This window comes from Periplaneta americana, chromosome 11 (genome assembly GCF_040183065.1).
Source record: "Periplaneta americana isolate PAMFEO1 chromosome 11, P.americana_PAMFEO1_priV1, whole genome shotgun sequence".
Classification (NCBI taxonomy): Eukaryota; Metazoa; Arthropoda; class Insecta; order Blattodea; family Blattidae; genus Periplaneta; species Periplaneta americana.
In genome coordinates this window covers 9,014,178-9,086,266 of record NC_091127.1, presented here as the reverse complement: position 1 = coordinate 9,086,266, position 72,089 = coordinate 9,014,178, and the positions used below count along the sequence as shown (strand labels likewise).

At 36.4% G+C, this 72,089-nt stretch overlaps 3 protein-coding genes and 1 long non-coding RNA gene across 5 annotated transcripts in view; 2 read left to right on the top strand and 2 right to left on the bottom strand.

Moving 5' to 3' along the window:
• The window catches only part of LOC138708775 (mitochondrial dicarboxylate carrier-like), a 17,089-nt gene extending 16,131 nt beyond the window's left edge, over nt 1–958 (top strand). The window contains exon 8 of the mRNA XM_069838937.1: nt 252–958. Coding sequence (XP_069695038.1) covers nt 252–353 — 102 coding nt within the window. The 3' untranslated portion in view covers nt 354–958. The remainder of the gene's footprint in view (nt 1–251) is intronic.
• Nucleotides 959–33,445: 32,487 nt separating this feature from the next.
• On the bottom strand, nt 33,446–38,988 carry LOC138708774 (uncharacterized). Its single transcript, XR_011334769.1, has 2 exons — nt 37,866–38,988; nt 33,446–35,607 (listed from the first exon to the last, which is right to left on the bottom strand). It is a non-coding gene; the product is annotated as an uncharacterized lncRNA (long non-coding RNA).
• A 62-nt stretch (nt 38,989–39,050) lies between these two features.
• On the top strand, nt 39,051–50,603 carry Ctu1 (Cytosolic thiouridylase subunit 1). Its single transcript, XM_069838935.1, has 6 exons — nt 39,051–39,291; nt 39,876–40,107; nt 42,617–42,735; nt 43,224–43,412; nt 45,033–45,237; nt 49,536–50,603. Exons 1-6 carry the CDS (start codon nt 39,244–39,246, stop codon nt 49,751–49,753), a joined length of 1,011 nt encoding a protein of 336 aa, XP_069695036.1. The 5' UTR covers nt 39,051–39,243; the 3' UTR covers nt 49,754–50,603.
• Nucleotides 50,604–53,531: 2,928 nt separating this feature from the next.
• Nucleotides 53,532–71,840, bottom strand: LOC138708773 (mitochondrial E3 ubiquitin protein ligase 1-like). 2 transcript variants are annotated; one of them, XM_069838936.1, is made up of 4 exons: nt 71,732–71,840; nt 69,186–69,391; nt 68,724–68,907; nt 53,532–55,453 (listed from the first exon to the last, which is right to left on the bottom strand). In XM_069838936.1, exons 1-4 carry the CDS (start codon nt 71,834–71,836, stop codon nt 55,325–55,327), a joined length of 624 nt encoding a protein of 207 aa, XP_069695037.1. In that variant the 5' UTR covers nt 71,837–71,840; the 3' UTR covers nt 53,532–55,324. The 2 variants fall into 2 exon arrangements, 1 of the variants encoding a protein (XP_069695037.1); XR_011334768.1 differs by lacking the exons at nt 68,724–68,907; nt 69,186–69,391; nt 71,732–71,840 and adding an exon at nt 65,248–65,826 and having other exon boundaries at nt 55,316–55,453.
• Between the last annotated feature and the right edge of the window lie 249 nt (nt 71,841–72,089).

Here is a 72,089-nt window from a genome sequence, read left to right as displayed (position 1 = left end):
CTTCTTTTCACATGTAGGTTAAGGTAAATGCAACCTTCGAAACGCCATAATCTCTGTATTAACTATCAATATAAAAAGCCCTGTCCAAATTCAGTTCATACCAGTGAAGTCTGTATACCTACATTTAAATAATAAACTTGCCCCTATTATGAGAAAATAAAAGAATGGAAGGTTTTTCTTTCCATTACTTAGGCATATTCAATTAAAAATAAATTATTGTAGTTCTAAAGAAGTACTTTCTTTCCCCACAGGGATATGTTCTTCGTTTCATTCGCCTGGCACCGCATACAATACTGACATTTGTATTCTATGAACAACTTCGCCTCAATTTTGGTATTGTAACGTTTTCTTGATATATTCTGCAGTCTCAATAGATTTGGTAATAATGCTGCTGCAATTTCTCAGTATTACAGAGCCAGTCAAAATGTATTTGCAAGGTTTTGCAGACTGTTTAGAAGTGCTCATGAGGACTGCTTTTCTACCTCTGATTTTTTATTTTATAACAGAGCTCTTGTGTCTCATTTTAAACAATGATTTAGAAAGTTTGCTATTGTCGTATTACAGACTGTGGTTTTGAGTAGTTGAGGTTAGGGTTATATGCTAAGTATGCGGAATTTTCAAATCCGCTTTAATTAGGTTCACAGTTAAAGGTGGGTGAGTGCTAACACTGTAGCCATTAGGCAATGTTCATTGTTGAAGTATTCAGGCAGGCAGCTAATTGCACTACAAATGGGTACCAGTAGCCTACTCATTTGTCATATGCAAATAAAACATTTTGAGAATATGGCAAAACAAGGATATAAGATTAATATTTACAATTATTCTTTCCAAAGTTTTCGATACTTTTTACACCCAGGTTACTATTTACCTCTAAAAAAACACAAACAGCAATCTCCTTAGTAACATGATACACTGAAGATAAAATAATTCCATTATTGCACATATTTTTGTGTATTTTTTATTTATTTCAGTAGGTTATTTTACGACGCTTTATCAACAGCTTAGGTTATTTAGCGTCTGAATGAGATGAAGGTGATAATGCCGGTGAAATGAGTCCGGGGTCCAGCACCGAAAGTTACCCAGCATTTGCTCATATTGGGTTGAGGGAAAACCCCGGAAAAAACCTCAACCAGGTAACTTGCCCCGACCGGGAATCGAACCCGGGCCACCTGGTTTCGCGGCCAGACGTGCTAACCGTTACTCCACAGGTGTGGATTATTTTTGTGTAACTTTAATACAGGGTGATTCATATAAAACAGGAGGCTTTTAAAATCTTCCTATTTCTGTTTGACAAAAGCTACGAAGGTGCAACTTCTTTCTAAATGTAAAGTATCTTTGGGAGAATTGCTTACCTTCACAGTAGATGTTGAAAATGACCTCCTCTTTCCTGTGTACTCACATTCATATCTGTTGCTCCATATTTCTCGAAGTTCGCTGCAACATTTTCTCGTTAATTCCATTGATTTCGGTGATTATATTGTTCTTTAAATCGTTAGTTGTTCGTGGTCGATTCTTATGAACCCTATTTTTAAGATAACCCCACAAGAAATAATCTGGTGGCGTTAGGTCAGGTGATCTGGGTGGCCACAAATTTTTAGAAATTACTGTATCGCCAGAGTAACTTGTGATTAGGTTGAGAGAACTACGTGATGTTTAGGATGCCGTGTAGTCTCATGATAAGTTTTCCTTCATATGATTTAATTCTGGTTATATCATTAACAGGCCTGGTGGTTTTGGCCCTGTGGACATCAGGTTAATGGTACATTTACTATAGCATATTAGATGTTGGTCGCTTGGCATGAGCAGACGGTCATATAAACAAAGTCTATAAATGATTGTACCATGAAAATGCTGGTATTTGTGCACTTACAGAACTTCAAAAGTTGAACATTGGTAAATGCTTTACAGTAGGACTTATTTTTTTATTTATTTATTTTTTTTTTCGATTTTATCGAAATGAAAACTAGTGAATATGAAGCATTTCGAAAGTCGTCACCACAAATATGTGATACATGAGAGAAAACTAAAATGTTAATTGAAAAGTATCAATCTTATATGAGATATGAACTTGTTATTATTTCTGTCACTTGTTTAATGAACCACACTGGGGTAACATTTCTGTATTTCCTTATCTGCCTTTGACATGTAAGGAGTGCCATCAGTCACCAACAGAAGGACGTTGTTGTGCTCAATTCCATCAGGCCACAAAAGACACAATGATACTTCTAACAGATTTACTTACTTACTGGCTTTTAAGGAACCCGGAGGTTCATTGCCACCCTCACATAAGCCCGCCATTGGTCCCTATCCTGAGCAAGATTAATCCAGTCTCTATCATCATATCCCACCTCCCTCAAATCCATTTTAATATTATCCTCCCATCTACGTCTCGGCTTTCCCAAAGGTCTTTTTCCCTCCGGCCTCCCAACTAACACTCTATATGCATTTCTGGATTCGCCCATACGTGCTACATGCCCTGCCCATCTCAAACATCTGGATTTAATGTTCCTAATTATGTCAGGTGAAGAATACAATGCGTGCAGCTCTGTGTTGTGTAACTTTCTCCATTCTCCTGTAACTTCATCCCTCTTAGCCCCAAATATTTTCCTAAGCACCTTATTCTCAAACACCCTTAACCTATGTTCCTCTCTCAAAGTGACAGTCCAAGTTTCACAACCATAAAGAACAACCGGTAATATAACTGTTTTATAAATTCTAACTTTCAGATTTTTTGACAGCAGACTGGATGATAAAAGCTTCTCAACCGAATAATAACAAGCATTTCCCATATTTATTCTGTGTTTAATTTCCTCCCGAATATCATTTATATTTGTTACTGTTGTTCCAAGATATTTGAACTTCTCCACCTCTTCAAAAGATAAATTTCCAATTTTTATATTTCCATTTCGTACAGTATTCTGGTCACGAGACATAATCATATACTTTGTCTTTTCGGGATTTACTTCCAAACCTATCTCTTTACTTGCTTCCAGTAAAATTCCCTTGTTTTCCCTAATTGTTTGTGGATTTTCTCCTAACATATTCACGTCATCCGCATAGACAAGCAGCTGATGTAATCCATTCAATTCCAAGTCCTCTCTGTTATCCTGGACTTTCCTAATGGCATACTCTAGAACAAAGTTAAAAAGTAAAGGTGATAGTGCATCTCCTTGCTTTAGCCCGCAGTGAATTGGAAACGCATCTGACAGAAACTGACCTATACGAACTCTGCTGTAAGTTTCACTGAGACACATTTTAATTAATCGAACTAGTTTCTTGGGAATACCAAATTCAATAAGAATATCATATAAAACTTTTCTCTTAACCGAGTCATATGCCTTTTTGAAATCTATGAATAACTGATGCACTGTACCCTTATACTCCCATTTTTTCTCCATTATCTGTCGAATACAAAATATCTGGTCATTAGTTGATCTATTACGCCTAAAACCACACTGATGATCCCCAATAATTTCATCTACATATGGAGTTAATCTTCTTAAAAGAATATCGGACAAAATTTTGTACGACGTTAACAAAAGTGATATTCCTCGAAAGTTACTACAGTTAGTCTTGTCCCCCTTCTTAAAGATAGGTACGATTATGGACTCCTTCCATTGTTCTGGTACAATCTCCTTTTCCCAAATAGCAAGTACAAGCTTATAAATTTCTTTAGATAATGCGCTTCCACCCTTTTGTATTAATTCTGCTGGAATTTGATCGATACCTAGAGACTTATAATTTTTCAGATTTTCTATCGCAATTTCGACTTCAGAAAGTGTGGGTTGGGGTATAAGTGGCTCAGCAGTTTGTATTTCAATTTCGTCCCGATCATTTCTATTTGGCCTATGTATATTTAGGAGTTGTCCAAAATAGTTTTTCCATCTGTTAAGGATTGAATGAGCGTCTGCAAGCAAGTCACCATTCTCATCCTTGATCACGTTTACCCTTGCCTGATATCCATTCTTGAATTCTTTTACGCCCTTATATAAATCTCCAATGTTTTTATTTTTACTATTTGTTTCTATCTCCTTCAGTTTTTCCTTCAAGTAATCTCTCTTTTTATTCCTAAGCGTACGATTTTCTTCCCGTCCTTTATTGAAATAATTATCTCTATTCGCCTCAGCTGGATCCTGTAAGAACTTCTAACAGATTTACCATTGAAAAAAGATTGACATGTTTGCACTCCTCAAAGTTTAACAAATATTACTTACCTGGTTCATTACAAGGGAGTATCGCGACAATTTACCTATAAACCTCCCAGCTGTATCTATAGTTTCGTCTAGGGAGATCCAAATTTTGTCTGCCACAGTTTTTCGCAGGCCAGTGTTGTTTAGCACATACTCATAGTGGAAGAGTAAATAATCCTAATGTATTGAAGTTCGTGCACATTTCTCTATGAATTTTACAAAGTGTTGGTGGTCTTTTCTGCTCACACACTCATTTTACACAACTCTCTGAAAAAGTCAATTTTGCCATCTGGTTTTGTTTGTAAGTTCAAGGCATGCCTGCAGCATTCTTGTTTTCCATTAATGCATTTTTTCCTTATATATCGTAGTATTACAATGGGCCTATATATTTGCGTTTTCATCCTCTTGTAACTTAACGACAAACTTTGCACTGAATTGCTTACTGTCCAGTTCCTTCACAATATTTTACGTAATATTTATTTGTTGGGGCATATTGTTTCCGCTGTATGCATGCACTGAAAACTGAAATCCTGGTACCTTCATATAACACCATCTCCTTAAGATTGCTATAATCAGTGGTTGTAATATGCTGAGTGTAAACTGGGGCTACATGACGTAGATCAGTAGTCACAAACCTAGAGGTTTATTTTCTTGTTAGGGTTCCGAAACTGCCAGCCCTGGTCATTAAATATTTTCAGTAAAGAACCTATGCTGTTTTATAAGTCACTAAGATTTTCCAATGGGAAACATTATAACCTGTTTGTATACATTTATTGAAACTAGCGAAAACCTAATGTTGTTGTTGTTTTCTAATGCCAGGCGTTTGACAGTAAAGTCATTTGACCTCTTGCACTCCAATATTTTTCAAAGATATTATCATGTCTAGCCACTAAAGCACAGATTTTGAGATGTTCCGAATCCATTTCTTGGTTTGAGTTGCACAATGGGCAGTTAGGGGACTGATATATTCCAATTCTATGCAGGTGTTTGGCCAAACAATCATGGCGTGTTGCCAATCTAAATGCAGCTACAGACGATTTTCGTGGTAAATCGGGAATTAACTGTAGATTTTGATGCAGAGAGTTCCATTTTTTCCCTTGGGATTGAGTTATCAAATTTTGTTTGTTGAAGTCTAAGTATGTAGATTTAATAAATCTTTTCACAGAGTAATACATAGATTTAGTAACAGGTCTGTAAGTAGCAGTGCTGCCCTTCTTTGCTAAAGCATCCGCATTCTCGTTTCCCAGGATTCCACAATGGGATGGTATCCATTGGAATACAATTCTTTTCTTGAGTGATATTAATTGAGAGAGCATTTTAGTTATTTCTGCTGTTTGAGATGAAGGTGTGTGTTTAGAGACTATTGATAGAATAGCTGCTTTGGAGTCTGACAATATAACTGCATTCCTAAATTTATTGATGTGGCATAGAAGATTCCTGAGACATTCACTTATTGCAATGATTTCACCATCAAAACTTGTTGTTCCATATCCAAGAGATCTATAAAGTGAGAAGAGACAGCACGTAACACCTGCACCGGCACCTTGTTCTCTGGAGATCAAGGATCCGTCGGTATATAAATGAAGCCAGTTTTGTGGAGGGTACCTAATATTAATTGTCTCTAAAGACAATTGTTTCAGTATTTCAGTGTTTACTTCTGATTTCAGTATTTCTTCTGTTAAATTTAGATTATATTCTATATTTAGTAGAGTTAAACCTAATGTAATTCATACTAAATGTCCACTTTTAATATGGTATGTCTAATAATGAATATGAGGCACTAGTTTTTGATATTATCTCTTTAATTAAGGATTAGAAATAGACCGTTAATCATCATTAATTGAAAAATGTTACATTTTACAATTGAAAATTGTTGAAATTCTGATTTATGTTTATTTCCATACTATAATACCGAGATAGTTGATTACAGCAGCCAGGTTCTTACTTTCACTCTTCTGTCTGATGTTGCAAGCTACTACTGTTGATTAATTTCATCTACCTTTAACTGCGAAACCAAGGGGAGTCATCAAGATCCAGAATGAAAAAAAAATTGACATTTTAATTTTGTTACACTTTATGAAAGTGTGGTTCATTCTGCTTAATCTGGTGTTAGGTTTATTAAAATATTCGAATATTTACTATTTTAAATATATTTTTAAAAATATTAGTGTACGTATTTATGTTTCAGAGAAAAGAAATTACCACTTTAAAAAAATATATATATTATCTCAGGAACTAATTGTCTTAGAAGACTTGGTTTTGCTTGTTTTGTAGTAAAATTAATGCTTCATGAAGGCTGTGTTTCAAGATCTTGCCCATTCTGATTTACTTAAAAAAATGTTTGAGAGGAAGAACTCTGGATACTAATGAATCGTTCAATAACGTTGTTTGGTACTGAGTCCCAAAAAATGTGATTGTTGGTATATCAACGTTGGAACTTGGTGTACTAGATGCTGTACTCACATTTAATGATGGGTGCACTGCAAGAATACAGGTGTTGAAGGATCTAGGTATTCAAATAGGATATAATACCTCGAAAAACATGGCGAACTTGGACACATTGCGAATGAGATAGCAGTAGCGTACACAACCAAAGAGGCAAGGTCCAAGAGAAAGAGGGCAGCATTAGATGAGCAGGATAAAGAAGAAGATGAGGACTACCAACCAGGAGAGTTTTAAAACATTTGTTCTGTAATAGGCGAGTTTTTATGGAAATTTTTACTTTAAACATGATTAGTTAAAACTACATCTTTCAACATAAATGATCCATTTTCTCAGAAACTACTAGGTCTATCTGCATGAAATTTTTACCATACATTTCAGATAACACTGTGATGATGTGGAATTTCTTTGATTGAGTTTGCTGTAATAGTTTATTAAAAAAAATGAATTGTATAATTTTTTTTTTAATCTTAGAGGTTTATAAAAAAAACCATATCTTTTTTTCTATTAGATATTTTATTGTCAAAACGAATCAGTGCACTGAGAAGGAATGCATAAACATCTTGTAAAAATATCACATTTCTATACCTAGTATGTTCTGAGATAATGAGTCATTAATATTGCTGTTTTAACATTAGTGAGATGGGGTTGACGACTCCCTATAACTGCGAAATCTACTGTAACATTTTTAATAAGATACCTGCAATGTCGCCTTAAGCTCAGAGATTGTGCATTAAATTAGGAAAGGTGCTGATTAGTCTTGCCATATACACAATTACATGTAAGTAATGTGTGAAATAATGCGGTAAAACATGGTAGACTAAAATTATTGTATGAGAAGTTGTGATAAAGTTTGCTCATGCTTTAATTTTAAACATCATTAGGGCCTGGAAGTTGATGAAATATCATTTTTTTTTTTTCTGAGATGTCACAGACAGTGCAGGATACAATACAAACTCGTTTCACTTCAACACGAACTAATACCAGCCTAACTTTTATTTTGCTTTTTTCGATCTTTTATTGTCTATTGGTCATTCTACTTTTTGTTGCATTATTGCCCTTTTCTGCTGCTTATGAATGGACTTTTCTTTACGGTGTAGTCATAGTCTATATCTGAGAACCTACAGCAGATTGCTTACACAATTCGATTGTGTCTTACAAGAATTTTCCTTATGGTTGCATTAGCCTTGGCTCCTGATCACGTATGTTATGTGCGTCCTCCATTCAACACAACAGAACAAATACTGCAGCCGCAGTGCCCGCAGTCAGCATATTGTATCACACAAGTGAAGACGTAAAAGTGCCAAAAGTAACAAAGCAGACAAAGTTTTTTTGCGACAGTAATTACAGTCGCGATGCTGTTATTCCCGGCGTGACTCCTCCTCTTTGCTTACATCTTAGGAAGTCAAGGCTCTATAAAGTCTAGGTAGGTAGTATTGTTCGCCATTTTTGTTCTTTCGTTGCCGAGCTACCATACGAGGGATCTATTTGCCACACCCTTAAACATTATCATGTCGTAGCTCCTATGATAATAAATCAAACACACTGTAATTCAGCAAATAATTGAGCGGCAAATAACGTCCTCGTATGCTTTCTGCAAACGCCAATGAAAGAGCCAAAATGGCGGACGATTATATATTAAGTATTTATCCAGCCTTAGGAAATGCTTTACATCTTCATCAGCGAATCACAAGATGCACACGTTTAAATGTAGCCGACCTGCAGTGTGATTGGCTGCCGGAAATTAGAGTGACGGGACTATAGTGACTGAGTTTGGTAACAATGTATTTTCCACAGATGGAAATATACTATGTATTTTTTTTTTATTGTTAAATTCATGGTCATTTTTTGAAACTTTAATGTCATATTTTCAGAAATTTGAGATCATTTTATAGGTAATTTTAGGTCATCAACTTCCGAGCCCTAATCATTACTAAGTCTGTAACTCTAGTCTTAAATATTGTTACTGGTAGTTTTATGTTTAGTATGCCAAAGAAGAAAGACAGTATTTACCATAATGTTGTTATTATATACAAATTATATAAAAGCAGAACAGGCTTTCAACCTATCTTTGTACATATTGGAGAGAAAGAGAAAATATTTTCGTATGATAGTATATATAGAAGAAATTCACAAGTGGTAAAATGTTCTTGTTGTTTTGTAATGCCAGGGATTTGACAATAAAGTCATCTGACCTCTTGCACTCCAATATTTTTCAAAGATAGTTAAATGGCAAGTTGTAGCCTATTTAAGTGAACACCATATTGTAATGTTTTGGTGGCTACTTCATCCACACAACCCCCAGAATGTCTGGAGGACCACACCTGCTGTTGGTTGACGGGTCCACTGGACCTAATTCGGAGATCATGTTGATCACCAGCTTTTACAAGTGGTAAAATGTACAAATATGTATCTGCCTATGTAAATAAATAATTTTAAGCACGTTGAATGTTCAGGATTTCCTTTTCAGTATGCGTTAATATGTTACTTGTGTGATATTATATCAAGATTGAAGAGAGATGGTATTTCCTTACATAAGATGATGTAAATAAATTTATTTTGTAATTTATACTTTATGCTTATAAACCAATGATGAATTCTGTGGCTGACTGGTTGAACATTTTTTTTCCTCTATATTTGCAGGTACAGTTATGAGTGCTAAGATAAATAATTCTTCCCAACATATATGAAAATAATTCATGCCAGTTAAAAAAATAAAATATAAAAATATATTTTTTTAAACCCTTGCTTGCGATCAGAGAGGTTTTTGTTCCTTGCCATGATTGTTTTTTTGTTTTTTTGTTTTTTTTTTTTTGTAGAAATGTTACTTTAGCCTCTTATTTAATGACACTATCAACTAGTAGGTTATTTAGTATCAATGAAATTAGTGTTACAAGTTTGAAAAAGTAAAAGAATTTACATATCTCGGATCAATATTGACAGCAAATAATGACCTAAGGAATGAGGTACAAAGAAGAATAAATCTGGCTAACAGGGCATATTATTCACTTTTACCAATTGTTAAAAATAAAATAATATCTAGAGAAATCAAAATCAAGATTTACAAAACCCTAATAAGACCCGTTATAAGATATGGCGCAGAAACATGGGTTCTGAATAAAAATACATGCAAACAACTAGCAGTATTTGAGAGGAAAATCTTAAGAAGGATTTTCGGAGCAATTGAAACAGTGGATGGATGGAGAGCCAGATATAATAATGAGATATACGAACTGTACAAGGAATCGGATTTGGAGGCGCACATAAGATGTCAAAGATTGAGATGGTTAGGACATGTCAAAAGGATGGAAACAACAAGGAAAGTGAAGGTTGTCTTCAATAACAACCCAGATGGAACCAGATTAAGAGGAAGACCGAGAACAAGATGGTGGAACTGTGTACGAGTGGATGTGAATAGATTAGGAATAAGGAATTGGAGGGAGTTGGCGATGGATAGAGAAGGATGGAAGAGAGCCATAGAGGAGGTTAAGGCCCACCTGGGCTGTAATACCAAATAAGAAGAAGAAGAAATTAGTGATATCGAAATGGTATTTGGCAAGATGAGGCCGAGGATTTGCCATGGGATTATCTGACATTCACCTTATAGTTGGGGAAAACCACGGACAAACTCAACCAGGTAATCATCAGTCATAGCAGAAATCAAACGCTTTCCAGTTCAGCCTTGGATCGGCAAGCAAATTTTCTATCACCCGAGCTATTCTGTAGAAAGATATGAAATATGTTTTGAAGCTGCTGCTGCTGCTAATAGCGGTGGTGGTGGTGGTGGTGGTGGCTTTTATAATGATTCTTTTGATTCGGCCAAAAGGATCTGATCATTCATAAAAAGGAACTTCTTAATATAAGTGTAATTGCTTATGTCATTTTTGTTACATTTATAAATAATTTCATGGATGTATAAACCCAGAAACAAAATTTGGGGCACTTGTTGAATGGCCCAAATTTTGTTTTTGGGTCTGTATGTACGTGTTGAATAATATTGTACAATAGTGTAGCTTTCTCTTACTAATGGTTTCGAAGTTCAATTTAATTTTTATTTCATTGTGTTCCATTTCATTTATTGTATTCTATAGATTTTACATCAGCATTGTAACTTCAAGATGTGGAGCATATAAATAAAGGGTGCTGCAAAACATCCTCCCTAATTTAAAATTTAAATAAAAAACATATGGATCAAAATAAGGAAACTGTATTAATATGAATGGTATCTAAACAGTGGGAAATTTAGGTTTACATGCGTGAATCATAAAAATTTCCCATATTGGAATGGACAGAACTCTCGTGAACTTCATGAAAAACCTCTACATAACGACTGTGTTACTGTATGGTGCGCGGTTGCAAGAGTCGGGATACTTGGTCCTTACTTTTTTGAAGAGTATGGGGTGCTATTGTGACAGTCAACTCTCAGCGGTACACTTTTATGATCAACAATTTTTTGGCACCAAGACTCAATGCGCTGCAGATTGACCAGGTATGGTTTCAGCAGGACGGAGCCATCTCACACACAGCTCAGATTTCTCTCCAAGTCCTGAGACAGATGTTTCCTGGACGCTTAATTTCTTCACATGACAATGCCCCCCCCTGGCCAGCACGATCACCAGACCTTGCACCCTGCGATTTTTTCTATGGGGACAACTTAAGGCTGAGGTGTTCAAACATCGGCTGAGGTCTTTGCCAGACCTAAGAAATGCAATACAGGAAGAAATTGGTCTTATTCCTCAATAAATGCTAGTTAGAGTAATGCAGAATTTCCGAAGTTGCATTCAACAATGCATTGATAGTGAAGGACACCACTTGAGAGACACGTTATTCAAAAAATGAAAAATTCCCCACTGTTAAGATATCATTCATATTAATAAAGTTTCCTATTCAATTCTTGTTGTTTTGCGCATGTCATTTGATGCTGCTATGGCAACGCATGTAAACCTAAATTTCCCACTGTTTAGATACCATTCATATTAATACAGTTTCCTTATTTTGATCCATCTGTTTTTTATTTAAACTTTAAATTAGGGAGGATGTTTTGCCGCACCCTTTATTATACATATAAGTAGATTAGTTAAATTTACAAGTAGTCTATGAACAATTCATCAATTGAGTAGAAGATACAAGTATAGAGAAATTTTTGTTAATTCTTCCTAAACTTTTTCTCTTGGCCCTTAGAAGCTTTAAGATAATTAGGCAGTGCACTGAAGATCGTAATACATAAAAAGTAAACTCCTTTTTTTAATAACAGCTAAGACTAACTGATGGCAGATGGAGATGTCATTTGTGACTTACTTACTTACTTACTTACTGGCTTTTAAGGAACCCACAGGCTCCTTGCCCCCTCACATAACTCCGCCATCGGTCCCTATCCTGTGCAAGATTAATCCAGTCTCTGTCATCATATCCCACCTCCCTCAAATCCATTTTAATATTATCCTCCCATCTATGTCTCGGCCTCCCCAAAGGTTTATTCCTTTTCTATGGTCGTGCCAGAGAATTAGTCCCATTCTGAGTCCTATTGTATGGATTCGTAACAAGCTGTTTTTTACGGTGATGGGTTGTTAGCCCTTCGCCCAACCCCCAAGCTGGAGGACCACCCCTTATCGGCTGTCCACGACATCAGAGAAGGAATGTAGTCACAAGGTAAGGTCAAATTCTAAATTTTGGAAAATATTTTTACATGATGCCCTCTTATGCACACCTGTCATTTTTAGGGCTTTCTTTTGTGAAACAAAACTATGTATGTATGTATTTATTCACACTGCAATGGGTATATACCCGGTGGCAGTGGTAACTAATTACACTCAGTAATGACAATAATAAACTTATTAATTAAAAATACAATTAATAATAATACTAATAATTAATACTAAAATAATTAATAATAATAATAACAACAACAGGGAATATCCTAAATTAAATGAAACGATCACTTAAAATAACATTTGAAATAAATCTAATTTGTATCTTAAACCTAAGTTCGAACTAAAACCCACGAGTATGATATGTTCATATCTGCACAAGTACCTTTCAACACTACACTCATTTCGCTGTCAACTCACTCACTGCACTGGAACTACGACACATTTCACTGATTCTATCCTGATTTCACTAACACTTCAAAAACATTTCACTGTTCAAATACTTTGCACTGCCACTATAAACTATAAAGCTTCACTGACAGGAACATGTTTCACTTACACAGCACACTTCATTGATACAACACACTTCACTGACACAACATAATTCTTCACTGATACAACACTTCAATAACAACATATCATTTACACCCTTTAACTACTGTGTATAATTACAGTCTATTAGTAAAGTCCTTAACCCTATTTTTAAATACATTTTTGGTTGTTGGTAAAGTCTGCAGGTAAAGCATTCCAGTCCCTGATAGTACGATTGAGAAAAGAAAACTTTCCAGTGTCCGTCCTCTGCCTTCTTTCCCTCAATTTATATGAGTGGTCGTTCCTTGAAGAGTAATTTGGCGGCTGCAACCTATTTTTTATTTCTCTCCAGGCAGGCTCACCTCTGTATGTTTTGAACAGTGCGCATAATCGAATTCGTGTTCTCCTGTCCGTGAGTGTGTCCCATTTTAATGGTGAATTTTGCCGACAATTTCCAAATTAGGTTCAGATGAGTTGCACCAGAATACAGTTTGCAAATTTCTTTAAATATTACGTGAAATGTGTTTCTGTTGGATATAAGGTTCTGACAAGTTGATTTGGTGCATTGTTTTTAACTAAATTTATAATCACTGATTAACTTTATATCTTCTTCACTGTGTTAATATGAGGAAATTACCTGGCTGATTAGTTTCGAAGTGATGTTCTTCATTGTCAGAAGCCTATAAGATATAAAGTTAATCAGTGATTATGCTCTATAAGTGTTAAAAGTGTATTTACAACAATGAAGAACAAATTTGTAATTTTTGCAGTAATATTTTTATGTATAAGAAAAATAATTAGAGAACATGCTTAAACCAAAACTCATAATTTAAGGCAGTAAGTAAATATCAGAATGTCTAATTATCATCAGATTTGGGGCAAAGAAAAGAATTCGTATGTGGGAGCTTCCAAGTTGTTTGGTACATTGAAATTCACTTTATTCTTGTTTTTATAAATAGCTCCCACAGTCTGATGTCGAACCAGTGCCAGAAGAGGATCATAATGACTGCAATAAACTGAGGTTGTAATAGGATGTGAATGTGGGATTTGAGGTGTCGGACTGTCTTTTGTGTCACTGTATACATTCAGGTCCTCTATGTGAAAAGTGCGCCACACTGGAGAAGGCTGATGAAGAACAAGACGCATTGCCCGGATGCCATTCATAGCTACCTGACACTCTGTTGCTGGAATGGAGATTAAATCTTGGCTTCCCAATTCGTAATGTGGATCAGGCATCAACTCTCGATGTGGCAGTACTACGCTCCATTCACAGATTTCTATTTTTTCGGAGTTGTTGCTGACAGTTGTGACAGATGTCTCAAAACCCGGCTGGGCAGAAGACAAAGGTCTAGCACCTCCAGGTAATGGACCGATAGCTTTCCTAACAGACACAGTTTTATTGATACTGTCTGTGGGTTCATCATTTGTGTCATGTTGAAAGTAGGCCAACACAGTTATCCAGGCAGTGTAGTAATTCCGGAACACCAATTCCCCAACTTGCGAAGGACTCTGGAATTAGGATTGCGAGATTGAATTTAAGCCAACCCTGAAAATGTATACAGGGTGTTTCTGAGGTGGTGTTACAAACTTTCAGGGATGATGGCGAAGGGCATATGTATCAATTTGAGATAAGGAACCATGGTCCGGAAATGACTGAGTCGAAAGTTATAAGCAAAAATAGTTGTGTGGAAATGGAATTGTAATTTTGCACCACGTGCCCTCCTTCCCTTAACCTTTGGAACAGTCGTGGAGGGATGGTATGGGCTGGATGTCTACTACGTGGGTACTTGCCACGATACAACCTGTGACCTTGTCTACTGTTCCCATTGGCTCATCCGTATTCGAAAATCAGGTCTGCTTATTCCGCTCTTGTGTACTTCTCCATTTCACTAGGGCTGATCGACTGGACACTGCAACTTGTACACATACACTGCTGTCTACAGTCATGCATATCAGGACCAACCATGTCTGTTACACATTATGCTATCTGCATTGCTTTAGTGTAGTTTCCTGTCCCCACCCCTCACACAGCGCACTGAATGGAATACTGTAAGTAGACAACGTAAACGTCAGATGAATACAGTATGTGTAAGATGTACAAATAAATACACATAAATAAGGTGTACAGAGGAATAAAATCATTTCATTTCCACACAACTATTTTTGCTTGTAACTTTCGATTCGGTCATTTCCGGACCAGGGTTCCTTATCTCAAATTGATACATGTGCCCTTCGCCATCATCCCTGAAAGTTTGTAACACCATATCGGAAACACCCTGTATATCTCAGATCTAGTCGTCATTATTGTTATATCATCTTTATTAATGAACTGTAACAAAAAAAAAAAAGTTGAAGGGTAGGTGTAATTATTGATTATGCACAAGTGCAAGTTTGGTATTCATGTGACTAGTTAACTCCATGCAATGGCTGATTGGCTCAGGTTCGAGCTTTGGCCTCCCTGATTTTCTGCCTCCAGTCATTTCTAATTTGCACGGCAAGCCTCCTGTTGTGACACCTAAGCAGGTTTGCAGCATCTTCCTTAATACCATCCTCCACGTCCACACCTGTGGAGTAACAGTCAGCGCATCTGGCCGCGAAATCAGGTGGCCCGGGTTCGATTCCCGGTTGGGGCAAGTTATCTGGTTGAGGTTTTTTCCGGGGTTTTCCCTCAACCCAATATGAGCAAATGCTGGGTAACTTTCAGTGCTGGCCCTGGACTCATTTCACCGGCATTATCACCCTCATCTCATTCAGACGCTAAATAACCAAAGATGTTGATAAAGCATCGTAAAATAACCTACCAAAAAAAAATGCCATCCTCTCATCTTTTCTTCGGCCTTCCAATTCACCTACTCCCCATAAAACTTGCTGTAAGCACTTTTTTTTGGTACTCGGTCTATTGAGAGTATATGATCAGCCCATTCTAGTTTCTTTAATTTAACCACTTCCCTTATTATCCCGAGTTAACTCGGGTTGCTAACATGTGTCAAAGTTTATTAACCCGAGTTAACTCGTTTGAGTCCCATTGTCTATTTCATAGTGATTTTTTTAAGTATGTAAGAAAATTAGTGATGTACAGTGATTCTGCAATATTAAATGACCTCTTTACGAAAATAAAAAAAATATGACACTTTTTTTCACAAAACTGATAAAATAAATAGTAAGGGAAGAGGTTAATAAAAGTAACAAGGTCAGATTCATTATACTTGTCGTACAATTCCTTATTATACCGTATCTTCCACTGGCCATTAGCCTTTATCAGTCCGTATATTTTCCTAAGTACTTTCTTTTCAAAGTTACTTAAGGCTGTTTCTGATCTTTTAGTGAGGCTCCACGTCCCACTACCATAGGTTAAAACGGTTCTTATTAAAACCTTATACAATCTTATTTTAGTTGCTGAGTGTATATTATTGCTCTTCATTATTTTGTGTAATGAGTAGTAGGCTTTATTGGCTAATTTCAATCTCCTTTGTACTTCTATATGTTCATCATTGGTGTCTGTGATACATGATCCTAGATACTTAAAACTTTTCACAATGGTAAAACCTAAATCTTTAATATTGTTAAGTTGCTGTTCTGTCATTGGTTTAACACCTGTCTGTATCATAACTTGTGTTTTATGATTATTAATTTCAAGGCCTATATCTTCTGTTGCTACTTTAAGTTCTGTGTACACTTCTTGGATAGCTTTGTTGCTTCTGCTTAATAGATAATAGATAATCCTATTACCTGTGTGGTTTGATATTCAGGAGTCCCCTTAGTGTTTACTGATAACTTGTAATGGCGTACTCTGGAACCAAATTAAACAGGCATGGAGCCAGCCCATCTCCGGCTAGTTAAACAGTTTTGTGATGAATTCTCCTAAAGGTCCCAGACCAAGGCAGATGCGAACACGAACTGTTTGCGAATTTTCAGAAACAAACCAACGTGAAACTCCATGACAGAACAGTTTTATGGGGACAGCATCGCGACGAACATGGATCCTTCTCAATTTGAAAAAGAATGTCATCTTGTAACAGCAGCCTTAGATGTTGAAGATAGAGAGAGGTAAGTACACTTCACAAAGTATTATATTACATTTAGGTCCTACTTGAAAATAATTGCATTTATACATTGGTATTGTAAAACTAAGATATATTGTCAACTTAACGTACAGTAGTGGCAAAAAAAAAAAACTGGACCGACCCTTGTAGCTGATTTCAGAGCCTTGTTCACTCCAGAGCACGATAGACTGGTAACTAAGACTTCGTGGTTCGAATCCTGCCTGGGAAGGAAACTTTTTTTTGTTCCTTATTCAAATTTATTCCCAATACTTTTCGATTGCAGCTATAGCTTACTACTTAATTAACTTATTATTCCCAGAAAATGAATTTTACCAGCAATTGAAAAGTATTGGAATAAATCTGAATAAGAAACAAAAAAAAAGTTTCCTTCCCAGGTAGGATTTGAACCACGAAAGTCTTAGTTACCAGTCTATCGTGCTCTGGAGTGAACAAGGCTCTGAAATCAGCTACAAGGGTCGGTCCGGTTTTTTTTGCCACTACTGTACAGCATGATACCACAGAACATTATAAATGGAATATTTTTCTCTCTTTGACCAGACCATAACTTTTTTTTTTTCCCTAATAGGACGAAACGCCGTAGAATATGATTGCATGCAAGAGAGGTGAAAGGAGAGAGTAAGAATTTGTACCATCAACTGAGGAAAGATGAGGTGAACTGAGTGATCAACCCTACATGTGCTATCTGTTTGCTTGACCATGGGAGCCAGCATGAACTGCTAGCATACTGGTCTGTATCACTGCATTACCATCCAAGTGTTGGATAGATAGTGTTTGCGCTTGCTTTTGCATTCGCCTTGGTCTGCTCAGGCCTTAAAGGTATAAGATAAAAGTCAGTTAAATAACAAGGTTAATGCAGTTAATAAACACCTGTACTCCTTTTCGCGCAACTTAGTTCATGGAGAGCTGGGCTTTTATCTGCCCAGAATGACATGAGCCATTTATCTTAAGCAACATTGCCTAGTTATAATTTTAAGACTCGGTCGCTGTTACTGATGGTAATTTAAGCTTTAATTGGCAAAACTTCATTTCTCACACTAGTTTATTAAACCGTGTCAGACTGTAAAGAAAACAACTATCGCAATATATTTATTATACTAGTGGCTTGTGCAGCAAATACTGCTGCAAATTAAGTTCGTTAGACGTTCAAATAAAAATTTTTCAGATTTATTTTCAATGAAGAATACTTGTCTTTTTGACAGTTATTTGTTTCCATAATAATGAAACATACTCCCTCTGAATGGATTTTTTTAGGCCAAATACTTTTTCTTCAACCTATCCAACTTCAGTTTTTGAGTTTCAACGCGAAAACGCAAGTATCAATGTCAGGACGATGGCAGTAGCTATTTCAGGTCATTGTGGATTGTAGGCAAAAGTTAAAAAAATGTCAGGTTTGCTAAGCTTTCGAACAATAGCATTTTCGTATAGCTGCTGCATGTAGAACTTGAAATGTAGAGCGTAAAATCATTTTATCCTACTAAGAGATCCTGCTGAAATTATCTGGAGACTACAAAATTTTCTAGGCCTCTTATTTTATCAGTAAGTAATACCTTTTGGTCTTTCCTTAGGAACTGTAATTTTTGCGCTCTCTCAAGCCAATACTGAAGACAATGACACATATCAATATCTACACTACACCGCCATTAAGTATATGAAAATGACCCAACCCCATTGGGTTAATAAGTATAAACATATTTGATTTTTAATAACAATATTATTATCTTACTTAAGTTTTGTAGTTATATATAGCAGCCACTCAGTAATAGAAATGAAGATCTAAATTAAGATATTCTCTACATTTACTTACATAACCACAAAACGTTTCACTTTCATGTCATCAATATAACATCAATATTATGTACAATTAATGAAAAAATAGATGCATCATGATATTAACTATAATAATATTCAATTTCTAATGGTAATAATGTCGTCAAACCACCTCAAGTTTCGTAGATTTGAATATCCAATACACAGCTGTACTCAGAAAATTATACACTGCAGAATCAGTTTTTAATAACAAATTGAATTGAGCTCTAAATATGTCGGCAATCCTGCAGGTCATGGCCTTCGTGTAATAGCCTATTGTTTATTGTAGTGTGTGTTTTGTTCTGAAATTCAATCAAGTCGGCCGTGATTCAATAAAATAATTCTCAAAACTGACAACAGATGGATTTTGGAAAATAGGAAAATTATGTAGGAAAATTGACATTTCACTGAAAACTACTACTTTTCCGAAAAATTTTGGATGCCAGGCATGAAAATGAGGGGTAACTCATTAAAATCCGTTCAGCCGTTTTCCCATAATTTCTATTACCAGTTCAAATTATATATATAGATTGTGCAATATTATAGTATTGTGAAATTTTAATTTTCCTACCAATTTTTTTTCTATTCTATTAAAATTATAGCATATAGCCTATTAACGTGTTGTATCCTATAGGATACTTTATCAATTTAAGGGTTAAATACTACATATGCCCAGAGAAAATATTGTAGCCATGAAGATTAGATATATGAACTAAGCATATGAAAAGCATTCTAACATCGTAAAGGACTTGTTAATGCAACAGTAAAGTGTTTGCAGACAAAGGGAAATGTAACTCGTCACTTGATTTATTCACTTGAGTTTGTTTGTCTTCACTTGACAACAATACCCCTAAAAATGTATGGTATGTAAAGTTTCTTTTTTTAATTGGTTATTTTACTATGCTTTTTCAACTACGCATTGGTTACATAGCGTCTGATTGAGATGAAGGTGATAATGCCACCGAAATGAGCCCAGGGTCCAGTACCGAAATTTACCTTGCATTTGCTCTCAATGGTTTGAGGAAAAACCCCAGAAAAAAACCTCAACCAGGTATCTTGTCCCAATCATGACCTAAACCCGAGCCTGTTCATTTCGCAGTCAGACATGCTTCACAGCAGTGGACCATAAAGTTTTAAAAACGTCAAAATACACGTTTAATAAATATATACCATAATGAAAAAACATTCAAACGTCACCCTACAGGATGAACAATTTCCTTCGGCCAGGGACAGCTTTAAAAAACAGGACAATCCAGGTGGTAGAGTTCCGAAAACCTACCTGGAATATGAGGTCCAAGACAGAGCATCCTGGATATGCCAGGTCATCTTCATCCAGTGCTATGCCTACTGACCCCAGGATTGTGAAGTTCAGTTGTCTCCGGTCCCTGTGTTGTGGGACAGGCACAAGTCTGAGGACAGGAGCCGATGTTGATGTAGTTAATCCTTCTGTTGCCGGAGGTTCATATGGCAGTTCCTTGGAAGTGCAATTTGGCAAATCCATGCTGGTTTGATATGCAGGTATAAATGGAGGGGCACCTGATGTGGATTCGTCTTCTGGCATTACATTTTTTCTGGCTTCTTCGTTCATTATTTTTCAGAATTTTTCCTATAGTTGATAATTTACACTGTGATATGCAAGAAGTTGTCATGGAAACGAAGGATACATCACATTTTGTTAATACTTAAACAATTATTATTATTATTGCTTATTGGGAGAGATTAATGTGTAAAAAAATGTATATAGTGCTTAGAAGCATTAAGGAAATACCTTTCTGAGTGCCTGTCACTTTTTAAATAAAATTAAATCAAATATAGACCAATATTAAAGTAAATTATTCATAAAAAAAATGTTTGTAGTATTTACAGCATTTTCTTAATGAGCTGAATTTCCAGTAACAATGGAAATGTTGTTGTTGTTTTCTAATGCCAGGCATTTGACAATAAAGTCATTTGACCTCTTGCACTCAATATTTTTCAGAGATATTATCATGGCCAGCCACTGAAGCACAGATTTTGAGGTGTTCCGAATCCATTTCTTGGTTTGAGTTGCACAAGGGGACTGATATATTCCAATTCTATGCAGGTGTTTGGCCAAACAATCATGGCCTGTTGCCAATCTAAATGCAGTTACAGACGATTTTCGTGGTAAATCGGGAATTAACTGTGGGTTATGATGCAGAGAGTTCCATTTTTTTCCTTGAGATTGTGTTATCAAATTTTGTTTGTTGAAGTCTAAGTATGTAGATTTAATAAATCTTTTCACAGAGTAATAGGTAGATTTAGTAACAGGTCTGTAAGTAGCAGTGCTGCCCTTCTTTGCTAAAGCATCCGCATTCTCGTTTCCCAGGATTCCACAATGGGATGGTATCCATTGGAATACAATTCTTTTCTTGAGTGATATTAATTGAGAGAGCATTTTAGTTATTTCTGCTGTTTGAGATGAAGGTGTGTGTTTAGAGACTATTGATAGAATAGCTGCTTTGGAGTCTGACAATATCACTGCATTCTTAAATTTATTGATGTGGCATTGAAGATTCCTGAGACTTTCACTTATTGCAATGATTTTTCCATCAAAACTTGTTGTTCCATATCCAAGAGAACAATGGAAATGTCAAAATGTGATTAGACCATTTAACCTTCGCTAACTTTTGGCCTAGTAATATACGCATCCTTCATCAGCAGAAATGACAGGCACGTGCTTTGTACAATCCCCTGTATGTCTTTGTGGGAGTCTTTTATCTCATCGTTTAAAAACAATCTTGATCAACTTGCAGTTTCAGGTTACAAGAAGACACATGAACACGTTTGCCTAGCAGTTGCTATAGTGCTTCAAGTTATTGAAGTCAGGACTCAGAACAGGCCAATCCACTATCCTGATTTGGCACTCCAGCAGGAAGTTCTGATGATACTTGCAACATGAGCTCTCGAATAAAAGCAGGTATGACAGCACATTGTCACTGTGCCTCCAAAATCCGCTGTGTGTTTTTAAAAAGATTTTGCAGGTCAAAGAAAAAAGCATTGTCACTATTAATTCCCTTGATTTTCAAAGCTACTTTCGGTATAATTTCAATCAATACAAGAAAAATAATTAAATCCTACCGAAAGTAGCTTTGAAAATAAGGGAATTAAATGTGGCAATGCTTTTTTCTTTCTTCTGCAAAATCTTTTTAAAAACACATACCTAGCGGATTTTGGAGGTGCAGCAACAATATGCAACATGTACGACATCCTCCAATATGATATTAGTATAATTTGAGTAATTAGATGCCCAGGAACAAAGATAAGATCAGTGCAATGTCTGAATGTTGAAGGTAATGTCTCCACTTCCAAACCTGTTGGCGTTTTACGTATTACTCTGCAGTATACTGCTCATCTAGGCATTAATATAAACACAGGCATATTTATCATAGTATGTATGTATGTATTTATTTATTAACACTACAATTGGGTATACACCCGGTGGCAGTGATATATAATATGCACTAATTACAATTACTGCAATAAACCTAGGACTATAAATAAAAACTATTCTATAATAATGCCTACGGTAAGCAAAAGTAAATCTAACTTATAAGTACTTCTATTTCATCCAACTATTACCAATTTAAATAAATACATATCACCTTAATTAATTACATACCAACTTAATTACATATCATCTTAATTAGTTACATATCACCTTAATTTATTTATGTATCAACTAAATTACATATCATCTTAATTATATATCAACTCAATTAGTTACATGACACAACTTAAATAATTACACTGCACCTCCAATTACATTTTCAGTCTAATCTTCCCAACCTTTCCTTAAATGTATTGATTTTAAGAGGACCACCCTGAAAGATTGCCGCAGGTAAGCTGTTCCAGTCTTCTACTATTGTGCAGTTAACAAAGGAAAATTTTGCCACGTCTGTTCTTTGTTTTCTACATTTAAACTTCCTAATATGATCAGCCCTACCTAGGTATGATGGTGTTGCTAATCTAGCATTGATATCAGTCCATGCTTTGTGCCTTAAACAATGCGGTGCGTCTGGTTTTTCGTTGCCTTCATTTGAGAAGTTCCCACCCTAAATCTTTTACTATCTCCTCACCATGTCCCTTCCCCATTTTGACATATTTTGCTGCCTTGCGTTGGACCTTTTCTATCGAATCGATTTGGTTTTGTCTGTACGGATCCCAACCTACCGCTCCATATTCCGTAATTGGGCGAACAAGGGTTTTGTACGCTAATTCTTTTGACTTTTGGTCAGATTTCTTCAGAATACGCATAGAGAAATGTAGTGCTTTCCAGGCTTTCCTTGTGGTATTAGTGACTTGTTCCTCCCAATCCAGTTTGTTACTTAAATATATACCTAGGTATTTACAAGTGTTCACTTGTGGCACCGATGTACCATTCAGCTGATATCCGAGACAAATTTCTTTATGCTTTCTACAGAAGGATATTGACTTACTAGTGTGACAGATGAAATTTGAACTCGTCTGTAAAGAGTAGTAGTAGTAGGGTTTAAGAAGGGCGCGTCAGCTACTATGGCTATTTGCGCCCTTATCTAAAATTCTTAATATAACAAGTACATAAATAATATAATAATCAGTGTGCTAAAAGAACTAAAAAGCGTTGTCACGATAAAACGAGGTACACAAATGCAGTAGACATAAGGTGATTTCTACAGAATCATAAAAGTGAGCAGTTCTACCACACTAGGTGGTATTCAACACGAACAAATAAAACAATAAAACTAAGGCCACCAGAGATAACTTGTGAATCACATTTTCAAACTATAAAATTTTATAAAATATTCGGATGTATAGAGTCCGAAATATCAACAATGTAAAATCAAATATAAAACAACAAATGTAACCTCCGGATGTAAAGGGTCTGGAGGATAAGTAAAACGGATCAATAAAAAACTAAATCACCTTATCCAATCCTGTATTTGATAAAAATCTCAGAACTGCATTTGTACAATTAAAATCATTTCCAAGAGCGTCATGTAATGTCGGCCGAATTCCATATTGCCTCTGTGCATGGTCATATTTCCTGCAACGCAATAAAAAGTGTTCCACCGTAAACTGCTGAGTTCTTAGGACAAGCGGATCATCACAATTAAAAGACTGCAAGGACTGGATGGCATTTAAAGAGTCGGAACAGATAAGAAATCTGCCCCGAGGTTGCCGTCTGTAAAGAGTACAGGTCTTCAATGAACATGGTCATGGGCGGACCTAAGAGTTGCTTTATGCTGGTGAATCATATTGTGCTTTGAAAGGGATTCACAGCGAGCTAGGAAACTAATCTAGTAGGAAAAAGTGATGTTATTGAAGAGCATGAAGTCTTGTTTTTTCTTCTAATGTAAGGACGTTGATATATAGTAATAATAATAGAAGGAATATCGCACAATGTGCATGTTTCTTTCGTTCAGTTTTTGCAGAAGTTTGTTAATGAGCTCTTTCTTTGTTTGCACCAAAATAGATGGTATCGGTCACAGTTTAATCCACATAGTTTGCACTTGCACCTGTCTTCCGGGTCGTGGTACTTCTCTGTCTGGCATATGCGATGCTGGAATCCATGTACCGCGCATCTAGTCACCGCGTGTCGTAAGCTGTATCTGGCTTGTGTCAATCCCTGTAGATCATCGCGTCTGTAGAGAAGAAGACCGGCCATCTCTCTTGTTTCTTCTTGTTTAGTTCTCTGTAGCCTTCGGTAGAGGGTAGCAGAAGCTCATCGCGTAGTTCTTCTATGAAGAATTGTTCCTGTGTTAATGCATATATGAGGCGCGATGGTGTATACTTTGACAGGCTTAAGGCTCGTTTGAGAAAACTGGCTTTCACTTTTTCTATGTCTTCCAAGTTCTTCTTCTTCAGGCTTTCCCAGATAATCTCTAGTCCATAGGTTATGGTTGGTGCCACTTTTAGGCGAAACAGGGTGATGGCTGTATTCAGTGAAAGTTTGCTTAGTTTCTTTATGCTGTTTGTTGTCATCTTTGCTGCTGCAATTCGCTCTTTGATGTGTAGATCATATACGTCTCCTCGTGTTTGCAGTGTAATGCCTAGATACTTAAAATGCTGGACGTTTTGCAATGGTTTGTTCTTATATAGCAGATATACTGTAGTTAAAATCAGTGGTGTATGCACGGTTTCTTTCTGGAGAGAGGAATTTCAATCAAATTCTTGTGCTTAATCATCAAATTATATTTTTTTCGTTCTAATTTTTCCTAATTTCACTCTTTGGCTTAACTCTGCGACTGGACAAGTTAAATGGACTTAGTCATTTGTAACATTCTCAATAGAAACTTTCTTTTTGCCATCTTTTCCCCTAGAGGTGAGGATAAAATTTGAAATTTCTTGTTTCCTGTTCATCATAAACAATAGAAAAACAGTCTAAATGCATCATCAGTCACGAATTTGCCGTTACAGTTCCAGCATGCCATGACCATGCCTACATCATTAAATGCTTTGGCACATTTCTCCATGTGGTTGGATGTTACCATATTGTAGAATTTAGCCTGTTTTCAAAATGTCTTTGTTTTTTTTGTGGAAGAAACTTGAGAGTGACGCGTTAGTTTCGTCATTTTCCAAGTATAGTGTTACATTTCAAATCTCTTTTAGGTTAAGTTTAGATTTAAGACCTCTCCTGGCACCACATTATCATAATCATCCTATCACATCATCGGGGTAATGTAACTCCGCCTTCCAGGTGCCCCAACCTCAGAAGTGGGTTACAACTAAGCCACGGCCAGGAGAGAAGACCAGAAATGTCGAAAAGACAACCTGGTGGCATTGGATAAAAAAAAAATACAGCAGATGGTCTTTTGCTGAGAGTCTGCCTCCTCTTCTAAAGGTCATTTTTACGGTTTTGTCCTCGTTCAGCGTTAGATCGTTTTTTGTGGCCCAGGTGGCAAGTTTGTCGAAGGCTGTTTAGAACCCTGATTATCTGTCACCCTATTAGCCGATCAGCATATTATCTGACTGCCTTTCTCTCATACTGTTCTTTCTTTCTTTGCTGCAGAAAAAAGTATGTAGTGCTATACCTTATATTAGTACCTATTCTTTTCTAGTCTTATTATAAGCCTTTATCCTTACATATTACAAGTGTACTGCCAGCAATAGGAATAATTCCCGGTAGGCCTACTTGAAGGCGTTTTTCCCAAATTGTAAAGTAATCACTACCTGCTTTCAAAGAAATGATCCCAGAAACTTCCGCAAAATTTAGAGCAAACCCGTGCAGCATTCGGTCCTTGTTTTACTGTTCGAGTGATCGTACTTCATAATTTCTATCCAAAATTTCTTCCACGGGTGTCTAAAGTACTAAGTATCAAAATAAAAATACAAATAAATAATTGATCAGCTTGGGAAAAGAGAAATCGCAGTTCCTCTCGCATCAGAATACAACATTGGCATTACAGATGTGCGCGGTTTAATTAAAAATAATGAAGTGTATAAAATCTTTAAATCTACAACAAGAAACCTCTACTATTCCTATCTTTCCAGTCGACCTGGTTGGCGAGTTGGTATAGTGCTAGCCTTCTATGCCCAAGGTTGCGGGTTCGATCCCGGGCCAGGTCGATGGCATTTAAGTGTGCTTAAATGCGACAGGCTTATGTCAGTAGATTTACTGGCATGTAAAAGAACTCCTGCGGGACAAAATTCCGGCACATCCGGCGACGCTATATAACCTCTGCAGTTGCGAGCGTCGTTAAATAAAACATAACTTTTTTTTTTTCCTATCTTTCCACAAAGAATCAACGCAAGGAATTTACTTGGTCCTTATAAACCATTGTTGACAACCAGACTTAAATTATTACCAGTAAACTTCTGATTCACTATCTAGCGTATTAAACACAAGACCACGGAGGAAATTATGAAACTGTGTTATGCACTTGATTTACGAAACTATTTTATGATATGGATTATCTGATTTTTTCGATTAACCGTCCAGTCCACCCCCTTGATTACCACGGATAATAGAGGTTCTACTGTACATCCATCTATGAGTCTATACTTCGATACCTTAGGAATTATTATATACAAGGACAGAATTAAGTCTTTGTTCACCAAACAGGATACAAATCCAAAATTCTCATATTTGAATGTTTTAATCTTTTTGGAATTCCTTTAAAGACACTGAAATTTATTGCTGTAGACATAATCAAATATTCTGTTCAGATTTAAGAAATCCCTGTACACTTAAATTACTATATGTTGTAACTGATTATTAATTATTTGAATAAACTTACCTTTAAAAAGATAGCTTCCTTTAAAAAATGATAATACAATTTTGATCTATTTAGTATGTCTTTTGGCAACCCTTACCAAGGGCAGCTACCCTTATGGGATTTATATATGAGTGAACATAGCTGCATGCCAGACACTTCAATATGTTGACAGGCGAGCTTTCTCCAGTCTGTGCAGGCTAAATATTGCTTGCAAAGTTTCAGGGTGCATCACTTCCACGATACTCCAGGCTATTATCTACCAGCTATCCTATTAACATTAAAGAATTTAAGAAGTATGCTCTAGATACTACAGGGTTGTTTCCAATCTCTGATAAGGAATTTGAATGACATCATGTGCGTCAGGAGTCACACGACAGCTGAACTGTGGAGCGGGGTGGCAGGCCAGTAATGAGTGATTTCATAATCGGAATGCACGGTGACTCACAGCAGAAATTCCCAAGAAAATCGAGCCTTTTTGGGAGGGGTACATTACGACCCTTTCCAATGCCAAGTACAGTTAAGTGAAAATAAAAGAAGCCTGCAATAAACGAGGTTTCGTTATTTCCAAGAAAGGCATCTTCTGTGTACTTAATAAAATTGGTAAAGTTCGAATGGAATTAATTTGTATCATCTCATGGGGTGCGGCGACTTGTGACAGGGGTGGATTTGCTTGCTTTTTCCACTCTGGAATTAATCCCATCCGAGCTTTGCCAGTCTTATTAGGTATACACAAGATGCCTTTCTTGGAAATAACGAAACCACGTTTTTTGCAGGCTCCTATGATTTTCACATAACTTTACTTGGCATCGGAAAGGGTTGTTATGTACCCCTCCCAAAAAGGCTCGATTTTCTTGGGCATTGCTACTGTGATACACCGTGCACTCTGATTATGAAATCACTCATTACTGGTCTGTCACCTCTCACCACAATTCAGCTGTCGTGTGATTCCTGATGCACATGATGTCATTCAAATTCGTTATCAGAGATCGGAAACAACCCTGTACTAACTTGTATCTGTGTCTCTGTCCATTGTATTATATGCTCATCTCTGTCCACAAGATTTGAATTCATGGGGGCCAAGTCATTGAAACTGCCATTCTACCAATTGGCAAGTTATCTGAAAAGGCATAAACATACAAGGAGGTTCAGGGAAAGTCTCGCGCGAAAAGAGAACATGCAGAGTACGCCCTTAATTTATTTCTTATATACTATTATATCTCACATTGCAGCCACATCAAATTTAAATGAAGATTTCCTGCCAAAAGAAGCGTGAAATCTATTAAAGGAACCAAGTGATGCAGTATTGAGAGGTCAGCATGAGCAGAAAGTGTTTCAAGAAGAGGATGAGGTGGAGTTAGCGGAAGAAGATCATGATGATGGTGCAGAAGAAGAGGATGTGAAGAAGTTGTCAGGTACGATCTTTTTCAATAAAATGGCAGTTATGTAATTAAAACGTGATTTAAGAACTTAACACACACATTTATATTACGGTGAGATCAACTAATCTTTCTGCAGGTCAAGTGTAGTTCATAAGGTTCATTTTCACTTGTCCAGCTGAGTCTAGTGTTATCCTTACATCCAGGCAGTGCGTTGTAGATGGAATAGTTGAATGCACTGTATTTGGAGTAAATAATTACAGTGAAACCTGTTCAAGACGGAAGTGACATGGTCCTAATTTTTTTTCCGTTGTGGACAGGTTTCTGTATTATTCAGGTGTGACATTAAAATGGAATATTTTGTCATTCATATACATGAAAAACAAAATGGCAAGTCCCAAACTGCAAGAAGTACAAAATATTCCATTTAACACTCATCACATTAAGTCAGCTTTCTGTCGCTTATTACGTTGGCGAATCATCTTGATTAAAATCTCATTTTCTGTTTAAATATTATCGTAACTCACTCATTAGTCATTAAACATTACTAAAGTTTACTAATCTCATTATATTTAATATCTAACACTATACTCTAATACTGTACTGCATATCCCTGCACATTATTAATTAATTAAACTAGGAGCCATCTATTAGAAGCCTTGAATTCTGGTTTATTTCATTTTTTTCCCAGTTCAATAGCTTGCTTTGCAGAATAAATCCAGAAATTGGCTTGTTCTTTGAAAGGTCGTGAAGAACCCACTCTCACAACAGTTCATTTATTTTCACATAAACAATAGCTTTCTGGTTCCTTTTGTGTCACCAATATTGGCCGCACACCACTCACTCATTATGATCTTTATTTTTTGAAGTGTCACACCTGAGTTTTCCACAACTGTACTTCAATATTATTTCATATAGACTTTATTTCTAATTTTCCTTTATCTCGATAACTTTTACTTCATCACTTAATGTTAATGCCACATTTTATGCAGCTTTTTTTTTTTTTTTACCTGGAAATCACTACACTTGCGCTCTGTTTAGCTACGACAGTATACGGGTGTGAAGCATTGAAAATCTTTGAAGGGACTCGTTTGCCTAGTCAACAGGGTAATAAAATTTATGACCGACAGGCCAACACACCCTCGTACCCTCTAGAATTTTGGAAAGAAAACTTTTTATCTTAGTCACCTACATATTTCGTATATTCATTGAAATTACACGCTGTTTCAAAATATAATTACAAAATATAGTGTGTCCAAAATATTGTTTCTGTTTTGAACAGTAGCAGACAATTTCCGTTTCCGTGTTGGACAGTTTCCGTTTTATTCAGGAAAAATTACACATAATACATACAAATTTTGCCAGGACCAATAAATTGTTCCGAAATAGACAGGATTCCGGATTATTCAGGTTCCGATTTGAACAGGTTTCACTGTATTTGTTGTTGTTTAGTCAACTGTCCAAAGACAGATCTGAACCTCACAAGGCATCACTCATGAGGCAACTAGGCCAGGAAATGATGGGGTAGGGTGGCCAGTTCCTTTCCCCCCTCTATTACATACATTGCTGACTAGGTACATATTACACTAATCAGACTTCAGATGTACACAAACAATTGTTGTTCCTCTGACACATATCGTCAAGTGAGATGTATTGCCTGATAATAGATGTACATTAAAATCCTTTGTATCCGGCACCCAAATAACCTGCAATACCAAAAAAAACGTCACTTTTGGCTAGGCTAAAAAAAAAAGTCATTCATGCGAAAGGGAAGAGTCAGACAAAGATATGAGTGGTTTTTGTGAATCGCACATGTCGCATATTGTTTACTCTTTACATTGTTCACGTGTGAAAACATAGACAGAAAACCCTGTTATGTCCCTGGAGTAGATCGGGTAGCATCCGTAAGCTGTCACTTGGGTCTTACAAACAATGCGCAGAGACGATATCTTTAAATTTATCACTTGAACTCGCCCATTTCAAAGGGGTGTTGGACGAGTCTAAATAGGAAAGTGTGAAATTCTCTGTTTCTACAGTGCGTAAAAGTTTCATTTGAGTGACAGATAGTATATATAAACAAGAAGACATTAGAGATATGTTAAAGAGATTCAAATTATCGAGCGCTACTTCATCTTCACAGTTGGAATGTTGACTACACTGCTCTTCACATGACATGATCACTATTTAAAATTGTCATAAGGTTACGAAAACGTTTAGTATTTTTTACGCTATTATGTATTACTGTTTTACAATAATTATGAACTGATGAATGTACATTACCGTATTCAGTACTAAAAATAAACATTGTACGTATTTCAGAACTTTATTTTTAAATATCTATATGAAAATTACTAAATTTCAACATGGAAAAAAAAATGTTTGTGGTGTACAGTGTGTCTTTACATAACCTATAAACGTATTTTCCAATTTTATCTGGCAAAATCAGTTACCTTTGTCTCACAGTTGCCGGATACGAAGAATTCTACTATACATATCAGCCTTATAGTGATGAAGGATCAGTGGACCGGAGAAAAATTCTCGGCACCAGGATTCAAACCCAGGTTTTCAGCTCTACGTGCTGATGCTCTATCCACTAAGCCAAGGCTTGCCAAACTACGGCACATGGGCCGGATCAGGCCCACGAGCTACTGTTGTTCAGCCCATTTACTAACTTGAAAAAAAATTAAAAGTCAATAAAAGAATAAAAAGAAGATTAATTTATTGATGAACTTCGAGCGATGAAATCAAATCAGAGGCCCAGATTGTTAAACAAATTGCTCGTATATTGCAGTAACAATTATGTTGCTACAATACAGGCTACTGGTTGCAAGCATTCAGCCGCCAGGCCAAGCGCCAAGTGTGGCAACAGAGCAACCAGAGATTGCACCGCTGTAAGCTGACAACAGCGACCTCTTTCGGTACATGCTCACACATATTAGAGCAGTGGAAATGTGAGAATAGTATTAGCACTCTGAGTTAATCCACAAGCATTTACTAATAGTTCTTACAGCGTAACTTTAATTATGGCAGGGAAAGAAAAAAAAAGAAAAAAGAAAATGGACAGTGAATGTTCTGTGTTTAAACAACAATGGAGTTGGAGCTATTTTATGATTCAAACTGGAAATAAAGTAATTATGCCTGATTTGTAACGAATCAGTTGCTGTCTTTAAAGAATGTAATATTTGCAGGCATTTTGAAATCAAACATTTTTCAAAATTTTCACAATTTACGAGATGATAAATTTGAAGAAATGAAACGTGGACTATCATCTTCACAGAATATTTTCAAGAAACAGAGATCAGACAATGAAACAGCAACAGTGGCTAGTTTCGCATGAACTGGCGAGAAGGGCAAAATCTTTTGGTGAATTTATTAAATCATCCATGATAATGGCGGCAAAGGAGATTTGTCCTGAGAAAGTAGATTTATTTAAGAACATTAGCCTTTCAGTAGCCTACATACAGTTGCTCGCAGAGTGGAAGATATTGCCAAAAACATAACTTGCCAGTTGAATGAAAAAAGAAAACAGTTTGAAAGTGTAGGTTTTAGGTCAATAAAACACAAAATTTGAATACTATACCTTGACCAAAACTACTTCCGACTTGACAGTTTACAGAGAAGGGGTAGCAGTGTTGTCATGTTGCCATCTTTCGTGTAGCGAGCGCGCTGCTGATAGAGTGCAGTAGTGAACGGCTGACATGAACACACATTTCTAACCAATTTGTTGAACACTAGGCATTAAAATTTGTGTACGTTAATTTTATTAGTCTATTATCTATTAGTAGTAGCAGTAGCAGCAGCAGCATAAAGCGTCGAAAGGACTGTAAGCTGTAAAAACAGGTTCAAATTTAATACGAAGCCTCTACTTTTATGAGCGTCGGTATTCTTTTATGTAATATTGTTAGAAAGACGTTGAAAAAATTGTAAACTATAAATATATTTATGATTAAAAATCTGCACGGCCTTTTTCTTTTCCAATATCGATAACAGCGCTCTTATTAATTTTAACACAAGCAGCATTTCTCATTTCGACTTGTGCCAAAGGTAAAAGAGGCCCGCCATTATCTTTTTCCCTCTCAAAGTACTCTTACATAATACACCATCTCTCACGCTTGACTCTTTAACGGGGCACCTTCTACAACATTCTTTGTTCTCCGCCTGCCTTTCCTTCCTTCCTACAGTGCACAAGTCACCTGTTTAGAAATTCTTGCAGAAACTAGAAAACACACACTAGCCACACACTCCACCAATGACAACGAAGATAATACGTGTAATAAAATTCAAACACAATAATTATCGATACACTAAAACAATAATACAAGTAAATAATATTTTTAATTCACACAAAACACACGCTAACCAGCCAACTCAAAGTCATTCCAGGCCGTGGTATTTACATGCAACTTGTAAACATAGACACGGCAACACCGTCCCGTTACCATGGTTATGCGTCTCTCGTGATTGGTTGATTTGAATGGTTGCCATGGTAACATGCTAAAGGCGCCATATGTCAGGCCGGAAGTTGTTTTGGACAGACCATAATGTTATTTATGAGCTCTGTTTATTAGACTTAATTTAAACTTACGTGACTTGGCCCGCGATTCTTCCTCGGATGGTTAATGTGGCGCTTGCTATGAAAAGTTTGGCAAGCCCTGCACTAAGCCACACCGGATTCCAATTCTGATTGAATCCCCTCAATTTAAGCTCCACCTCTTAGTTTCCCTTCAGTGGCCAACCCTCATGCACTGTGTCACAAATGTGCGACAATGGCACAATGTCCAACACATCCCACTTCCTCCTGATTGCTGTCTGCTAGGGAAAGAGGACTACCTCCACCCCAACCATCTGTTCCTGCCAATTTTACTTGTTTGCGCAGACAAGTGCCAGAGTTTGAGCTGCACACTACTAAGTCTTTGTTTCTATTATTGTTAGTGTGGACTTTAGTTATTTTCAGTGAAATTTAGTGGAAAATTATTTAGCTGAGAGTTAAGTGTGTCGTGCCCCAGGGACGGATTTATAGGGGATGAAAGGGAGGACCTAGGGTTCTTGGGTTAGCTCCCTATCAATTCTATAATCGATGCTACGGACCCCAAGGAACAGGATATAGAGTCAGATATTTGGAGGAGGAGGGTAGGGTGGTCAAAGGTTCACTGGTTCAAACAAATAAAACAGTCACTATTAATATAAATATATTATAAATTAAAATCAATTAATTAAGCAGTAATTAAAAATGTAAAATAAACTAAGTTGCTAAGTTCCTTTATGAACTTCAAGGTTAAAGAAAATATTGAATAAATGAAATAACAGAAATCATCTACCCCTTTCTCATAATGCCAATGCCTTCCCTTTTGGAAAAGATAACTTGTATTATCTGGCTGTTAAGTTTAACAAACAATTATCCACTTACAGATTGGTAGTAGTGAAGACTTCATGGCAACGACGAAGAACGATGGTTGTGACGAAGACGCTTCCACGGGTAACCAAACCAAAGAGATACCTCGCTAAGTTAAAGTCCACTAATGTTCCTACACCCGATGAGTGAAAACTTCTAAATCCTAGTTATAATGCAAACTTGTAATTTCTAAGTACAAAAATATGTACAAAAAAGTCTAAGTGTAAAATCAACACTTAGATGTTTATGATGCGATGCGTTGGAGAACTTGAGAGTGTATAGCGCCCTCGCCTACTCTACTCCTGACTTCCTATCTCTTGAACAAAATCTTCTTGCTTGTGCCCCACTGCAATGGTCTCTAAGCCCTTCAGCCCGTCATTTTATATGATTTTCAAATACTAAAACCCGCCGAACAACGCTCTGGCGTCCCCTCTCTGATTGGGTAGAAAAATACAAAGGAAGCGTCTACGTTTATGAGAAAGGGTTTACAATTGGTTAAAATAAAAGTATTCAAGCCGACACGTGTGACCATATTTAGAAAATACATGACCGGATGGGTCAAGGTTCACGTACCACATTTACCAGGATGATATGGCCTCCTTTAAGGCTTGGCTCATCTGGTGGTCGTGAGAAGGCATCTTCAACAATACCACAAGGGCCGGACGATACACAGGATGGAGCTTCCTTGTTACTCCTTATCTATCTTAGTCATAAACTTATGAATCTCTTTTGAATATAATCTTACAGAGGAATTTCGATGCACGTGTGTGCCGTGAGAAAGATTAAAGGTTCTGGGTACACGTGTGGACCATGGGAAGGCTGGAGCATCACAAGTGAAAATTTTGACAGAATTTCGAGAAAATGTGTAGACTTTTTACCTATGATCATCAACTCAAAATTGGTATAAAAGATATGAATTTGTGTTATAATTTCATAAAAGTGTAATCTTTAAATTGAGTATGATTGCAGCTATGTTATTTCTAGGATTACTTCATAAAGGTATTTTTTCAAGTTATCAGTTTATATATATATATTTTTTTTTTTTTTTTGACACTCAGTATACAAATAAATCCACAGAATTTATATACATATATGTTAATATATTATTTTCCTCTTTGAATAAAAATTCAAATACTACATCATCATTATACATCCTTTCTTTATGTTTGAAAATAAAGCATAAATCAAAAGGATAATGAAAAAAAAAATATTGCCAATGACAAGAAATATAAAATCAAAAAGCATCAGATTTTTATATAAATCCAGACATTAAACATTTTTACAACAAATTCCAATTAACACCACTTTCTGCTTCCTGACTATAGAAAAAAAAAATGATTTCAAAATAGAAGCAGATAAGCTGTAAATGTTAATTGGTTAACATTAATAATATGTTATTCATCTCAGTATCTTTGTGCCTGTCGACCTGGTTGGCAAGTTGGTATAGCGCTGGTCTTCTATGCCCAAGGTTGCGGGTTCGATCCCGGGCCAGGTCGATGGCATTTAAGTGTGCTTAAATGCGACAGGCTCATGTCAGTAGATTTACTGGCATGTAAAAGAACTCCTGCGACGCTGATATAACCTTTGCAGTTGCGAGCGTCGTTAAATAAAACATAACATTTCTTTGTGCCTATTGGCATTATCACATTTTCTAATTTCAATTTTATCGTCACGTTCTATGACGAAGTGCATCAACACAGTTAAAAATACCATAACGTAATTTCAACACATTCAAAACCAGTGGTTACTGTGTTCAAAAGCATCATTCAGTACCCATTTTGTACAAAAACACTTAACATTTTCCGAAGCATTGCTTTTCACCTCGTAAGAACAAATGTAGAAATATGAAGTCTTCTCTATATTCAATGATTTGACGTCAGTGTCATCTAAAATAAAACAGTTGATTCTCTTGATCTGCACACTTCTTCTATTCCCATCATACCTGCAAAGAATAATCCATACATTATATGGCCGGAATTTTTATCTACACATTTTTTTTTTATTACTACGTATTACTCTGTGAAGAGATTTATTAAATCTACATACTTAGACTTCAACAAACAAAATTTGTTAACTCAATCCCAAGGGAAAAAATGGAACTCTCTGCATCAAAATACAGTTAAATTCCGATTTACCACGAAAATCGTCTGTAGCTGCATTTAGATTGGCAACAGGCCATGATTGTTTGGCCAAACACCTGCATAGAATTGGAATATATCAGTCCCCTAACTGTCCATTGTGCAACTCAAACCAAGAAATGGATTCGGAACACCTCAAAATCTGTGCTTCAGTGGCTGGCCATGATAATATCTTTGAAAAATATTGGAGTGCAAGAGGTCAAATGACTTTACTGTCAAACGCCTGGCATTAGAAAACAACATTTTTTTTTTTTCGATCTATTCAGATTATCTGCAAAGAATAGGCTACTAATCAGGCTAATACATTCTAAGCATCCTGACCTTTAAAATGTTGGTTGGCTTTCTAATGCCTCTATATATGGTCATTCTCGCAATGACAAATTCTGTTTGTGAGGTCAAGACCTTTCTATGATAGAATGATGCTGATTAGCAGAATTTAACTTCAATATGGGCGAGAAACAATGCGTAGCCAATAGAGATGGAGCTCTTTCACTTGTTGTAAATTTCTTTTACTCAATTTACTACTGTAATCATTGAATCTCCGATCTTGCTATGCACCACACACACAACTGATATCTAATTTGTGTTACGTTATTTAAAGATGATTATGAAACTGAAAGATAGTATAACGGTATTTTCCTAGTACCCAGTACTCGTTACATAGACCACTCTTACACTAAACCTGGAGTAATTTAAGCTTATTAACCAGATATGATTCTACTTACTGTTTTTTTATATGCTCACCTGTATGTAATTTCTATTTTATACATATTTCATTGTTATTTTCCATCCGAAGATCATTAAGAACTATGAATATTACTGAATATCTCCTATCTTTCTTCAAATAATGTTTATATGCCATGTTAAATTTCATCTGTTTTCATAAGTTAACAATGATGCACATTGGGAGCAACATATAAGAAATTATTTTCCTACACAATCCACGCTATATTCACGTTATTTTGAAATGATTAATCGAAGATGGTTTGCTTATTGTTTATTACACGTATGTAATTTCTATTCCATACATTTTTTTTCTATCCCACGATCATTAAGAATGGTGAATATTATTCATGCTTCTTTCCTGTATTTCTTAAAATAATGTTATGTTAGTTTTTATTTGTCGTTATTTACGTAAAAATGATGCGCCAAAAAATTAAAAATAATTTCGTACTCCACATCCTATATATTCACATTTCTTTTTCAGTGATTTATTAAAGAATGTACTGGTACCTTCAACTCAAATGTGATGGGCCAGTTAATTATTATAAATTAATTGCATGAAGGTTTGGGAGCCAAGTCCCCAACAGGGGTTTTAGGAGACGGAGCCTCCTAAAGCAAGAAAGAACACGTTATAAAATGTAACTCGTACCTTCAACCCAAAGGTGATGGACTGGTTAATTACTATAAATTAATTGCACGAAGGTTTGGGGGCCAAGTCCCCAACGGGGTTTTTAGGGAGCAGAGCCCCCTAAAACAAGAAAGAACACATTATAAAATATAACTCGTACCTTCAACCCAAATGTGATGGGCCGATTGATTAGGCTACTATAAATTAATTGCATGAGGGTTTGGGGACTAAGTCCCCAACAGGGATAAAGCAAGAAAGAACACCATAAAATATAACTCGTACCTTTAATCCAAAGGTGATAATATAATAATATAATATAATTATGTTGTATGTAGCAAGATAGATTATTCAATTGATAGGATATTTTATGAGGTTGTCACAACTGAGATATCTATTGTCAATTGCTTTTATTTGTCAGAAGGCCTTGACTGACGGGTATATAAGGACCGGCGCTGTTAGCGGTGGAGGTCGGGGTTTGGGATGGCCCACTAGCAACAAGTTATACTAAATATGTTTAGGATTGGTAACCTATGTAACGAGTACCGGGTACTAGGAAATTACCAAATTCTTTTCAGAAAGGAGCCACTGTGCAAACATAAAAACGACCTATGTAACGGGTACTGGGTACTAGGAAACTACCAGTATAACTTAAAAAATATACATATCTGGAAACATAAATTAATCGAAGATGCACCCTATAATCAAACATACCTCCTCTACACCCCTTTCGACTCTGTATCCTGCACACTTCTCTGTAATGGTATAGTATTTCCAAAATAATTCCAATTTTTTAACCCATTAGTTTCAAAAATATTTTTCGAATTTAATGTCCTGATCAGTCTCTCCAATTCAACACTAATCATTACTTTTTTCAATCCTGTCTTTAGATTCACTTGCGTCTTTCTTTTGGTTTTGTGTCTCAACATTTTCTTCCACAACCATTTTCATTGATTCATTTTTAATTTCATTTATTTTTACATTTTCACTTTCTTCATTTACTTTTTTTGTTATTTCATCCCTCTCATCAATTTCATTATCCTTATGTAATTTTTCTGTCATTTCTTTCTCCAAACTACCGGTACTGTCATCATTTTTCACTTTCTTTAACATTTCATTTTCTGAGTCACTTGCACTATTTTTCTGTACTTCTGTCATTTCGACATCTGAATTATCTTCATCTTCCTTGACCTTTTCTTTGTGTTCTAACGACACATGCTTGTTCAGATTCCGTTTCTGAGTAAATCCTTTTCCACATTCTTTGCAAACATACTGTTTAACTCCAGAATGGGTTACCTCATGATCCTTCAAATTGCGTCTTTGGGTAAAATTTTTACCACAGGTCCTACAGACATGTCGCTTCTCTCCAGAATGCGTAGCAAGATGGTCTTTCAGATTCCGTCTCTGTGTAAAGCCCTTATTACATACAGTGCAAACATAACCTTTAACTCCTGAGTGTGTTCTTTCATGATCTTTTAAATTACGATGTTGTGTGAAGTTCTTGTTACAGACTTTACAAACATGTCGCTTTTCGCCTGTATGTGTTGCCTCATGGTCTTTAAGGTTACCTATACGTGTAAATTCTTTCCCACATACTGTACAAGGAAACTTCCTACCATCTTTTGAATTCATTTTCTTGCAAGGGCGAACACTACAGGCACAACTAAATCGTGTTGGAGATTGTAATATAACCTGGCGCAACCGCAGTGGAGCAAATATGACACTTAAAACACTTTAAATGTAATTCAAACGAAAGTAATTGAGTTAGAAATGTATAAAGTAGATATGTATCGTAACTTAAATATTATGATCAAATAGCAGCGTTTCCATTATTCAATTGTTTAGACTTGGCAATGCTGCCAACAGTTTGTTAAAACAAAACACATTACCAACTTTGACACATTTACTCACGTGGGTTAATAAAATTAACATTTGTATAAACGGCGATGAAAGTAGAGTGATCATCTGGAATTTTCAGTGATTTATGACGACTAATTAATTTTCAAGTTTGTTAAGCCGTGAAGTGACGATAAATGTTTAAACATCTCTATTAGAGAACTAAGATCTAAGCTTTTTAATAGAAATATCAGAAATGGTAATATCGTGTTCAGCACATTGTGGGAAGAATGCAGTTTTGAAGGTAAATAGATGTGTTCAATTGAGAGGACGTGAGTTCGATTACCTCTTATAGTAACGTATGGTTTCATATTGATATATCTACGATGTTTAATTTCAGTGGTAAATTATAATTTTTCAAGGTTAGGTTAGGCCCTAGATATACCGTCCTCTTTCACGCTAAACTTGTCACTGCCCTCGCCATCCTGTCACTTAGCTATGCCCATTCTGTCAATGTTACTTATGTCCCACCCACTATAGAGACATAGGCCAATTTTACACATATTTAGTATAACTTGTTGCTTCTTTGACAGGTTAGGTTTTTGTTATAGCCTACCTTGCATATACGATTATAGCGCAACATTGGCAGTGATAAAAGTGAAATATTCGTTCAGTGGGCGTTGGATACTCTACATTCACTTAGTTGGACCTGGTTTTTTTTCTAAGGACTCTTTCTTCTCATTAGGTGACCAAAGTATTGTAGCTTCTGCTTTGAAACTGTAGGAATAATGATGTACCCTTCAGTCATTTTTAAAAATACAAATACGTTTTATATTTTCTTCATAGTAGGTATGCTGATTTAATTGTAATTTATGTTTGTCTTTTCAGAGGCCTAAAACTGGGGATGCATTATGTAAAGAGTGTTTCTTTTGGGCTTTTGAGACAGAAATTCATAATACAATTATTGGTGCCTCTCTTTTTAAACGTGGGACTCGTGTTGCTGTAGCTGCGTCCGGGGGAAAGGATTCAACTGTTTTAGCTTATGTATTGAAGCTGCTTAACAAACGTCATGACTATGGATTGAATTTAGTGTTGTTATCTGTTGATGAAGGAATAACAGGTAAGTATTTTGTATGTAATCTCATTTTAATTCGTTAATGAAATCAGGTTAGTGGTAGATTTAATTATTTGTTTAACAAACTCTGCTTAGAAGATATCTTGTTTGGGAATTAATATTCTCAAGACCTTTCACAGTCATATAGAATCGCTGTGTACGATAATGGTGCCTGACATCTACAAGGTTAAAAGGATTTTTAGTGATTGGTTTGATCCGACAAAAGACTTATGGGATTCTTTTATTATAGGATATCGCTTAATTTTCGTCAAGTTTGACAAACGATTCTGACGTCACAACATGGCCAACGTAAACCAACGCGACGAGTAAATAAAACTCACTGAGATATCACCTCAACTAACCCACTAACCTTCTCACATACGTCGACCACATGACATCACCCCATTCTCCAATCTAGCCAACATATATTCTCATAAACACACTACCGATATCCTATAGACATATAGACCTTCTCACATACGTCGACCTCATGTCACTGAGATATCACCTCAACTAACCCACTAACCTTCTCACATACGTCGACGTCATGTCACTGAGATATCACCTCAACTAACCCACTAACCTTCTCACATACGTCGACGTCATGTCACTGAGATACCACCTCAACTAACCCACTAACCTTCTCACATACGTCGACGTCATGTCAATGAGATACCACCTCAACTAACCCACTAACCTTCTCACATACGTCGACGTCATGTCACTGATATATCACCTCAACTAACCCACTAACCTTCTCACATACGTCGACGTCATGTCACTGATATATCACCTCAACTAACCCACTAACCTTCTCACATACGTCAACGTCATGTCAATGAGATATCACCTCAACTAACCCACTAACCTTCTCACATACGTCAACGTCATGTCAATGAGATATCACCTCAACTAACCCACTAACCTTCTCACATACGTCGACGTCATGTCACTGAGATACCACCTCAACTAACCCACTAACCTTCTCACATACGTCGACGTCATGTCAATGAGATATCACCTCAACTAACCCACTAACCTTCTCACATACGTCGACGTCATGTCACTGAGATATCACCTCAACTAACCCACTAACCTTCTCACATACGTCGACGTCATGTCACTGAGATATCACCTCAACTAACCCACTAACCTTCTCACATACGTCGACGTCATGTCACTGAGATATCACCTCAACTAACCCACTAACCTTCTCACATACGTCGACGTCATGTCACTGAGATATCACCTCAACTAACCCACTAACCTTCTCACATACGTCGACGTCATGTCACTGAGATATCACCTCAACTAACTCACTAACCTTCTCACATGCGTCGACGTCATGTCACTGAGATATCACCTCAACTAACCCACTAACCTTCTCACATACGTCGACATCATGTCACTGAGATATCACCTCAACTAACCCACTAACCTTCTCACATACGTCGACCACATGACATCACCCCATTCTCCAATCTAGCCAACATATATTCTCTAAACACACTACCGATATCCTATAGTCATATAGACCCAGACTTATTTGTGAACTGCTTTAAAAATGTATTTCTGTCAAGTCTGAAAGAAAATTCGTCAGTGTTATTGACATTAGATCCACTAGCACTGCTACTGCTACCACTTCCACTTCGTCCTCTTCCTCACTCTGTGTATAATCATGAATTTCAATTCGTATGCCCTCTTTAAAAGCTTTTTTAGTAGTATTTGTAGTATTTTATGTGGAGAGCTTACCAACTTTCCACACAATCACTAATTAGAAGGACCAAGAAATTAAATTTGGAGTTATCTTCCCCTGGAAATGTCTTGTTCACACACATTGAGCTCTGTTTCCCAGTTTATTTTTCTCACCACTGTTGATGTTGCAGCATTAACTTACAAATTAGTTTTTTTTTTATTTGTTTAAAACTACTCATTGTTACTCATCCAACTGAGAGGAACTAGCAAAAGACAGAACAAAGTGAAAGCGTTTTGTGAAATCGACATACTCCATGATGTCCTTTGATTGATTGATTGATTGATTGATCGTTAGATTTGATCAGTTAATAATCTTATTTATGAGACATAAACCATACCATTATTTCTAGGTGTGTAAAGTTTTTCTTTTTTTTTTTTTTCCACTCCCATTGCCGTAAATATGCTGCTTTTATCTTGTTTTTAGGGAAATGAATTTTACTGTGCAAACAAAAATATATTTTGTATGCTGAGATTGTCTTCCACAGAGTATATATTTTCATTCTAACGATTTATGTTTTGTAAGATATATCTCTGTTAATTTATTAGTGATTTCTTGTTGTAGTATAAAAATAGTTTTAATTTTAAATATTTTGTACATAAATTGTAATTTTTGAATTAATAACCATTAGTTTGATGAAAATAGTGGAGTGAAAACCATTTTAACAAATATTATACTTTTTACTATGCTGGAACAATTCAGGCCTGAAGTTTTCAGTTATGCTTGAGTTGGTAACGTTTGTTCTTTAATTTTGTTTTCAAGGTTATCGAGATGATAGTTTGGAAACTGTGAAACAAAATCGTGATGATTACGAAATGCCTTTAAAGATACTCTCTTATGAAGAACTTTATGGATGGACTATGGATGCGATTGTGAAGCAGGTTTGTTCAGCTCTTGTAATTGTATCAGATTTCTTTTTTCCTGTTATTTCTGTCTCATAACTGGGAATAATACTTGATTATATTAAAGTAATGCTATATAGTTGGAATTTTGTGAATCTCTAAATCATACAGAATATTGTAATTCAATCAATATAACATGTTTTCTAATAAGCTACTTCAGTGACGAGCTCTTTTGTCTGGGTGTTGCTTCTGTAATGCGCTGTTTGTGTGCAAATTCAGTTTGCTCTACTGAGGTATCGAATTCTTTCACTCAACTGTTATGTCAGTTGTAAGCTCTAGGCTTCGCGAATTTACCTCATTATGAAAGCAATAGTTTTTTTTCATTAACTCAGTTTTAAATTCGTGCATATTTTGTATTTAGTTTACATTTATCTACTAAACTGCTGTAAATGGCATATTGATTAAACTCACTTGCTGAATATTATGTAGATATAAAAGTATGTTTTTTTTTTATTTCTTTTCTTTAGATTGGGCGAAAAAATAACTGCACTTTCTGTGGTGTATTCCGACGTCAGGCATTAGACCGTGGCGCTTCACTGCTTGGAGTCGATTGTATGGCAACAGGCCATAATGCTGATGACATAGCTGAAACAGTTCTCATGAATATCCTGCGAGGAGATATTGCACGACTGCAGCGATGTACGGATATTATTACAGTAAGATACATGAAATCTCATCTTCTATGAAGCTCTGAGTGCTTACCATGTTCACAGTTAAAATAGAAAGAGATCAAATGAAGTCTGAACAGGAGTGGCAGGGTTTTCACTGTATGCTGCTGACGCATTTGCTGTGGGGAGTGGGCAGTATAAAGTCACGGTGATACAACCATAACCATATAAAGGTACGGTCACACGTCACTACTTTTGCTGCTCAACTTTTGTACTGCAGCTGCAAAAGTTGCGTGTCGTGTTCACACGTAAGCCAAAAGTAGCGCGCTGCACGCTACTTTTCGTGCTGCGCAACCCGAGTGCAGCAAAAGTTGCAACTGGAGGTTGCGAGTCTGTTCACACACAAGGCGCTACTTTTGCAGCCGCAGTCATGCTGCAGGTTTCCATCTCTGTGCTGACTTCTCAATATACATTTTGTGGTTATGTTCGCATTATTAAGAAACCATGCGATAGCTTACTTATCTATTATTTGCTTTTCTGTCCTAACTAGTATTCAGAAATTGGCATTATTTTTACTATAAAGCTTTTAAAAACGCCTATATACTTAAATGATAACCAACAGCATATTCACGTAATCAATGTTGGCAACCCTCCTGTTTGAAACTACGCTACGGAAATAAAAAAAAATGAATTATATTGTCAGCAAATATGCTCAGACTGTGTTGTGCATTTAATAATTGTTACAAATAACTTATTTTCATCACATCTAACATTAAAATATATTCAAACAATAAAAGTATCATTGGCACATATGGGTGGCAACACTGGTCGCAACCACATCAAAAGTTTCAACAAAACCGATATCAAAAATGCTGCGGCTGCAACCCTGAGAACCCTGTTCACACGTCGCTACTTTTAAGTTGTGCTCAGCATGAAAAAGTAGCGAGCAGCAGGTTTGGCAGCCGCTACTTTTCGGGTTGCACCATTGTTCACACGTCGCAGTACAAGAGTTGCGCAACGCTGCAAAAGTAGCAGTGTGTGACCGTACCTTAAGTTTCCATTATGATGATGCAAGCATGCTTGTGTCAAGGTTAGGAAATTAGTTTCCAAGCGACTGCCGAGTAATACATATTACAATGTATTATACAGTGCTTTCTTATGCATTTAAAGTGATAGTGTGAATAAGTGTAAACTGTATAGGCCATTGGCTAATCAAATGTTTACTACTGAACAACGTGTATATATTTATGATTCATATATGTTAATCCAGTCTGACAACCAAGTACAAAGACAGTTTGAAACACGATTCCCGAGTGTACATGATGGAATTTTTACACTCGAGAATCGTGTTTCAGGCAACGATAATTGATATGTTATGTTCGAATCTGAGAGCACAGAAATATTCAGTCACACAACATGTGGGATGATGCTTTCTCTGCATACTTACAGTCACTACAAGTGGGATTGGCAACAAGTCTTGATAGGTGAAGATCTTTCTTTGAAGGTTAAGAGACTTACATTTACCCTTTATTTCACGATGCATGACAGGCAGAGTCGAAAAAGCTGTTTCGTATCAGAAGACAACAGAAACCACCATTTTATTTGTGCGTTATTATAATAAAATTGTAAATTTAGTCCATTGTAACACTATAATGGTTTTAATTTCAGGCATGTGAAGGATCAATTCCTCGTTGTAAACCACTGAAGTACACATATGAGAAAGAAATTGTGATGTATGCATACTTCAAACGCCTGCATTACTTCTCTACTGAATGTGTATTTGCTCCAAATGCTTATCGTGGTCATGCAAGAGCATTTCTGAAAGATCTAGAGAAAATTAGGCCCACTGCTATTATCGATATAATTCACTCAGGTAAGGATATCAATTATCTTTGAATTTGGTAACTGATTTTAAAGATGAATTCGTGATTTTGTATTAGCATTCTTGCTTATTTTTAGTAACTTCAGTATTTAAGAATTTTTTTCGACCAGTTAAACTGGCTACATTGCAATAAAAAATGTAGTAGGTTACATTTTTGTTGTGTATTGGAAGTCTTTTTGTAATTGTTAGATTTTGTGTTCTAGTGTTTAAAGATGGTTTCACTTGTATCTTGTGTAAAGAATCGGATTTCATTAATTAACCACCATCAACGTCAGATTAGATACAGTTTAGAACTGTTTAATCTTTATCAAACACAATGTATACAACTTTTAGCCATATTTTTATTTGTTCTGGAGGCCTGGCTCAGGAAGTATTGATGAAATGATTACGATAATGTTAAGGGGAATTAGGAGAACCTCGAGAAAAAGCCCTCGCATCTGCTTTGTCCACAAATTCCTTCATAATCCAGACAGCGATAGAACTTGGTTGCCACGGTGGAAGGCAGAGAAGCTAACCACTCAGCCATGGGCGAAGCTGTGGAACTGTTTAATATAATCTCACAACTCACTGTTTTTATTCTCTCCAGCTTTGGGTCTTCCTCAATTTCTTCTCTGTGTATGAAATTTAGTTAAGGATTCTATTTCAAAACTTTGAGAATTATTTCTGTTGAATTCATGATGCACACTTATTCACTTTCTTTTGAGTTTGAAAATGTCAGGACCATTCTTAAGGTACCTCTATAGTGAGGATCACAAACAACAGTTCCTAACAGCAAATATTGCTGTCTTGTCAGTGATACCAACTGTTACCAGATATCACACGATGCTATGTACTAAATAACTTATTTACTTACTGTACTTTATGTTGGAAGTTTATTCTAAATAATTCAATAATTTCTAACATATTTTTGTAGGCGAACTATACGAGAAAGAGATCAACATGTTACATATTTTGTGTGGCAATACGAAATTCATTGGTTTGACTAAACAATTGACTCACGAGCCCTAACCTAAAAATGTATTTTGTTTGACCACATGAAATTATTAGTACTAACTCCGAAAACTTATCTGACTATAGTCTTAAATTATAACCACAACGCAGCACATAAAATAAATATTATGTATTAATATTAATACTGATATTAATTAATTATTAGTATGTTCATATTTCACTAGCTTCCAATAACTGGCTCAGAAATGTAGTACAATTTTAATTTCATGGAACTCCAGTACCGACAAATATTGTCGATATTTGTCTCAGCTGCCAACATACCAGTTACAAAATCACTACCATTCATAGTATTTGTCAGTATCGAAATTCGAAACGAAGTTGGCAAAAGAAAATTCAACCTGGAAACTAGAAAATCACCATAATCCACTAGCATATATAATAATCGGGGGGAAAATGATTCGGTTTCACCCTTACGGTATGAAGTAAGCTGACCCAGACTATACATGGTTTAATTTCCCATGCGTGAAATCTGGGGAGAATTTTGAAAGAATCAAGTTGAAAAGGAATGTTCAATTAAGATGCATGCGGATTTTGTGTCTACATGGTGCACCATGTTGAACGTCATCTTCACTACATATACATATACACACACACACACACACAGATATATATATATATATATATATATATATATATAAATTAATTAATATTAAATATCAGTCCAACACTTAGACCTACTTAATTCTCAAAGTTGTGGTTGAATACTTCATAGGCACTCATATTTACGATAATCTGCTATAAAGCTAATCATACTTACCACAGTCTTCAACTTAAGAGGTCTGCCATCACCAATCAAAGCAAGTTTCTGTTTATTCACGGCCACCTAAAACAATCAGTTGCTTGCTACATGCTATTGTTCGACGAAAAATACACAAAATACCCACCGGTGATAGGCAGCTTTCAATTGCCACATACACTATCATTTTTAGTGGAAAAAGGCATGCACAATTGAGTGCGTTTCATTCACTAATGCATGCATTGCTTGAAAGAAAAGTTGAATCGTGTAGATGCTCCTTTAAGGGTGTTGAAGAATAATGACCGAAAAAAGGCTGCTGACTAGTTTAAGGTGCCTATGGTATGTGTTGTGGGAGAGACAGAGGGTGAGATGGAGGTGGAAAAGAGTGTGTGTGCGTATGTGTGATGTAGAGAACTCCAGAATGAAACATTTTGAAATATTTCATGTAGCTGTTTTGTTGAAAAGAAGGAAAGAAGTCACATCTGTACAAAGTGAGTGCTTGGCATAATCCTTGTCAAAAATTCGTATACATATTCTTTCTTGTTATGTAGTATCATCTGATATATTGAAGCATCACAACTTGGCATTCATACAGTCCTCTCCGTAGATTAAAAACTCAAAAAAGTTTCATATCCATGGTTCAAGAATTAAAACAGAAAATCAACGTCCCGAATTTAATTACAAATTAAATCAAACCCTTTAACACTATTAAATATAGAGTATAATCTAAATTTAACAGAAGAAATACTGAAATCAGAAGTAAGCACTGAAATAATGAAACAATTGTCTTTAGAGACAATTAATATTAGGTACCCTCCACAAAACTGGCTTCATTTATACACCGATGGATCCTTGATCTCCAGAGAACAAGGTGCCGGTGCAGGTGTTACATGCTGTCTCTTCTCACTTTATAGATCTCTTGGATATGGAACAACAAGTTTTGATGGAGAAATCGTTGCAATAAGTGAAAGTCTCAGGAATCTTCTCTGCCACATCAATAAATTTAAAATGCAGTTATATTGTCAGACTTCAAAGCAGCTATTCTTTCAATAGTCTCTAGACCAGTGATCGCCAAAAGCTGTGTCGCGACACATGCCCCTGCCTCCACTCAAGCGTAACCATGGCATCATACCCCCACCCTCTGTTTACAGCCATCACTTCGATATAAGTAAAGATATTTATCAGCAGTGGACGTACGCATGTAATGTTACATGTGTGTAGGATAATATGTTTCGATGTCTTTTCGAAAACAGATAATAAGCAAAAACTTAATTTTAAGGAGTATTTATTTTGTGCAGATGGCAAAAATATGAGATACTTAATTTGCTGTAAAATTTTAAATGGCGTATAAAAGAACAATGTACGTTGTCATTATTCTTCTTGTTATGAAGACTACCACGCCCTTACCTATAACTTGAATATTTCATTAATAAACGAATAATAAAATGTATCGGCTTCTATGTCTTAATCGGAGTAAAATACTTCGACGTTTTTTTAAGTATGTAGTGTAATTTACAACTTCGTGACCATTCTGGTACGTTTTTCTAATTTCATATATCTGCTGATGTAAAGTACACGTTCTTTTTATGGTAAATAAGAAAATAAATTTATTTTAGTTTCTTAATAACACAAAAATAATGAATAGGAAGATAAAAAATTAACGTGGAAGAAAGTGTGTATAGTTAATAAGTAGAAGAATATTATATATATTGCTTTTGTTTTTTGGCCACAGTCCGCCTCTGCACTGTTATTCTCTGCATTACCTGAGGAGATACCCACTCCACCCCTCTCCCTGTGATAGTGGTGTGCGGGTTGCATTTCTATTACATCACAATTTCGTGGCGTTTGGCAACCACTGGGCAGCTATTCTGTCAATAGTCTCTAGACACACACCTTCATCTCAAATAGCAGAAATAAATAAAATGCTCTCTCAATTAATATCACTCAATAAAAGAATTGTATTCCAATGGATACCATCCCATTGTGGAATCCTGGGAAACGAGAATGCGGATGCTTTAGCAAAGAAGGGCAGCACTGCTACTTACAGACCTGTTACTAAATCTACATATTACTCTGTGAAAAGATTTATTAAATCTACATACTTAGACTTCAACAAACAAAATTTGATAACACAATCCCAAGGGAAAAAATGGAACTCTCTGCATCATAATCCACAGTTGATTCCCGATTTACCACGCAAATCGTCTGTAGCTGCATTTAGATTGGAAACAGGCCATGACTGTTTGGCCAAGCATTTGCATAGAATTGGAATATATCAGTCTCCTAACTGTCCATTGTGCAACTCAAATCAAGAAATGGATTCAGAACATCTCAAAATCTGTGCTTCAGTTGCTAGCCATGATAATATCTTTGAAAAGTATTGGAGTGCAAGAGGTCAAATGACTTTATTGTCAAATGCCTGGCATTAGAAAACAACAACTTTAATGGAAATTTTGTCTCTGTTTAAAAATTTTAGTCGTCGTAATTGCTTGAGTGTACTTTCCTGCAATCCAAAATGTATCAAGTGTTTGTTATATTGTAGGTGAAGGGTTGTCTGTGCGTGAAGGAGTCAATCTGCCAGAAAGGGGAACATGTTCGCAGTGTGGCTTTATCTCAAGTCAGAAGATATGCAAAGCCTGTGTTTTGCTGGAAGGCCTGAATAGAGGACTCCCACGATTGGGTATTGGGAAAACGAGCAAAGCAAATCTGGTGTTACAGACACCAAGTAAAAAAAATCTGAAGACTATTGTAGACTTTTAACTCTTGTGTCAAGTTTATTTCGTGGTTGGGTGTGTAAAGTGTGTTAAGTCATGAAATTGTACTTTTGAGAAAATGGAATTTAAAAGTTTAATCTTGGAATGTAGGCTTTCACTGCTGGCGTTGATAGGATACGTATTTACCCGGGCTAGAGGGCCGTGGTCTGTCGGTGTTACAAGCAAACGTTTCGTCCACTACTCCGGTGGACATCTTCAGTGGCGTGGTACACGTGTGCAGAGAGATCTGCTGTGTGTATCAGGAACTGGCATTGAGTCTGGTAGCACGTCGATATTTAAGGTGTGGGACTGTTGTTGCTTGTCGTCATTGCTGTCTGCACCAGTGGCTTCGGTGTTCTGATTGTTTGTCATAGTATCTAATTGTCGGAGAAAGGGTTTGATGTGTGTGCTTCTGAGGGCCAGATACCAAGCTTTTTTGACCTTGAGTCCTTCCTCCTTAAGGTTAAAGTTGTTTTTGTGTTTATGAATATCAATAGCCTCCCGATGTAACCTGGCATAGAAGTGTGGCGTACTGCTTAGGATGTCGGGTCCTGGAACCTGTTGTGATCCCCATCATTTAAATTCGAATCCAAAATCGTATTATGAATGATGAAAAAATTGAAGTTAATTTTTCGGTCACTGATATTACTCTGAATTAGCATAACATAGCTTAGTGGAAAACACATTTTTTAGGTATTTGGAGACCCAAAAAGAATAATATTGAATTCTTGACTTAACACACGTCACACACCCAACTGTCATTTGTTTCCTCATACATGGATCTGCTGTGATCAGAATCTGGCTGACTGGCTTACAAGATCGCTCATAGTTCAGGATTTAAATGGTGTCTCAGTCACTTAAGATAATCATTTTGTGATAAACAATGTCCTTAACCTTAAGAGCCAAGTGTCCATTATAGCAGACAGTCAGTATTATAATCGTGGCGTAATATAATATGTTATAAACCGTCTATTATTTATAAATTAGGTTAATACTTTTTAATTTTATGTAACATAAGGATATTACACATAATTAAAATAATTAAACAAACTATTATAATGTTTTTTTCCCCCCTTAAAAAGGAGCAAAATCATTTCAACTGCAGTCAACTGAAACCCTATCAGCGCATATTGCACTGATTGTTTTACATGGGCCCTCCCCATCCTTTATCACAGTCTCAACTGACTGCAATGGCGGGACACGAACCTGCTATCTTAGAGCGTATTCCGAATCTCAGCGCTGAGCAATCTGATGGCATCATGGTGTACTGAATTTCACTGATGGAGTCACTGATGCTCCACCGGTGCCATCAGCTTGCAGAGGTGGTGGCAGTCTCCATCAGCCACTATCAGTGAATCTGATTGGTTCTTGTATAGGGCGGTAATTAGCAGACGAATGACATCGTGCACTGTTGTGTCATGGCGGTGTGTTCTGCTGTATTGTTTGTAATGAGCACAACGTAAAAGCAATATGTTAATGGCTTATGAGCGAACATGTCAACGGACCAGTTATTACTACCGGTTCAAGAAATAAATTGTTTATGCTCTCTTTTTCTTTGAACAAGATGGCAGTACGGAAATTTCGCAAAATTTTGCTAGTGTAGCGCAGACAACAACTTCTACAGTCGCCATGACAGCCATCGATCCTTCCAGCAATTTTGTTCCTATTTCGCTGCAGCGTAACGTGATTGTTGTCCACTGGTCCGTTGAGATTCGGAATACGCTGTTAGGCACAATATGCTGGCTGACATATCTTGATCACATTAAACTGCTTGGCTAAAGAACCCAACACGAATTTACCCGATTATGCAGGTATACAAACTCAGCATTAAGAGTTTAAAATTTGCATGCAATAGTGGTATAAGTCTTCCAGTGTTGAAAGGTTAAAGAGTATGCTGGAAGTGTTAGTCTCCATTTTTTGCACATCTGTGTTGTCCATCATTAGTAAACATTTTTTACTTTCTTATTATACATAGAATAAAAAAAAAGTATTGTATTCCTACAAATATCTTCTTTGAAAACATCTAGTTCATTTGAAATCTCAGCATCCCAGCACAATTTAGCTAAGTCAGAGCTGCTGTAAATATCAATTTCGAGAATTTTGGCATGTGCAATGAATATATTATTATGGCGTACCGAAGTACATATGATATTTCCGTGCAGATATTCTGCGTCATCATATGATGAAAGATGAGTGGAACAGAGAAAGATTCTCTCCGGCACCGGGATTTGAACCCGGGTGTTCAGCTCTACGTGCTGATGCTCTATCCACTAAGCCACACCAGATTCCCATCCCAATGTCGGATCGAATCCTCTCAGTTTAAATTCCACCTCTTGAGTTTCCTCTAGTGGCCTACCCTCATGCACTGCGTCATAGATGCATGACAGTGGCACAATGTCCATACATGTGCAGAGGTGCACTCATTATGAGTGACTAAGTGGCCGGGATCCGACGGAATATCTGCATGGAAATATCATATGTACTTCGGTACATCATAATAATATATGATATGCGGAAAATAATCACTTAGTGATTTAAAGACAGCGCTTATTCTGTAGGAAAAAAATGTTATGTTTTATTTAACGATGCTCGCAACTGCAGAGGTTATATCAGTGTCGCCGGGTGTGCTGGAATTTTGTTCCGCAGGAGTTCTTTTACATGCCAGTAAATCTACTGACATGAGCCTGACACGAACCCGCAACCTTGGGCATAGAAGGCCAGCGCTATTCCAACTCGCCAACCAGGTCGACATTCCGTAGGATCCCGGCCACTTAGTCACTCATAATGAGTGCACCTCTGCACATGTATGGACGTCGTGCCACTCATACATCTATGACGCAGTGCATGAGGGTAGGTCACTGGGGGAGCCCAAGAGGTGGAACTTAAACTGAGAGGATTCGATCCGACGTCGGGATGGGAATCCGTTGTGGCTTAGTGGATAGAGCATCAGCACGTAGAGCTGAAAACTCGGGTTCAAATCCCGGTGCCGGAGAGAATTTTTCTCCGTTCCACTCATCTTTCATCATTTGTGTAATGAAGATGATTTTGGTTGGAAATTTTCAAGTTGTGCCCATTCTTCATCTTAATGTTGCTTAACAACATGATATATCTAGTAGATTATAAACTTCATGGTTCCCCAAGTTTTTTCTGGGAATTTTGAAGACTATAACGTGATTCAGAATGTTATGTCTAACAAGTGTCATCCTGTAATCTACATAATTCACGAGAACGTTGGTAACTTTACACTTCATACATTTGTATAACAACTTCGGACATGATAGAGAGTTCGGTATGAAAATGAAATTTTAATTGCACAGAATGATTAAGGTGCCAAAAGTGTTTGAAAATTGAAGCCAATACTTAAAGTATCATCTTCAATTGTATTCGTGCATATGAAAAGGGACCACTTGGCGACTTCTAGTTTAAGATATAATCTTAAAAAAAATAACAAAGGGAGAAATCAAACTAGTGAATTTTTTATGCATTTGATATGATCACATCCGAAGCAATAAACTATAAATATTAAAATTCTGTGTCAACTGAGTAACACTCAAATCATTGTCTATATCTGAAACTATAAGCCGCCATGTGGTCTCTTCCCATATGCATGCACACAGTTTGGTTACGTTGTATTATCAATATATTTCTTGAAATTGATACACGAATTTTATCCCTACTGCTGGTGATGTCATATTAAAGACAAGGAGCACTACTGAGAATATCCACCTTGTACAGGACGTGCATAATATAGGAATATTTACTTACGGCTTTTAATGAACCCAGAGGTTCATTGCCGCCCTCACATAAGCCCGCCGTAGGTCCCTATCCTGAGCAAATAATATAGGAATACTATAAGTTACTTAATTATAAATTATCTTTCGTCCCTTCTTTGTCACATCTTTCGATCAAATGTTGTATACTTCAGCATAAACACTTTCTCACTTTTATATTCTCAGAGGAAGAAATGGACAATTCACTCATTTACTGTTAAAATATAGTCAATTTTTATTATAACAATTTTTATAAAATCTTTACAGAACAATGAGTCAGTTTTATTCTTAAGTAACAAAATATGTTAAAGAAATACATTGACATTGTGTTGTCATGTTAAATGTTAGTGCTATTTTCAGATTTAAAGAACTTTACAGGTTGCACAATTCCCATGTATTAATGAATATAATATTTTTATGTTTTATACTGTTGAATGAGATATTTATAATAATGACAATGATTTTTACCATTCAGTTACAAATGAAAAGCACAGGAGAAAAACTTGACAACTCTAAATGATCCATTTTCTATTTTAGATGCCATGTAATAGCTCAGGTAGTGTAGATTTGTGTAGTTTAACTGGACAGAATAACAACCTCATTAGTTTAAAGAAATGTGGAAAATGATAACCTAAATACAATAGAATATAAAGGGTTTTGAAACTTTTAACTTACTTTCCTGTAAAAAAAAAAAAACAGTAAAACATGACTTATCAGGTTTTTCCCCTGTACTTTTCAAACATTATTCAAGTTTGATGGTTTCATATTTTTCATTATATAAGAGAGAATCTGAATACCGTATTTACTCGCGTAATTTCCTCCCTTTTTCCTAAAATTCGTGAGGTGAGTATTATGTGGTGAATAAAAAAAATATTGGAAATTAATGGATCATAAGGAACATCAAACATTTCATGTACTATCTAATTAATGTAATGTTTAATACTAAATAATTCACAAATACATATACAATTTGAGTAACTGTTGACAGTTTTCGACTTTCCTTTGAACCACTGTTTCAGTTCTAATGCCAGTAGCCTGACCTTGACTAACTGTATAAATTTGTATCAAAATTAACTTGTTAATTGCAGAATGAAAATAAACCTAATTACACTCCACTAAATTCATCGTACAACAAATCCAAAGTAGTAGATGGGTTTTCCATATGCATTTTTACGATACTTGAATTCTTCACGGAAGACACTCTCAAATGGAAAAACCATGTCCCATTTTTTTTTAACATGAGAGGGGAAAATTACGCGAGAGAATAAGTTATGAAAAATATGTTCCGAAACTTTCGGGAAGAGGGAAATCACGCGAATATTCGGTACTAAAATTAGCTACCTGAGAGCACTTAAACATTATGTTTGAAGTATGTGAATACTTGTATTTCTTAATCGTTTATTGGTTAGACACTTTACACTGTATGCTGTAATAGTTAAAAGTAGCATTACTTGTATTACAGGTACAGTATCTAAAGAAAACAAAACAAATTACTCGTAGAAATATATTCAAAAACTATTTGTACCTTCATCTCGTGATCTATATCATTTTGTACTAAGTATATTTTGAAAGACTTGAACAATGCAACCAAAATACATACTCTGTTCTTTTACGAAATATATGCAGCAGCTTTAGTTTCTATTTTAGCCCTGCATACAGGACAATAGTCCGTGATTCCTTCACTGCAATCTTCGCAAAGACAGACATGACCGCATCGTAACAGGATGATTTCTCGTGGGTTTTGTCGGCAGACAACACACAGTTGTGATTCTTGCAGTTTTTTGTCCCGGACTCGCGTCCGTCTTTCTCTACGAGTGGCTTCTAGCTCCCTTCTGGAAAGTTCTTCTCACAGCCTTCTCGCCCGCCTTTTCCACCATTTCCGTATCATTATGCCCAAAATGACTAGGCCCATGCCTCCAAATAATATTGCCAGCAACCTATACAGGGAAGTTTAAAAATATCACTGGAGGACTATTAAACCAGCCACCAATACATCCACTCCAACTAATGTCAGCATTAATAACCTGCAGAACAGAGAATGTAGTCCAAAAAATTTTCATGCAGGGAGGGACAACTACAATCACTCCATAGTGCGAAGCAGTGGTGGCCCCTGCATATTTCTTAAGGGGAGGAAAGAAGTTAACAGCGCAAAATGACACCTTCTTGAGAGAAACATGCTACAAATTAGCCTACATGCATACATGTAAGACCAGGTAGTGTTAGGGTGTATAGCAATAATCTGTTTTTGTAAACTGAGTTTCCTAAATTGTCCAAAATATAATATGTTTTCACTTACATTCGTTGTTGAATAATTGCACAAATTAACAATTACAAGGAAATTCACAACCTCGCAGCATTTTTCGCGCACACTACAGCATCACATGTGTTGGAAGAGACTAGCTACTAACACGTAACCGGAACCGTTTTACGGAAATGGGAACGGGAAATAATCTGTTAGGAAAGCGAGAACACTGCACCCACCCATGTGGTCTGTGTTGCCACATGTACATTTTACAAGTTCAGTATCGCATGCTTTTGAAGAATGTCAGTTCTTGCAAAGTCATACTACCATTATTGTTCAAAGCTGCCGGTGGCCGATTAATTTTTTATGTTAAAAATAATGTAGTTTGGAGTACCTACTTTCAATTTAAAATATATTTGTACAAAACTGACAACTTGGCTGTTGTCCTGTCTAGTAGACAATGAATGGAAGTGAATTTCAGTGGCCGAAAAGATCTGCGATACTAATGTAGAACTACTTCCTCTTTGTTTTATATAAATCCAACTTCAACTTTCAGATATCCTCGAAAGTTTCAAACCATGAATAGTAGCTTATTATAAAGTGCAATGAATAATATATTTTGATTTATAATTTTAAGAAAGTTATGTGGTGTCTTTCATAGCTTTGTGTTAAAACTGTTTTTATTGTCTCCTCCTAGATGTGTTATAGTCTGGTTGAATGCAGCATCGTTAAAAGGCAGCGGTAGCGAGCTTGCTGCAAGACCAGTCAGTTTCTATTTTCCGCCCATGCGCTGATTCAGAGGAGGATCTCCTCCCTATCCGTTCATTTACTTGCTTTAAAACTCTGCTTCTTTCTCTGTCCGCTAGCGCACTGTTGTCTGTGTGTGTTAACTGCAGTAAAGGAGGAATGGATTGACTTTCCTCCACACAAACAATCTCGGATCTTTCTCACAGTTTTCTAGCAGCACATGAGCGCGCGTCGTTTAAAACTCAATTAACCGAGGTTTTCTTATAGCTGTGAACTTAAAAATTATCGAATCTTCCTCGAATTTCAAGGCATATATTTCATTTGGTATTTACTTTCAAAAGAAGAAAAATATGAGGAGGACGTTCCTCCCTTCCCTCCTCCGAGGAACCGCCACTGGTGCGAAGATATATTTGAAAATATATCTTGATATATTAGTATAATTAGCAAATGTTTACAGTATTGTGATCTCAATAAATTTTGTTACATTCAGATATTAGAGACGTGTAATATTCCATGAAAGCAAAATTCTGCACAATTAACGAGTGTTTTAACATTCATATAAATTAATAACAATTTAATCTAAAAGACTACCAGAATTTACAGTTAAAATTCTATAATGTGACAGCATTATAATGGAAAGCCCAACGACGAGCATTAGGCTGTTGCTACTAGTACTACTATTTTGTCATACGTTTATGTATTAGAGCCCCTTCAGACTAGGTCACTTTTAGAAGCGCTGCCACTTGTGAATAATGGATATAAACCATAAGTAGGAAATGGAATATTTTGCGACCACAAATTTCGCGAATTTTTTTAAAAATATTTCTTAGCGTCTAATTACAGTACATATACATCCTTCAATCCTTTTATACCTGATTTGAACTCGCGAAACAGCGAAATCCATATAAAGTCGCGAATTTCTTATGTTTTTCCGAAAATGACGCGATTTTTTAAGCAATTAGCAAATAATGTGTGCGAATTTTAAATTAATTTTTTTTTTGTACTACAATCGATGATTGATAGCCATAGCATAGCTAAGGTCGATATTTATTATGGTTGCTAGTAGGTTTGTTCATACAGTAAGTTTGTAATGGTTTGAGAACTGTTTGCAAACTGTCCCAACCTAATGCGCATGATCAGTTTGAAAACCAATTTCAAACCATCTGTGATTTGAGCTCTACCACTGCCGTCGTGATCTAATACAGGCCGTAAGGCAGACCACGTGACTCGCTTAACAGCTGATCGCGAGAGGCGGTCTTTCAATCATATGAATTAGTTGCAGTGCATGAAGAATAACATATATTTCTCTGAAATGCAGTGTAATTGCGTCAGTAAAATTTTAAACAGTGATTGTGAGACACTTGAGACACAATTTACTTGCAATTTAAGGTATAATATTATTTTTGGTGTGAAAATTACGTTGTTGCAGGCAAAGTTCATATGTGTAATACCTGTCTTTATTTCGATTAAATATTGCGCCCTTATGTGGTTAAGTGAAATTTTGGTCTTATAAACAGTAGGCTAAATATGTGTAATAATATATACGTGAAAGTGAAACATTGACTGGCATGTAAAGTAAGTTGTGATTAGGCCTAAGTGCAGCGTTACCGATGTTACTCTTGTCTAATCCATTATTGTTAGTTTACCGTATTTGTCTTATTAAATTTAAATTATTGCGCCCTTTTTATTTTGTGAATAACCTACATTATACGAGTAAATAATACGACGTTTGATAATATACACAATTTGAACTAAAAACGAGATAGCCTACATATAGTATATTACGAAAAATTATACCCTATAGTTTTCATTACTGTTACAGTATCTAGAATTGTAATTGGTTGAAATAAAGCATTCATGCTTCATTACGAAATTCTTGCACATTCATTTATGCACGTTTCAACAATTTTCAGTTGCATCGCACGCATATTTTAATGTGCTGAAGTTATAGGTTATGTTTATTCAATCAGTACTTGCCTTATTTCCATATTCGCAATTATGCATTATAATTAAACATAACGCTACGTATAACTTATAAATGCAATTTGTCTACACAATTGTATTTATTCGTTTCAGACGGTACTCCAGTCTGAAGTCTGATTAGTTTAATATGTTACTAGGGCTAAACTAGCGCTGAGGTAGTTCCCTTCGTATTCATACATCTTGCATATATAAATTAGTTCGGTTCGTTCAGGATTTTAATATGCCTTGCTTATAGGATCAAATGCATCTCCACAAAAAATAAATTCAACTGTTTTCATTTCAGAAATTACCGGAACTATACCTCAGCGCTACTAAGTAATATAACGTATGTACATTTCATAGGGGGGACTGGTGAATTTTCTACCTATAAGTAAGGACGGTAACCGTGTTCTGAAGTTTATCCTAAAACTATATTCTTCTTTAGTAAATCTCAAAACAGTTTTCGTTCTCAACTTAAGCCTAAAATGTTGACGCAGATAGGTTATGTTAACATGGTAAATTCTCTTCACATAAAAATAACACAGTTTTATTTATTATTCCTGCCACATTATGCAACACATAAATGGAACTTATGCACATATTACATTGAATAAAAATTTAATTGTATTATTTATTTGTTCCCTACTATACTGGGTTGTAATGAATTGTATTTATCTAACCTACCAGATTAACACACAACTGTACATACACTAATTTCATAGGAGGGACTGTGGTAAACTTTGTACCTACAAGTAAGGCAGGTAGATGTGCTAAATTAAAATCAGAATATAAATAATTCTTCTTTATTAAATCTAAAAATAGCTTCCATTCCAAACTTAAAAAGTTGATGCAACCAGGTTATGTTAACATGTAAAACTCCGTTCACATTAAAATAACACAGTTTTGTAATTATTTCAGCAACATATTATGCAATAAGAAGTGTGAAGGGGTCTTATACACACATTACACTAAATAAAATTGAGCGCCGACACGCTATAAAGTAATATATTTCACTCAGCTCCGTATAGGCAAATAGAAAAGCCCGACTCATCGAGTGACGTCACACAACCTGCATTACGGCCTGGTCTAGATCTCGATGGCAGTGGCTCTACAAAAGCATTTCAAAACTGGTTGGAACCACTGCCATCAAGATACTTATTTGAACTTACGACAGCAGAATTAATTAATTAAAATATTGTGATACTTCAGATTGATGAGAGAGATTCTCTGCTACGTGGCAGGTTATACAGAAATAATAAATTCGCTGTTTTTGTACCTAGGGATAATATGTTGAAAATAAGTTTCATTTTAGGACCTGTCTCTTTCCTCAGATAATTCCACCAAGTCTAACTCATCCCCATTGGGATATATATTCCATATTGTTATCACTATAAGTGTTTTGAATCAGACATCTGAAAGAACAATTACAGGCCTAAATTAACCTAACTTCTATTTTAAAACACTTCCGGAAAATAATTTTGTTACAATTAATCTGGAAACAACTTCAGAATAATACCGCATAAGTACATAACCTATATGTCGTTATTGCATCATTGGTGCAAGATATATTTTTATGCACTTATTTATTTATCTACCCTTGTACCATCAATAAAAAAAAGTTTTTACATTATTTTCAATTTGCACAGTCTTGCTACATAAGTACTTACGCAGTATTCTGAAGTATAGCTTTAGTCGGCACCCTAGGTCATAACGTCTACAGGAAGCTGACCCACACAGACAGATATCTGCATAAGACCTCGAATCATCATCCCGGCCAGAAATGGGCCATGATGAAAACTCTGATCAACAGGGCCAGGCGGGAGCTGAGCCATGTATCGACAGCACTCATGGCCAATGGCTACTCAAGGCCGGAGATAAAGAGAGCCATACGCCCCAGAGTGACACCGTCGATGCGGTCACAAGAACAAACGACTAAAAAGGGCACAGTCTTCCTACCGTATTTAAAGAATGTGACAGACCGTATCAGCAGGGTACTGAAACGGCATGAAGTGGAAACGACCTTCCTGCCGACCAAGCAAATCCGGAGCATGCTGAGGTCATCCAAGGACAAATGAGATAAGCTGCTGTCCCCCGGAGTTTACAGGATTCCGTGTTCGTGTGGGAAGGTCTACATCGGTACTACACAGCGGAGCGTCAGGACGAGACACAGAACACAAGAGGAATTGCCGCCTAGGACAGATCGACAAATCGGCAGCGGCAGCACATGCCTATCAAGAGGGCGAGCACAACATACGATTCAAGGACACGGACATCTTGAGCACGACGACGCACTTCTTCCCCCGTCTACATAGAGAAGCGATCGAAATATATAAACATAACAACAACTTTAATCGCAACGAAGAAGGCATAAAGCTAAACAAGTGTTGGTACCCAGTCCTAAACAGAACATATAAGAAGCCACTACAACATAAGGACGGAACCCAGAACAGGAGCAGCGGACAAAGCGGCGCGGACCGCAGCGACAACAGCCCTTGGCCCGCTAGTTGCACTATAAATACGCCCGCACAACCAAGTCCTCCAATGAAGAAAAAGAAGAAGAACAACAACACACCCCCCAAACCAAGCCTCTCGAACCTCCCAGTTGTGCGGCTTGTTGTGACAATATTTATGAATATATAATATCGCAGCCCGAAGAGGGCAATTAAGACCCTAAAGCGGGCAGCCCCTGTAGGGGCTAATACAAAATTCGTTCGTTCGTTCGCCACAGGATGGTATTCCGTGGTTTTCCTAAGGCGTAAGACAAATGTCGGGATGAGCCCTATAAGAAATGGGCCACGGACATATATGCCCATCCCCATATATATTCCCCTTTTCTTGTAAACGACGTATGCCCTAGTTCAGAACCTCTAAATTGTCTATTAAATGTACGAAGTCACTCAATTAGTCGCAATTTGAAAGGACAGGGACCTCTCAAATTGCAGATTTAGAATTCACGGCGCCTCTTCCGACGGCCTTCACATGCCTTGTCATCGAACAACAGATGACAGCGTCTTGCCATCCTAACAGCAAACAACAGCCAACTCCTTCTCGCCCCGTCCCGTGATCACTTGATCAAATCTCCATCCCCCTCGCGTATGTGGTACCTAAGAGGTTACATCCAATTTCAGCATCCCCTTCAAAATTTTCTAGAGCTCCTTCAGTGGAGCAGCGTAACCCAGAGTGAGACTAGTGGCCAACAGGCTTGGAGCTCACATATTTAGTTTTGTACAGCTCCCAACCCCTTGCAAGGACGCGTTTTGCGTACCTTTTAAATTTGTCCTCCCAATTCTCTTTCGATTTTCGATATTTCGAGCCACAGGATCAGTTGCCTCAGGTACGCCGAGAAGAGTTTTGCGACCTCGGATACCACTCCACTGAAGATGTCTGCCGCAGTTGCAGACGAAACGTCTGGTATAAAACCAACCAATAGACCACGGCCTCTCAGCCCGGAAAATGAATCTAGATCTATAAATAAAAATTGCTTGACATGACGTATCCAGAGAATTAAATGTCACAGCTATTGAATAAAAAATAATAGTATGCTTATAACTTATGCAGTAAAACTTTAGAATAGTACGCACGCTTATATATAGTATTATCTTCCTGAAAAAATGGCAATTATACGAAAACAACGGTACTGAAATACAATTATTTATTTAGGGCATATTCGTATAGCTTATGTTTTAAATAAGACGCAGAAAACATTGGCAAAACTATCTTGATGTCCATGTGTCATCTATGATTTGAGATTGGTTTGCACTTGATTCGCAAATCAGTTCTGACTGTCAGGAATCGATTTGAGATCAGTTTGACGTGCTGTATGAACGCGTGACTATTAGTCAGAAACAGTTTGAGTTTGAAGTTTGCGCTGTGCGAACAGTAAAAACCATGTGCGCATGACCGGAACTGTTCAAACCAGTTTGGAATTGCACATTCGATAGTACTGAATCTGTTTTAGTTCAAATACTTGGTCTGAACACACTCCTGACGTCATATCCGACGTATGTAGTGATGTGCGTGATAAGCCAGTGACCCTGCACGTGGGTTCTACAAAGGAGTGAGTATGTTTGATTCTGCGGAAGTTGCACACATAAATGTCAACAAATATCTGGTGGAAACAATAAGAAAACTAGAATTCTGTTCGGATCTGTGTGCCAATGCAGTGATAACAGGCTACAGTGAATTGCAGAGAGTGGTGAGAAACAAGCTGACCTGTGGTGAAGAAGTGGATATTATTTCTGTGCTGCAGGGAATGACCATAAACTATCCTGATTTTGGACAATCTGTGCTTCGAGTTACATGGATGCCAGGGGCAAATGCAGACTGTGGACGCTTCTTTTCATCATACAATAATGTTTTGTCTGATAAATGCCATTGTTTTCCAACAGAAAATGTCAATCTTTTTCTGAAATGTATTTTGAAAGCTAGGGTATTTATTGCGCTATTAAAGCTGTGTATTTTAAAAATACCGAAACATTCAATTGAAAACCCCGATTTTCCCATTTGACAATCCCACATTTTGCACTTTGAACTCAACAAAAAATTCCAATCTCTAACCATAATCTATACGAACTGTATAAAGACAATGATGTAGTTTCTTTTATAAAGGTCAGAAGGCTGAAGTGATAATGCCATGTGTACATGATGGAAAACAGAGGATACCGAAGAAGAAGAGATATAATGATGTTGAAGTATACTGGCACTATATTTTATAATCCTACATGTTTAACACATTCAGTAGTATCCAAGATTTTACAGTTCCTGAGGTATCAAATGATGTAAACTGGCATATAGTAAAATTTTGATTTCTCTTCTTCACATTCACTTTCTGTGGCTCCTGGAAGTGTTTTAGAATACAAGAAACAGTCATATTGGGAAAAATGAATATTAAGAAGAACCATCAGAAAGTTAGAGGCTTTTTCATTGAGTCTCTATAGGTCTTTGAAATTCAATATGTTGTTGTTGTTGTCTAGTGCCTTGCATCTGGCAATGAAGCCATTAGCAGTCGTGTTTTCCAATACTTTTGAACTGTAGTTTCTTCTGATCTTAATGCTTCACAGGTCTTCAAGTGATCTTCATTCATTTCTGCTGGATCATTACACAGCACACATATTGGTGAAGCTGAGATACCTATTCTGTAGAGATGACTTGCTAGACAGTCATGATTTGTCAATAGTCTGAATGAAGGCTGCAACTGCTGTTTTCCTTGGTTTTAACTCCAGAATGTTTATCTTTAGGACTCATACTCATGTATGTTGTGGCTTTCATGTAACTGTTTTCTTAACGGGCACCAGTTTTTACAATGTTGCATTTACATTTTAGTCCCAGAACAATTTGGATTTAGGAAAAATAAAGGCACAGAAAATGCAACATTTAATTTAACTGACAAAATTCTGGAGGCAGTAAATAAAAAATTACAAGTTGGAGGTATTTTCTGTGATTTATCCAAAGCATTTGACTGTATAAATCATAAAATGCTGCTAGATAAATTAGATTATTATGGAATTAAAGGTGTTGCACACCAATGGTTTCACTCATATCTCATAGATAGGAAACAGAAAGTTGAAATCAATACAACTATGAAATCTACATCGACATGGGGAACTATTAATAATGGAATTCCTCAAGGATCAATATTAGGTCCCCTACTTTTTCTAGTGTTTACAAATGATCTTGCCCCCCTTATAAAAGATGTAGGTCATCCCATATTATTTGCAGATGACACAAGTATAGTAATTACAGCCAATAACTCCAACACATTCCAATCTTCAACAGAGGAAATTCTCTTCAAAATATGTGACTGGTTCTCAGTCAATAAATTAGTATTAAATTGTAACAAAACTAACATAATTCAATTTAAATCCTGTCCAAATTCAACGTCGCAAATTTCTAGCGCAATAATTAAAATAGATCCCTATTAGAAACAACAACAACCTAATTTCTTGGCTTAAAAATCGATAATGTGTTAAATTGGAAAAATCATATTAAAGAAATTACCCCCAAACTAAATTCAGCTTATTTTGCTATTAGATCTATGCAAAAGATAGTAAATATCAATACCTTAAAAACAATATACTTTGTATACTTCCACTCGGTAATGAGTTTTGGAATAATATTCTGGGGAAATTCCACAGATAGTAACAATATATTTCTATCACAAAAAAGAGTAATTAGAATAATAGTAGGTGCGAAATCTAGGGAGTCGTGTAGGACTATTTTAAAAAAACTACAAATAATGCCCATGGCTTGTCAGTATATCTTTTCATTAATAGTCTTCCTCGTATGTAATCGTGAAAACTTTGTAACTAATTCAACAGTTCATAGCATAAATACACGTCAAAAAAATGACTTTCATACTCCATCGGCAAGTCTATCGTGCTATCAAAAAGAAGTGCGTTATATGGCAGTAAAAATTTTTAATAGCCTCCCTATCGATATAAAAAATGAAACTCAAAACATAAAATTATTTAGGGCCAAATTAAAGAAGTACCTAATTTCTCACGCCTTCTATTCTGTAGGTGAATTCATGACATTCAATAACGCTTCATGAAATTGATATTAAAACTGTGTGTTGTACTAGTAGACTATATTGTAAATCTCTTCTGTATATATTTCATCTAGACTGTGACTATAAATTAAGACTTTATAATAGTATTAAGTTTTTTGACTTGTTCCATATTCTAGCTGTAAGCATGTATGAATACCATGGAATGTTAATAAATACAATACAATACAATACATCACCCGACTTAAACCCCCATTGTGCAAGGGGGACCGCACCTGTCGCTGGTCAACGGGTCCTTCGGACCTAGCCGGGAGGACTAAATAGATGTTATTTAGATCCACCGACCTTTCCCTCATGTGCCGCTGAGGGACGCTGTTGTGCTGTGGTAGGCCAGCACATATGTAAATGGCATTTCCTCCATTTTAAATGAAACAGTTACACTGTGCAACTATATACTGAAGTTTTTTTACAGTATAAACAACTTTCCTTGGAACACGTTTCTAGGAACTAAAAATAAGACAGTCACATCAAACTAATCAATTTGTAACACGAAAATTAAAATGCTGTATCCTTAAAAGTTCACTACATCGTATCGCACACCTCGTACGAATCACACTCAACGGATATTTTAAGTGCAGTGCGTTCACTGTAACGGCTCCATCTCATCGCCTCATCGGATTCCCCTATCAGCTGTTTAAACGTGATGTCGTACGATATTGACATTGGTGAAAACAGAGGAGTTGAGGTTAGGTCTATTAATTACGACTGTTAGCGAATAAGAATTTGTAATTGCTTCATGCGTCTTAATTGAAGAGGAAGAAACGAAAAAAATATTGGTTACATTGTGTGTGTGTGTGTGTGTGTGTGTGTGTGTGTGTGTGTGTGTGTGTGTGTGTGTGTGTGTGTGTGTGTGTGTGTGTGTGTGTGTGTGTGTGTGTGTGTGTGTGTGTGTGTGTGTGTGTGTGTGTGTGTGTGTGTGTGTGTGTGTGTGTGTGTGTGTGTGTGTGTGTGTGTGTGTGTGTGTGTGTGTGTGTGTGTGTGTGTGTGTGTGTGTGTGTGTGTGTGTGTGTGTGTGTGTGTGTGTGTGTGTGTGTGTGTGTGTGTGTGTGTGTGTGTGTGTGTGTGTGTGTGTGTGTGTGTGTGTGTGTGTGTGTGTGTGTGTGTGTGTGTGTGTGTGTGTGTGTGTGTGTGTGTGTGTGTGTGTGTGTGTGTGTGTGTGTGTGTGTGTGTGTGTGTGTGTGTGTGTGTGTGTGTGTGTGTGTGTGTGTGTGTGTGTGTGTGTGTGTGTGTGTGTGTGTGTGTGTGTGTGTGTGTGTGTGTGTGTGTGTGTGTGTGTGTGTGTGTGTGTGTGTGTGTGTGTGTGTGTGTGTGTGTGTGTGTGTGTGTGTGTGTGTGTGTGTGTGTGTGTGTGTGTGTGTGTGTGTGTGTGTGTGTGTGTGTGTGTGTGTGTGTGTGTGTGTGTGTGTGTGTGTGTGTGTGTGTGTGTGTGTGTGTGTGTGTGTGTGTGTGTGTGTGTGTGTGTGTGTGTGTGTGTGTGTGTGTGTGTGTGTGTGTGTGTGTGTGTGTGTGTGTGTGTGTGTGTGTGTGTGTGTGTGTGTGTGTGTGTGTGTGTGTGTGTGTGTGTGTGTGTGTGTGTGTGTGTGTGTGTGTGTGTGTGTGTGTGTGTGTGTGTGTGTGTGTGTGTGTGTGTGTGTGTGTGTGTGTGTGTGTGTGTGTGTGTGTGTGTGTGTGTGTGTGTGTGTGTGTGTGTGTGTGTGTGTGTGTGTGTGTGTGTGTGTGTGTGTGTGTGTGTGTGTGTGTGTGTGTGTGTGTGTGTGTGTGTGTGTGTGTGTGTGTGTGTGTGTGTGTGTGTGTGTGTGTGTGTGTGTGTGTGTGTGTGTGTGTGTGTGTGTGTGTGTGTGTGTGTGTGTGTGTGTGTGTGTGTGTGTGTGTGTGTGTGTGTGTGTGTGTGTGTGTGTGTGTGTGTGTGTGTGTGTGTGTGTGTGTGTGTGTGTGTGTGTGTGTGTGTGTGTGTGTGTGTGTGTGTGTGTGTGTGTGTGTGTGTGTGTGTGTGTGTGTGTGTGTGTGTGTGTGTGTGTGTGTGTGTGTGTGTGTGTGTGTGTGTGTGTGTGTGTGTGTGTGTGTGTGTGTGTGTGTGTGTGTGTGTGTGTGTGTGTGTGTGTGTGTGTGTGTGTGTGTGTGTGTGTGTGTGTGTGTGTGTGTGTGTGTGTGTGTGTGTGTGTGTGTGTGTGTGTGTGTGTGTGTGTGTGTGTGTGTGTGTGTGTGTGTGTGTGTGTGTGTGTGTGTGTGTGTGTGTGTGTGTGTGTGTGTGTGTGTGTGTGTGTGTGTGTGTGTGTGTGTGTGTGTGTGTGTGTGTGTGTGTGTGTGTGTGTGTGTGTGTGTGTGTGTGTGTGTGTGTGTGTGTGTGTGTGTGTGTGTGTGTGTGTGTGTGTGTGTGTGTGTGTGTGTGTGTGTGTGTGTGTGTGTGTGTGTGTGTGTGTGTGTGTGTGTTTTTTTTTTTTTTTTATTAATTCTACAATATTAAAGAATAGTTAAAATTGATAAATTTAAAGGAGGCCAATGAAGAAATATATTCACTTGAATAACTTTAAGAACATCAATTCTGTCGGTAAATTGGTCTACATAACTGGCTTCATATGAGTGAATAACTAACAATCAACTAACCGCCATCAGACCAAAAAAAAACTTTAAGCAATCAATCTTCTTAATGTATCCAGCTGTTTGCCGACAACATAAGATCCACTGTAGTCTATTCAGTTGTTTTTCATGAGAAATGAGGGGTATTTTAATCGGTGTTCATTATAGATGGCTGTTGCTAGTAGCCAGAGTTGGGGAGGGTACTCACCTTGACGTGGTGAGGGGGCTTAAACTTATTGTTATGCTAAGAAGTAACAAAGAGATACCCACAAAAACCGCATTAACACCAACACAGTCCCATTATATTTTTCACTGCTTATGAAACATGGAGTCCCTCAGTGTAAAAAAATACCTTAACAGCAAGAAATATGCTAGTATAATCACATCCTTACATATCGATGCTGCTTGGAAGTTGATGACTTTAGATTTCAAAAAATGTGACATTAAAATTTATAAAATTATTATGATTTTAATAGTAAAATATAAACAAAAGAGTATATGTCTGTGAAAAATACATTGTCACCAAACTTAGTCAGTAACTGTATGTTTTGATTTACTTTCAGTATTTTTACGTTTTTCTTGTGTGATACAATATATTGACTGTGGGCACTGTGGCTGCAGTATTTTTTCTGTTGCATTGAATGGGGGAAGCATATAACGTAAGTGATCAGTAGTCAAGACTGATGCAACCATAAGAAAAATTCTTGTAAGATGCAATCGAATTGCATAAGCAATCTGCAGTAAATTCTCGAATACATCGTAAAAAATATTCGTTGAAAAGCAGAAGGAAAAATGCAATAAAAAGTGGACCATTTGCTCAAAAATAACAAATAGATAATAAAATACCGAAAAATGCAAAATAAAAGTAGGCGATATTAGTTCATGTTGAAGTGAAACGAATTTGTATTGCATTCTGCATTGTCTCTTGGGGGGGGGGGGAGGTGATATTTCATCAACTTCCAATTTATTACATATGAAAATACACTTTTATTTTCTGAAATCTATACGGAACTTTTAGTTATTTATTATTATCAGGAAAATGAATGAGTACAGTACATATTCCTCTGTTTACTAGCCTACCCAAAGACCCCAAAACAATGATTAATATACTAACCTGCAAAAAAACCCACACAAGATCAAAGACACTAGAACTGCTAGGCTCAAAATGATCTGCTACGGTTTCGAGGTCGAGGACGTCTGCTCTAAGAGCATCAAGCACTTCAACACTGGCATTTGATGCTTGCAAAATAAATGGAACAGAGTTGTAGACCTCCTGTATAGCTCTCTCTTGATCTGACCTGCAAGTAAGATAAGAATTGACAAAATATATAATGTAACTGCGTAAATTACCCTTTATATTTAATGTGAGGGTTGCAAATCACCTTCTTGTGGTTTCCCCTCACTTATAAAATTGAAAAAACCCGGTATATTTTATAGGCATTCTTTGTAATATTTGTTCTTGATATTTGATTGTAATGTTCAACTTCTTTGTCCTATCATTTATATACAGAACTGAAAATGTAATTTGTATAGAGTTACAACAATAATAATAATAATATACAGCAACAACACAAACCAAAATCCTGCTGAGCTTCGTGCGAAGACGTGTTCTTTCACACTAAGCTTCTGTATAGTTCCTGTTATATTTTGGTTGTTTACACTTGTAATTGGAGCACCAAGTGCTGCAACTGTTCCGCGGATGGCTACATATGGAATTTTATTATCTGGATGTGTCTTAACTATGTCTTCCAACTCAGGATTTAAATCCAATACTGCAGCATTCTGTAACAAATAGAAAAGTGCAATACTGTAACTACAAAGCTGAACTTAGTGCGTGAGTAATGTTGGTCAGTCACTCTCAGCCTTAAGATTTTATAATGTGGATACTTAACCTATATAGTGCTAAATGCACGGCAATAGTACATTATGCAACGAGCCTATAATGGTAGTAATTAAGATGCGAGTATGTTTATGAAACGAGTGCAAGCGAGTTTCATAATTTTCATACAAGCGTCTTAATTACCATAATAGGCAAGTTTCATAAGACTTTTTATGCTAGACCACATTTCTAACTTGTAATTATTCATAAGTATTCGTGTAATTCTTATCTGACTGGGGCGCGGAACTGACCTTGTGCAATATCTCGTAAATAGTGAGATGTGCGCAGACGCGAAAGTATTGATTTGTTCCGAGAAACAAATGTCATTGACCTTGATATAATCTAGAGAGTAAAATAAACATTAATCTTTATATAACCTTGAAGTTGATAAGGACATTGAAAAACGAGATGACAAATTGAATTTATTTGAATATTATTTACAATTAACGCTAATTATTATAGTAACAGAACATAACCTTCTGCGACAGTATTGGATTTCCAGCCTCTGTGATGTTTCGCTAGTTGTCTTTTGATTGCATATCCGAAAATAATCGATACTTGTGCTTTCATATTGCTACAATGGTGTTTTCTGATTGGTGGAACACCTGAACTTTAATGAATAGGTGTACTTTAATGAGGTCCATTAAAGGGCTGCTACCAGGTGTATAATTGCTACATTTCGGCATGGTCGAGCATAAAATATTTTAGTGGTCATAAAAGTTACAAACAAATCTAAATCGCATTGGTACATTTCAAATATTTAGTCTCACTCCATTATCTCCTGGCTTAGTTGCCTCATGAGTCATGCCTTAAGGTGTCAGTTATGAGGTTCAGATCTGTCTCCAGACAGTTGACTAAACAACAATCGTTAACAAAAATTTAACATAAACAAACCATATTAGATTATATCTACTAAGGTATTTTAAGACCTGTAGTGATTTAAATTTGTTATTCCAAATGTATTAAGTAGTGATATAGCCTTAGCTACTTATCATATGATATTGAAATATGGGGAATTGCATAAAAAAGTCACACCATCAGACTATTTAGATTGCAAAAAAAAAAAAGTGTCTAAGGGTTATAGGCCTATGTAACCTGAAATCTACAGAAACGTTAAAATAATAAAATAGGCCTAGGCCTAGTTAAGTTACATTATATTCACTCTATGCATATAAAGCTATCTTCTTGCAATCAAAAATTAAAGTATAAAAATCAACAACATTCACCAACATTACACTAGACACAGTAATGATTATTTCAGAGAGGGTTTTAGTAAAGAAAAATTGATAAAAACGTATATGTACAAGATCTACTTTTACATAGGCCTAATTGACTACCAGATGATATTAAACAACATAAAAACTTCAAATTTGAAACCGAAATAAAAATGTATTAATTTGATTAGGAAATGTTTATATAGGCCTAGTTTAGATGATTTTTAACTGTGTATGTGTATCTGATCTGTACTTAGTTGTATTTTATGTAGTTTAGTCCACTGACAATGTCAGACTCTTGTGCTACCAGTCTACTGATAATGAAGAATATCTATATCGGGCGATTTTCTAGAGATACATTGTAGATCTATGATATTACTATAAACGGGTCATTTAAATAAAATGATCATGAGTGGGATGAAAATAATTACATAATTATAATATATAACTTTTACACATCCAACTAAATAGTGGTGTTTCATTACCATATTAATAATAATCCGGTTTTCTCATTTCCCAGCAAACTTGTAGTTTCCATTAAAAACATGAATAATTTGAAAGTCGAGGTCAATTATTGTTAAGTAGAACACTATATTTACAAAAAGAGTAGATCAGAAAATCTTTGAGAACTATGGAAAATTGTAGAGAGCCAAGATAAGTAGGGTAATTATTAACAGAAAATCGGATAAATTTTAGAACACGGATTCCTTCCTTTCCCTCTTACTTCAAAATTCAAACCTTGTGCACACAAAATAAATAATTGGCACTGAAAAGGGATTGCCCCGAAAAGTGCGTTTCGTAAGTATGATGATGTGCATTTGACAAAAGCAGACAAATCTGCTCTTTTTAGTATTTTAAGATATAATTGTGAGTGAGGAATCCGTATACTGAAATTTCCCCCCCTCGTGGATGATAGCTTAACACTTGGCTAGGCATTCTTTCTGATTATAACATCATTAGACAGCATAACGTAACATGCACTGAATTGATGCAGTTCAGTTCAAAAACGTTTATTTTATGCATATTTACCTGGACTCTTTTAATAGCGCTACATTGCTCCACGTAAAAAGTATAACAAAGACCAAGATATACAGAATCTATTCCCAACGCAAGAATTTCTCTAATATAATCCATAACCAAAAAATATAATATACATTTTTTTTCCACCGATTTTGACTCTTATCTGATTTTGTTAGTTGCATTTTGCGTTTCCATGGTTAATCGCTAACATTAACACCAACAATATGTTATTGTATATCTATTTTTGTATAATGTCTTAGTTTCCTGTTATCTCCAAATTATGTTAATAATGTTACACGTTTATAATATTATGAAATACTGCACTTTTAGGAATAATGTTAATAATAATTTATAAATGTTCTCTTTA

What these genes read in the sequence shown, in the direction of transcription:
- LOC138708773 (XM_069838936.1), bottom strand. Translation starts at nt 71,836, where the DNA reads ATGGATTATATTAGAGAAATTCTTGCGTTGGGAATAGATTCTGTATAT. An exon ending in GCGCTATTAAAAGAGTCCAG is followed by an intron (nt 69,392 to 71,731) that starts GTAAATATGCAT and finishes TATTTGTTACAG; the next exon opens with AATGCTGCAGTATTGGATTT. An exon ending in CGAAGCTCAGCAGGATTTTG is followed by an intron (nt 68,908 to 69,185) that starts GTTTGTGTTGTT and finishes TCTTACTTGCAG; the next exon opens with GTCAGATCAAGAGAGAGCTA.
- Ctu1 (XM_069838935.1), top strand. Translation starts at nt 39,244, where the DNA reads ATGGTAATATCGTGTTCAGCACATTGTGGGAAGAATGCAGTTTTGAAG. An exon ending in TGGATGCGATTGTGAAGCAG is followed by an intron (nt 42,736 to 43,223) that starts GTTTGTTCAGCT and finishes TCTTTTCTTTAG; the next exon opens with ATTGGGCGAAAAAATAACTG. An exon ending in GATGTACGGATATTATTACA is followed by an intron (nt 43,413 to 45,032) that starts GTAAGATACATG and finishes TTTTAATTTCAG; the next exon opens with GCATGTGAAGGATCAATTCC.